This window comes from Myodes glareolus, chromosome X (assembly GCF_982192425.1).
Source record: "Myodes glareolus chromosome X, mMyoGla1.1, whole genome shotgun sequence".
In the NCBI taxonomy this organism is placed as follows: domain Eukaryota; kingdom Metazoa; phylum Chordata; class Mammalia; order Rodentia; family Cricetidae; genus Myodes; species Myodes glareolus.
Genome location: NC_142053.1, coordinates 106180447 through 106252535, shown reverse-complemented (window position 1 = coordinate 106252535; position 72089 = coordinate 106180447). Strand labels below are relative to the sequence as shown.

The window sequence follows — 72089 nt, the reverse complement described above, 5'->3', positions numbered from 1 at the left end:
TTTGCAGTAAATATTCAAATGTTCTGACTCATACAGTTTTTGAGAATTTCATGTCTTAAAAATAAAACACAAATGCTTATAAAATGTTTCGTATTGTTAATGTTTAGGTTTTAGCCCCATTGTCTTTGCTAAAAATGATTAATTTACAGGTTTACTCTAACAAAGATATGGTATATACTTTTGGTTTGTTAAAAATATAAGTTAATAAAAATAATAAAGTTCGCCTAATCAGAGATACCTGGACAGCCCTAAATGCTTCAAAAATCTGTATAAAATGGCATTTAAAATAAAGTTTAAAAAGCATATATTAGACAGAGACTCTGAGACTTTAACAGTGACCTAAGGTCTCCAAAGAAGATTATGGGACACCAAGATGTCTCCACCTGGATAACAACAATGCTGACCACTGGGTAGGATGACCCCCAGTGCAACACCTGCTGTCAGGACCTGGTTCAGACCATGAACAAACAGCAGGGGAAATAGTCATCAGGTAAGCTGGGGATCCTGTGATTAAAGCAGGGGAAAATAGTTCTCAGGTAAATGGGAATCCTACGACTAAAGTAGGGACGATTAATTGCTTTTCCTATAAGTAAAAGGAAAGCGTCTGCTGTTAAAGCAGGATTCATTAATAGCTCTCTTTGTAAATAGAGAGAAGGCAACCTCGGCAAAGCGGGGGTTAATTGCTTTTCCCTGGAAATGAAGGGGGAACAGCCGCTATCAAAGCGGGAGATTTATTGCCCATTCCATAAACAAGGAATGAGTAAAAAACAGTTTCGCAAGTCGACGAAACGAAAGTAAAAGGAATATTAATTAAATATGGGTGCTAATCAATTGCACTCAATTTTTTAAGCTCTTAATGAGCTGCTATGTTTAAAGAATCTAGAAGATAAGACAAAATACTTAAAAGAAATTTTTTGCCATTGCACCCTGGCTCGCCGTTTCAGGAAGTCTCTCGATGTCATTGTGGGAAAAGAGGGGAGAGACCTAGACTTTGCATTTAAGCAAGGGATCCTTAAGGGAAAGGAAAAATCAGTTAAGGAATCAGAGCCAGGAATTTAAAACCTGATGCTCCAGAGTTTATCATACATGAGTTGCCTAGAGCAACACCAGGTAGTGCTGGCCTTGATTTGGCTAGCTCAAAGGATATGTTTCTTTCTAAATGGGATGGCATTTCCTTAGTACCTACATCAATGAAAGGAACATTGTTGCCACAAACTGTGGGACTTATTATAGGAAAAAGTTTCAACTATCAAAAGAATTTTAAGGTTGTGTCAGGTGCCATAGATGCAGACATAGAAAATGACATTAAGGTCATGGTGAAACCATTATCTGAAACTATTCAGATCCACAAGGGACAAAGAATTGCTCAACTATTACTGCTACTTTATGTTAATTTACCTAATAAAATTTTGAGGAACAAATGAGAGCAAGGGCAGTTTGGATCCTTAAGGGAGAGGTCAAGTCAATTTGGAAGCTAATTAGAGGCTGTCTGGAGAATCTATATTACAGTAGAAAATGGACAGGCAGCGCTGGAAATGTTGCAAGAGGAAAGATCAAAAAAATCAGAAAAGACAAGCAGTAAAAGGAATCATCAGGAATGGGGAGAGTTATACCCGGACCTTTCTGAGTTAAAAGAGTCAGATAAGCAACTGCAAGCAATTGTAAGCAAATTTAAAAAGGTAAAACTGAGAAAAAGGATGAGAAAAAAGGAGAAAGGAGGTTTAAAAGCGCTGATGCTTTGCCCCATAACACCCTCCACCCTTCCACCTTATGTGGGAGGAGGTCAGGGCAGCTCCGAAAGCATATTTTATCTAAGCGTTTAGAAAGAGGTGAGAACTGAGCCACGATCAGCATACCCAATCTTTCAAAGTCTGCAAGAAAATAGGTACAAAAAGGATAAAATCATAAATTATCTAGGAGCATGAATTTGTGAGAAGCAAATTATTCTACAAAAGGTAAAATTGAGAAAAAATAATTTAAAGATCTTGAAGGATTTTCAAAAGTTGTTAGATGATATAAATTGACTTAGATGTTATTTTAAGGAGCATCCTGTAATATCTCCTAAAATAACATTATCACAGCCTATTTCCATGGCCCCAAATGTATTTACAGACGAATCAAAGACAACATTTAATCTAATATCAGATTCTATAGATGTTAATACCCTCAGAATTTTAGAAGTAGCTGGACCTATTAAAAGTTCCAGCCCTATGTGCCTTTTATTTCAGCAATTGCAACATTTAATTTGGCAGAGAAGAAATTGTTTTTACATTCAACATATGAAAGTCCATACAGCTCTGCCAGGACCTTTGAATGAAGGAAATAATATAATTGATCAATGGACTAAAATGGAATATATATATATATATATATATATATATATATTCATGAGTTCTTCCTTGGAGAAGGCGGGAGCTTTTCATAAAGCTTTTCATGTCAATGCTAAAGCATTATAACAAAAATTTCATCTCTCTCGAGCAGATTGCTTGACAGATAATCTTGCTCATCAACATCCACCCAGCATTGGAATAAATCCACGGGATCTACTCTCTCTAAAAATTTGACAAATGGATGTAACACATGTACTCTCCTTTGGAAGGTTATGCTATATGCATATGACTGTTGATACTTTTCTATAGTTGCCTCAGCACACACAGGAGAAGCTATTAAGAATGTTATTCAATATCTCACTTTATGTTTTCAAATCATGGAAATGCATTTACAGATAAAGACAAATAATGGGCCTAAAAATTTTAAATGTATTAACTTCTGTTCCTAGTATAAATTTGTCTCTACAGGTTTCTCCTTGGTTGGCAGACACAAACAAGCATTAATTGCTGCCTACAACTTGCTCTAAATGACTGTGGACCATGGACTTGCTAAAAACTGATGTGGACCAGTCTAGCCGATGTGAATGCCCCCTGGCTCTTCGACACAGTTCACGAACCAAATGTTTCTAAAATTTTCTCTTTTTGACTAGCATTTTACCTTTGTTAACCCTTGACAACGTCGCCCCAAAGTCAGCTGGAAGCAGTTAAAAGAATACATCGCCCAATTATCCCTGGTTAAAATGCTAAGTCAAAAGAGATATATTAAAAACCCAAAGTTAACAAAGCTAGCTTATGATTGAGCTGATCCTTAAGACCAGGAGGATTGGGGAAATATAAGACCCTCACCCCTTATTTTCAAAGGGACAGAAGAAATTCCTTAGGATGTTTTTCATAATAATGTTACAATTATTAACCAATTATAATGATAACTTCTTTACAGTCATAATGGTTCTACTTATGTTTCTAAAGCTTTTGAAACTTTTTGTGCACAATGACACATTGTACATATTACAAGCATCCCATATAGCCCTTAGGGCCAGGTAATTTTTAAAAGAGCACATGAATATTTTGCTCCTCATCATTTATTATCACATACCTTATTTGTATTAAATCATTTAAATACTAATGATAAAAGATTAACACCTGCAATAGTGCATTGGACCTGTGAGTCTAACTCTGTTTTGCCAAAAGTCCTATGGAAAGATCTGCTGTCTGGCCAATGGAGAGGACCAGACGTTTTAATAATATTTGGACGAGGGTATGCTTGTGTGTTTCCACAGGATGCCAACTCCTCCATCTGGATACCAGACAGACTCGTCCGGCCGACGCCAGGAGAGGCGGCGAAAAAGGAAGAGGCAATGGAGACAGACGAGATATCTGATGTGTCAAATGAGGAAAATGAAGGCAACTCGGTCACAGGCTTCGGAAATCACCTGGACGAAAATCAGATGCCTTGTCAAAGAAGCTAGAAGACTGCTTATTCAGCAGGGAAAACCCCTGAAACCCAGCCTGTACTTTCTTGCTTTCTTAGCCTTAATATCTGCTCCCCCTACAGTACAGGGAATGGCTTATTGGGCCTATGTTCCTAATCCCCCAGTTTTACAACCTGTTGGTTGGCTAGATCAAGAGCCCATCAGGATTTTAACTAATGATACTAGGAGACTGGGAGGTGCTCAGGACTCTGACGCAAGAAGTAGTTCGTCCTCGTTAATAACCTTTGAGGGACGTTCTGATTCCTTGCCTATTTGCATTACACTTTCTGGAAAGGTACCAAGATTTTGCTTAAGTTCAAGCTATAGAACTTTTCTTACTGACAGCCCAGATAAGGAAAATATTGGTAAGAGATGGATTTGGGAAATTCAGATGCAGACCTTAGGTGAATATAATTATACAGAAAAGTTTGAACAGGTCTCATCTATGCCTATTGAACCATGTATTCAAAAATATCGGGATAAGGATCAATTTTGGGATTCAGCTATTAATAAGTTCCCTACATGGCTAACTTGTGGCTTTCCAAATACAGTCACTAAATATCAGCCTAAAGATTCCTCTTATGAAATTTGGGATTATTCTATATCTTCAAGTCAACAGTATTTTTATGAAAATCATATAAACACTCATCAAGAGAAATTTCATCCCTATAAATACGTAAGGGTAGGAGAGCCCTTACGAAGATGGTTTTCTCCAGGTTTTGTTGAGCCTACATGGTTTGCTAAAGAAGGGAATATTACTAGAAAGCACTCTGGCCTGTTCAGATTGCTTGCTGCAGCTAATATATTTCTGGAAAAAAAAGACCTAATCATACTAAGTCTGAGCCTATAGGACTCAGGGCATGTATTTCTTATCCTAATGCATTGTTATTAGCTCAACCTGCTTTTGTTAATATTACCAAAGTGAACAAGTCCTATCAAGTTGTTTGTCATTCTTGTAAACTTACTAATTGCATTACTTCAGCTGAACCAAAAGATTTGAATGTTTTGCTTGTTGTTAGACGTCCACCTTTTGTTATGTTACCTGTGGAGCTGGGAAATGATCCTTGGTACGATAACCCCGCATTGCAAGTTTTGAATACATTAAGAGATTTGGTACGGCCTAAGAGGTTTGTGGCCACACTTATTTTAGGCATAGCAGCATTAATATCAATACTCCCCACTTTCGCTGTAGCTACAACAGCATTAGTTCAAGAGATTCATACTGCTCATTATGTGAATACATTAAATAAGAACATTACATCTGCATTACTGAGACAGGCAGCAATTGACAATGAATTGGAAGCAAAAATTAATGTATTAGAAGAAGTGGTCCTTGCTCTTGGACAGGACATTGCTAATTTGAAAACTACTCTATCCACATGTTGTCATGGAAGCTTTAAAGCAATCTGTGTCACACCACTGACTTATAATTATTCAGAGCCATGGGACAAAGTGAAGGCACATATACAGGGTGTTTGGCGAGATAATAACATCACATATGATTTAATTGCATTACAAAAAGATATTTCTGCTATTAGCCAAGCTCATTTACAACTAGGAGGTCTACAAGATTTGGCTAATAAAATTGAGTCAGGAATTAAGGCTTTGAATCCATTAAATTGGGTGCAGTATTTTGTCCTCATTGGAATAGTCATTTTATTAGTACCGTTGGTGATTTTTCTATTCCCTTGACTCCTTAAGTGTCTTTTCAAGTCAATGGCCCAAGTGAAACAGGAGGTGTTCGAGTTGCATTTTAAAAATAAAAAACGGGGACCTGCTACATCCACGGCTGTCTCGCCAGTGTAGCAGAAATGCTGACTTGATGGGCCAATATTGCCAGCAGGATTGGGATATGTGCTTCCAGGAGCTGTGTGTTCCAGGCGGGTCCCTGGTAACCAGTTGTGGTGTAAAGCTACCTGAGTTGCCATTTGTATTGACTCAACCTGGCTGTCCTTGGAGCCATATGTGTGTCTTTTCCTTTGTCTATGTGTTCTTTGTGATTCTTACAGATTACCAATAGATCAGACTATTCCAGGCAGTTGCGGATACAAACAAGACTGCTAAGGACATTTTTGAATTCTGCTCTGCTGTTAATCAAAGCCTTAAAAAAGTAGCCAGTTCTGAAATTGCCAGAATCATCATTAGGACAATTCCTTGATGATGTGGAACAAAAGGAGTTAATTTTACTAGGATACATCTTAGAAGCTTTAGGCATTTGCTAAATGCCTATTTATTGCATATTATAGAAATATGTGCAATTGTAAACAGAAGGCCTATGAAACCTTTCTTGTGAGAAGAGAAAGACCTAGCCTAAACTGACAATATCTGAGCCTGAGAATTGAGAAGGGAGGAAAGTTGAAGTTAGTGATATAAAGTAAACTTCAGAAAGACTCAAGACTATGTATTAGAATTTTCCTAGCAGAAAGCTTTCCCAGGGAGATAGTAGCCTTTTTTCTTTCTCACTCAGGCACACAAGGTCACTTAGCTCAAACCAACCAGCCACCTGCAAGCTGATAAAGATGGTCTAGCTCAAGGGCAGTGATCTCTTTGAAGGCAAGAGGAGAGAGTTTGTTTTGTATAGTGTGAGAAAGCAAAAGTCCTTGTGCCCAAGTCAAAGCATCTTCAAAGATTCTTTTTGTAAATTATTTTATGCTGTTCTTTTCTGTCTTAAGATTTGATGATGTATGCCTTTGCCAAGTTCGTTGATTGTAAAAAATATATAATCCTGCACTGAAGTAAGTAAATCGCAGAAGCATGTCTAAACATTGAGAGATTCTGTGTGTCACATTCCTCGCCATATCCTGATCTCTAATGTGCCTTCGCCCTGATTCCCTACGGTCTGAGTGGCTCCCCTGAGCCGGTCCATAGCAATTCTGTAAAGAGAGCATCCTCTTCACCGAACTGTCAAGACACAGCAAGTCTTTGCCTCAAAAAGGGAGCCCTGGTGAGGAGAGCTACTCATTTGAGAGGAGTAAGTTGTCCAGGAGAAGACCCTCCTCAAGTGAAGCTTGCCTTGCAGGGAGAGGTCGCACAATGAAAACTCACTCTGTAGAGTGGAACCAATCATTTGAGAAGTGCATCTGGGCCAAGAGAAGACCCTCTCCTGGGAATATTCAGCCCACAGGGATTGTTCCACCTTGAAGGACAAGACGCCCCGAGGAAGAGAGATTTTCAGTTGGAAGGGGCACCTCAGCAGTTAGAGTACCTTCTCTCTGTTGGTTAAGGACACTCCATCAAAAGCTGCCATGGGAAAAAGGGTCTATTATCTGGAAAGGGTAACTCTGCAAATAGAGGATCCACTCCTGTGAAATGCAATCTTAGAGCGAGGCTTCACTTCAGCAAAGGTACACTGAAAAGAAGGGCTACTCATGTGAGAGGGGTAAAATGAATGGCAGGGAAAATATCCTCTGCAAGTGAAGATCACCTTGCAGGGAGAGATATCCCCATCCATGAATGCCCTGTAAAGGGGGGTCATTCATTTTAAAAGCATAACTCTGAAAAGGGAAAACTGTCCCAGGGAAAAATATTGCCACAAAAGGAGGCATTGCTTCAAAAAAATTATCCTATAGAGGAGGGTTACTCATTGTTTAGGGGAAACTCTGTAAACACAGGACACTTAACTGGGAAACATCAACCCAGGGAGAGGTCAGCATTAGAAGAAAAGCCTCCCAACATTGGAGGGTCAGACAGTTCTGAAAGACAAAACTTGGGTGCATGAGGACACATTAAACGTGTTGTTGTTCTCCAAAAATGTTTCCCACCATTAGTAAAGGGATAAATCCATTTTATGTACTGTTTTGCTATTTTCTTTTTAATTAATTTTCACTAAAATGTCCATTATATTATAATTTTGTTTATTTTAGGCTTATGTATTCCTTTATTCCAGTGTCTTGAGACAAAAGGCCAGGTTACTGACCTGAAATCTTTCTCTAAATATGTGTGTATGTGTGTGTGTGTGTGTTATTCTTTTATGTCTGAGCATGTGTCTATGGGTGTTTCAAGACAGCAAAAGGAATCACATCCCTCGAAGCTAGAGCTTGAGATGGTTGTGACACCTGGATTTGTCCTGTAAGACCCAAACTGGGTGTTTTGCAAGAACAGCAAGGCCCTGAAACAGCTGCACCATCTCTCCAGCCCCTTTTACTTGGTTTTACAGCAGGCACTTATAGTTGAAAACCATCCCTAATCACTAATTTAGTAATGGTATAGATATTCATATATTTTGTCTTCATTTGACTTTTTCATTTCCAACAGCTTCTCTCTGTAGTTTAACTTTCAATTCTCCTGCCTCAGCAGTTCAAGTGACTGTGCTTGTAGGCCTTCATCACTATTTGTGGTGTTTTCAATAAATATTTGAATTTCTCTTTTTAAGTCCTCATTTTACACATTGAAACAGTATTGACTTTCGATAGATTCTAATTTTCTAACTTACTTAAATTTGCTTGTTATTGATTTCTAACTACATTCCAGCGTGGTTAAAGTGTGTAGTTAATTCTACACTTTTCTATTCTTTTTCTTTTTCCTGGGTATGATCTAACATGGAGAACGTTCTACATTGACCTGAGAAGAATGTCTGTGCTGCTAGTCTTGTGTGGAATGTAGTGTAGATGTATTTCTAAGACTATTTTCTTTGTAGTGCTGTTTAAGTCTTTTATCTCACTGTTCTATTGTCTCTGTGGTCCTTACTACTACTGAAAGTAGTTCATGAAATCTCCAAAAAGTAACTTTAAATTGTCAATTTTATCTGTGTGTTTTCTTGGTTCATGTAATATTTTCTGATCTCAAGCGACAGTAATAGTTTCCTATTACAATCATCACTTTGACCAATAGTAAGCTTAGTTTTGCCCATAAGGTTTTAGTTTTAAAGTGTATTTGGTGAGATACCTAAATAGCCTCTCTAGCTTGGTAGGCTTGTAATTTGTTTTCTTTATGGAAATACATTTAATTCAGAGTGATACTGTAGTATTTCACAGCCAAAGATAGTAGTCTCAATTATCTTTCCTTAGAGATGGACCATAAGCTTATTTATAATATTCTAAGCTTTAAACATACTTGTAGAGATGTACATGTATTTTAATATCTTAAAACCTGTATCAAATGCAATTACATTTAAAAATTAGATATATTTTTTCTAGTTATCCAAGACAATGATTATATGTATTTCAATTTTCACCAATAATATGTAGTATGTTTCCCACACTCATGTTAGCATTGCATGGTATCAGTAAGTTTTTCATTTATTTTTATTGTGCACTACATTTTTCTCTGCTCTCCTCCCAGTTATGATAACAATTTATATCTTATATCTTTTCCCAGCTTTCTGAATTCGGACTATGTTTTTATTTTTCTTATACACAGATTAATAGATTAATTTATCATCTTTACGTTCTCTGGGTGAATGGAAATGAACTCATTGCCATGTTCAGAGTTTACCAAATATGGAGGCAATGAAAAAAAAGTGATTGAAAAGAAACCTCTTCTTCCTCAGTGGCGACAGGCTGGCGATGACACCCATTTCTTTTTAACCATCTGAGCTGTAGTGCCCTTCATCTGAGAGCTCCTCCACATACTCGTATTCATGGATTGAAGAGAAGGGTCCAAGTAATTTTGGCAAAGAATGCGTCAGAGGAAGGAGGACATATTAATCAAGAGAGTTGTTCAGGTTGTGCATGCCTTAATGCTAGTCCTGGAGAAGCATTAACTTGGGGATCTGTGTGTGCTTCAGGACAGCCTGGGCTTTAGAAACGCCCCACCCCCACAAACCACCTGCCTCCACTATGACATCAGAGTAGTGGTCCAATCATTTAGCTGTGGAACATCGGATAATTTGCATAGGACTATCTATTGGCCAAAGGGCTTAAGCCCATCCCCAAGATGATGTTTGTGTACAGCTAGTTTCCAGAGAAACCAAACTTAGTGCTGGCAGTTGAACATGCAGTGTGAAGCTCTTCTGAAGTCCTTAAAAAAAGAACTAAATCAGAAGATATGATCCTCGTTTTCGAACTAATTCAGACTATAGAATTCTTTGTTGTGTTCCCAGTCCATTTTGCCATATAAATAGGTAGTAGAAAATGTGTGAATTCATTAGTATAAATTAAATGAGTTATGAAAGAAAGGACCTCATCCTCGTGATGGACATTATAAGGAAGGAGATAACTTCAGGCATTGCCTCAGAAAAAAGTACGCTGCATAGGAGGGTTACTCATAACAGTGCGGTTACTCCTGGAAGAGAGGAATATCTGTTGGTGAATATCGCCTTGCAAGGAGGACTGTTCATCCTATCAAAAGTCATGCTCCGAGAAGGGATATTGAAAGGAGGAGGGTAATTCTGCAAAGAGAGCATCCTCTTCACCGAACTGTCAAGACACAGCAAGTCTTTGCCTCAAGAAGGGAGCCCTGGTGAGGAGAGCTACTCATTTGAGAGGAGTAAGTTGTCCAGGAGAAGACCCTCCTCAAGTGAAGCTTGCCTTGCAGGGAGAGGTCGCGCAATGAAAACTCACTCTGTAGAGTGGAACCAATCATTTGAGAAGTGCATCTGGGCCAAGAGAAGACCCTCTCCTGGGAATATTCAGCCCACAGGGATTGTTCCACCTTGAAGGACAAGACGCCCCGAGGAAGAGAGATTTTCAGTTGGAAGGGGCACCTCAGCAATTAGAGTACCCTCTCTCTGTTGGTTAAGGACACTCCATCAAAAGCTGCCATGGGAAAAAGGGTCTATTATCTGGAAAGGGTAACTCTGCAAATAGAGGATCCACTCCTGTGAAATGCAATCTTAGAGCGAGGCTTCGCTTCAGCAAAGGTACACTGAAAAGAAGGGCTACTCATGTGAGAGGGGTAAAATGAATGGCAGGGAAAATATCCTCTGCAAGTGAAGATCACCTTGCAGGGAGAGATATCCCCATCCATGAATGCCCTGTAAAGGGGGGTCATTCATTTTAAAAGCATAACTCTGAAAAGGGAAAACTGTCCCAGGGAAAAATATTGCCACAAAAGGAGGCATTGCTTCAAAAAAATTATCCTATAGAGGAGGGTTACTCATGGTTTAGGGGAAACTCTGCAAACACAGGACACTTAACTGGGAAACATCAACCCAGGGAGAGGTCAGCATTAGAAGAAAAGCCTCCCAACATTGGAGGGTCAGCCAGTTCTGAAAGACAAAACTTGGGTGCATGAGGACACATTAAACGTGTTGTTGTTCTCCAAAAATGTTTCCCACCATTAGTAAAGGGATAAATCCATTTTATGTACTGTTTTGCTATTTTCTTTTTAATTAATTTTCACTAAAATCTCCATTATATTATAATTTTGTTTATTTTAGGCTCATGTATTCCTTTATTCCAGTGTCTTGAGACAAAAGGCCAGGTTACTGACCTGAAATCTTTCTCTAAATATGTGTGTGTGTGTGTGTGTGTGTGTGTGTGTGTGTGTGTGTTATTCTTTTATGTCTGAGCATGTGTCTATGGGTGTTTCAAGAGAGCAAAAGGAATCACATCCCTCGAAGCTAGAGCTTGAGATGGTTGTGACACCTGTATTTGTCCTGTAAGACCCAAACTGGGTGTTTTGCAAGAACAGCAAGGCCCTGAAACAGCTGCACCATCTCTCCAGCCCCTTTTCCTTGGTTTTAAAGCAGGCACTTATAGTTGAAAATCATCCCTAATCACTAATTTAGTAATGGTATAGATATTCATATATTTTGTCTTCATTTGACTTTTTCATTTCCAACAGTTTCTCTCTGTAGTTTAACTTTCAATTCTCCTGCCTCAGCAGTTCAAGTGACTGTACTTGTAGGCCTTCATCACTATTTGTGGTGTTTTCAATAAATATTTGAATTTCTCTTTTTAAGTCCTCATTTTACACATTGAAACAGTATTGACTTTCGATAGATTCTAATTTCCTAAATTACTTAAATTTGCTTGTTATTGATTTCTAACTACATTCCAGCGTGGTTAAAGTGTGTAGTTAATTCTACCCTTTTCTATTCTTTTTCTTTTTCCTGGGTATGATCTAACATGGAGAACGTTCTACATTGACCTGAGAAGAATGTCTGTGCTGCTAGTCTTGTGTGGAATGTAGTGTAGATGTATTTCTATGACTATTTTCTTTGTAGTGCTGTTCAAGTCTTTTATCTCACTGTTCTATTGTCTCTGTGGTCTTTACTACTACTGAAAGTAGTTCATGAAATCTCCAAAAAGTAACTTTAAATTGTCTATTTTATCTGTGTCTTTTCTTGGTTCATGTAATTTTTTCTGATCTCAAGCGACAGTCATAGTTTCCTATTACAATCCTCACTTTGACCAATAGTAAGCTTAGTTTTGCCCATAAGGTTTTAGCTTTAAAGTGTATTTGGTGAGATACCTAAATAGCCTCTCTAGCTTGGTAGGCTTGTAATTTGTTTTCTTTATGGAAATACATTTAATTCAGAGTGATACTGTAGTATTTCACAGCCAAAGATAGTAGTCTCAATTATCTTTCCTTAGAGATGGACCATAAGCTTATTTATAATATTCTAAGCTTTAAACATACTTGTAGAGATGTACATGTATTTTAATATCTGAAAAACCTGTATCAAATACAATTACATTTAAAAATTAGATATATTTTTTCAAGTTATTCAAGACAATGATTATATGTATTACAATTTTCATCAATAATATGTAGTATGTTTCCCACACTCAAGTTAGCATTGCATGGTATCAGTAAGTTTTTCATTTTTTTTATTGTGCTCTACATTTTTCTCTGCTCTCCTCCCAGTTATGATAACAATTTATATCTTATATCTTTTCCCAGCTTTCTGAATTCGGACTATGTTTTTATTTTTCTTATACACAGATTAATAGATTAATTTATCATCTTTACGTTCTCTGGGTGAATGGAAATGAACTCATTGCCATGTTCAGAGTTTACCAAATATGGAGGCAATGAAAAAAAAGTGATTGAAAAGAAACCTCTTCTTCCTCAGTGGCGACAGGCTGGCGATGACACCCATTTCTTTTTAACCATCTGAGCTGTAGTGCCCTTCATCTGAGAGCTCCTCCACACACTCGTATTCATGGATTGAAGAGAAGGGTCCAAGTAATTTTGGCAAAGAATGCGTCAGAGGAAGGAGGACATATTAATCAAGAGAGTTGTTCAGGTTGTGCATGCCTTAATGCTATTCCTGGAGAAGCATTAACTTGGGGATCTGTGTGTGCTTCAGGACAGCCTGGGCTTTAGAAACGCCCCACCCCCACAAACCACCTGCCTCCACTATGACATCAGAGTAGTGGTCCAATCATTTAGCTGTGGAACATCGGATAATTTGCATAGGACTATCTATTGGCCAAAGGGCTTAAGCCCATCCCCAAGATGATGTTTGTGTACAGCTAGTTTCCAGAGAAACCAAACTTAGTGCTGGCAGTTGAACATGCAGTGTGAAGCTCTTCTGAAGTCCTTAAAAAAAGAACTAAATCAGAAGATATGATCCTCGTTTTCGAACTAATTCAGACTATAGAATTCTTTGTTGTGTTCCCAGTCCATTTTGCCATATAAATAGGTAGTAGAAAATGTGTGAATTCATTAGTATAAATTAAATGAGTTATGAAAGAAAGGACCTCATCCTCGTGATGGACATTATAAGGAAGGAGATAACTTCAGGCATTGCCTCAGAAAAAAGTACGCTGCATAGGAGGGTTACTCATAACAGTGCGGTTACTCCTGGAAGAGAGGAATATCTGTTGGTGAATATCGCCTTGCAAGGAGGACTGTTCATCCTATCAAAAGTCATGCTCCGAGAAGGGATATTGAAAGGAGGAGGGTAATTCTGCAAAGAGAGCATCCTCTTCACCGAACTGTCAAGACACAGCAAGTCTTTGCCTCAAGAAGGGAGCCCTGGTGAGGAGAGCTACTCATTTGAGAGGAGTAAGTTGTCCAGGAGAAGACCCTCCTCAAGTGAAGCTTGCCTTGCAGGGAGAGGTCGCGCAATGAAAACTCACTCTGTAGAGTGGAACCAATCATTTGAGAAGTGCATCTGGGCCAAGAGAAGACCCTCTCCTGGGAATATTCAGCCCACAGCGATTGTTCCACCTTGAAGGACAAGACGCCCCGAGGAAGAGAGATTTTCAGTTGGAAGGGGCACCTCAGCAATTAGAGTACCCTCTCTCTGTTGGTTAAGGACACTCCATCAAAAGCTGCCATGGGAAAAAGGGTCTATTATCTGGAAAGGGTAACTCTGCAAATAGAGGATCCACTCCTGTGAAATGCAATCTTAGAGTGAGGCTTCGCTTCAGCAAAGGTACACTGAAAAGAAGGGCTACTCATGTGAGAGGGGTAAAATGAATGGCAGGGAAAATATCCTCTGCAAGTGAAGATCACCTTGCAGGGAGAGATATCCCCATCCATGAATGCCCTGTAAAGGGGGGTCATTCATTTTAAAAGCATAACTCTGAAAAGGGAAAACTGTCCCAGGGAAAAATATTGCCACAAAAGGAGGCATTGCTTCAAAAAAATTATCCTATAGAGGAGGGTTACTCATTGTTTAGGGGAAACTCTGCAAACACAGGACACTTAACTGGGAAACATCAACCCAGGGAGAGGTCAGCATTAGAAGAAAAGCCTCCCAACATTGGAGGGTCAGCCAGTTCTGAAAGACAAAACTTGGGTGCGTGAGGACACATTAAACGTGTTGTTGTTCTCCAAAAATGTTTCCCACCATTAGTAAAGGGATAAATCCATTTTATGTACTGTTTTGCTATTTTCTTTTTAATTAATTTTCACTAAAATCTCCATTATATTATAATTTTGTTTATTTTAGGCTTATGTATTCCTTTATTCCAGTGTCTTGAGACAAAAGGCCAGGTTACTGACCTGAAATCTTTCTCTAAATATGTGTGTGTGTGTGTGTGTGTGTGTGTTATTCTTTTATGTCTGAGCATGTGTCTATGGGTGTTTCAAGAGAGCAAAAGAAATCACATCCTTCGAAGCTAGAGCTTGAGATGGTTGTGACACCTGTATTTGTCCTGTAAGACCCAAACTGGGTGTTTTGCAAGAACAGCAAGGCCCTGAAACAGCTGCACCATCTCTCCAGCCCCTTTTCCTTGGTTTTAAAGCAGGCACTTATAGTTGAAAATCATCCCTAATCACTAATTTAGTAATGGTATAGATATTCATATATTTTGTCTTCATTTGACTTTTTCATTTCCAACAGCTTCTCTCTGTAGTTTAACTTTCAATTCTCCTGCCTCAGCAGTTCAAGTGACTGTGCTTGTAGGCCTTCATCACTATTTGTGGTGTTTTCAATAAATATTTGAATTTCTCTTTTTAAGTCCTCATTTTACACATTGAAACAGTATTTACTTTCGATAGATTCTAATTTTCTAAATTACTTAAATTTGCTTGTTATTGATTTCTAACTACATTCCAGCGTGGTTAAAGTGTGTAGGTAATTCTACACTTTTCTATTCTTTTTCTTTTTCCTGGGTATGATCTAACATGGAGAACGTTCTACATTGACCTGAGAAGAATGTCTGTGCTGCTAGTCTTGTGTGGAATGTAGTGTAGATGTATTTCTATGACTATTTTCTTTGTAGTGCTGTTCAAGTCTTTTATCTCACTGTATATTGTCTCTGTGGTCCTTACTACTACTGAAAGTAGTTCATGAAATCTCCAAAAAGTAACTTTAAATTGTCAATTTTATCTGTGTGTTTTCTTGGTTCATGTAATATTTTCTGATCTCAAGCGACAGTAATAGTTTCCTATTACAATCATCACTTTGACCAATAGTAAGCTTAGTTTTGCCCATAAGGTTTTGGTTTTAAAGTGTATTTGGTGAGATACCTAAATAGCCTCTCTAGCTTGGTAGGCTTGTAATTTGTTTTCTTTATGGAAATACATTTAATTCAGAGTGATACTGTAGTATTTCACAGCCAAAGATAGTAGTCTCAATTATCTTTCCTTAGAGATGGACCATAAGCTTATTTATAATATTCTAAGCTTTAAACATACTTGTAGAGATGTACATGTATTTTAATATCTTAAAAACCTGTATCAAATACAATTACATTTAAAAATTAGACATATTTTTTCTAGTTATCCAAGACAATGATTATATGTATTACAATTTTCATCAATAATATGTAGTATGTTTCCCACACTCAAGTTAGCATTGCATGGTATCAGTAAGTTTTTCATTTTTTTTATTGTGCTCTACATTTTTCTCTGCTCTCCTCCCAGTTATGATAACAATTTATATCTTATATCTTTTCCCAGCTTTCTGAATTCGGACTATGTTTTTATTTTTCTTATACACAGATTAATAGATTAATTTATCATCTTTACGTTCTCTGGGTGAATGGAAATGAACTCATTGCCATGTTCAGAGTTTACCAAATATGGAGGCAATGAAAAAAAAGTGATTGAAAAGAAACCTCTTCTTCCTCAGTGGCGACAGGCTGGCGATGACACCCATTTCTTTTTAACCATCTGAGCTGTAGTGCCCTTCATCTGAGAGCTCCTCCACACACTCGTATTCATGGATTGAAGAGAAGGGTCCAAGTAATTTTGGCAAAGAATGCGTCAGAGGAAGGAGTACATATTAATCAAGAGAGTTGTTCAGGTTGTGCATGCCTTAATGCTATTCCTGGAAAAGCATTAACTTGGAGATCTGTGTGTGCTTCAGGACAGCCTGGGCTTTAGAAACGCCCCACCCCCACAAACCACCTGCCTCCACTATGACATCAGAGTAGTGGTCCAATCATTTAGCTGTGGAACATCGGATAATTTGCATAGGACTATCTATTGGCCAAAGGGCTTAAGCCCATCCCCAAGATGATGTTTGTGTACAGCTAGTTTCCAGAGAAACCAAACTTAGTGCTGGCAGTTGAACATGCAGTGTGAAGCTCTTCTGAAGTCCTTAAAAAAAGAACTAAATCAGAAGATATGATCCTCGTTTTCGAACTAATTCAGACTATAGAATTCTTTGTTGTGTTCCCACTCCATTTTGCCATATAAATAGGTAGTAGAAAATGTGTGAATTCATTAGTATAAATTAAATGAGTTATGAAAGAAAGGACCTCATCCTCGTGATGGACATTATAAGGAAGGAGATAACTTCAGGCATTGCCTCAGAAAAAAGTACGCTGCATAGGAGGGTTACTCATAACAGTGCGGTTACTCCTGGAAGAGAGGAATATCTGTTGGTGAATATCGCCTTGCAAGGAGGACTGTTCATCCTATCAAAAGTCATGCTCCGAGAAGGGATATTGAAAGGAGGAGGGTAATTCTGCAAAGAGAGCATCCTCTTCACCGAACTGTCAAGACACAGCAAGTCTTTGCCTCAAGAAGGGAGCCCTGGTGAGGAGAGCTACTCATTTGAGAGGAGTAAGTTGTCCAGGAGAAGACCCTCCTCAAGTGAAGCTTGCCTTGCAGGGAGAGGTCGCACAATGAAAACTCACTCTGTAGAGTGGAACCAATCATTTGAGAAGTGCATCTGGGCCAAGAGAAGACCCTCTCCTGGGAATATTCAGCCCACAGGGATTGTTCCACCTTGAAGGACAAGACGCCCCGAGGAAGAGAGATTTTCAGTTGGAAGGGGCACCTCAGCAATTAGAGTACCCTCTCTCTGTTGGTTAAGGACACTCCATCAAAAGCTGCCATGGGATAAAGGGTCTATTATCTGGAAAGTGTAACTCTGCAAATAGAGGATGCACTCCTGTGAAATGCAATCTTAGAGCGAGGCTTCGCTTCAGCAAAGGTACACTGAAAAGAAGGGCTACTCATGTGAGAGGGGTAAAATGAATGGCAGGGAAAATATCCTCTGCAAGTGAAGATCACCTTGCAGGGAGAGATATCCCCATCCATGAATGCCCTGTAAAGGGGGGTCATTCATTTTAAAAGCATAACTCTGAAAAGGGAAAACTGTCCCAGGGAAAAATATTGCCACAAAAGGAGGCATTGCTTCAAAAAAATTATCCTATAGAGGAGGGTTACTCATTGCTTAGGGGAAACTCTGAAAACACAGGACACTTAACTGGGAAACATCAACCCAGGGAGAGGTCAGCATTAGAAGAAAAGCCTCCCAACATTGGAGGGTCAGCCAGTTCTGAAAGACAAAACTTGGGTGCATGAGGACACATTAAACGTGTTGTTGTTCTCCAAAAATGTTTCCCACCATTAGTAAAGGGATAAATCCATTTTATGTACTGTTTTGCTATTTTCTTTTTAATTAATTTTCACTAAAATCTCCATTATATTATAATTTTGTTTATTTTAGGCTTATGTATTCCTTTATTCCAGTGTCTTGAGACAAAAGGCCAGGTTACTGACCTGAAATCTTTCTGTAAAAATATGTGTGTGTGTGTGTGTGTATGTGTGTGTGTGTGTGTGTTATTCTTTTATGTCTGAGCATGTGTCTATGGGTGTTTCAAGACAGCAAAAGGAATCACATCCCTCGAAGCTAGAGCTTGAGATGGTTGTGACACCTGTATTTGTCCTGTAAGACCCAAACTGGGTGTTTTGCAAGAACAGCAAGGCCCTGAAACAGCTGCACCATCTCTCCAGCCCCTTTTACTTGGTTTTACAGCAGGCACTTATAGTTGAAAACCATCCCTAATCACTAATTTAGTAATGGTATAGATATTCATATATTTTGTCTTCATTTGACTTTTTCATTTCCAACAGCTTCTCTCTGTAGTTTAACTTTCAATTCTCCTGCCTCAGCAGTTCAAGTGACTGTGCTTGTAGGCCTTCATCACTATTTGTGGTGTTTTCAATAAATATTTGAATTTCTCTTTTTAAGTCCTCATTTTACACATTGAAACAGTATTGACTTTCGATAGATTCTAATTTTCTAACTTACTTAAATTTGCTTGTTATTGATTTCTAACTACATTCCAGCGTGGTTAAAGTGTGTAGTTAATTCTACACTTTTCTATTCTTTTTCTTTTTCCTGGGTATGATCTAACATGGAGAACGTTCTACATTGACCTGAGAAGAATGTCTGTGCTGCTAGTCTTGTGTGGAATGTAGTGTAGATGTATTTCTAAGACTATTTTCTTTGTAGTGCTGTTCAAGTCTTTTATCTCACTGTATATTGTCTCTGTGGTCCTTACTACTACTGAAAGTAGTTCATGAAATCTCCAAAAAGTAACTTTAAATTGTCAATTTTATCTGTGTGTTTTCTTGGTTCATGTAATATTTTCTGATCTCAAGCGACAGTAATAGTTTCCTATTACAATCATCACTTTGACCAATAGTAAGCTTAGTTTTGCCCATAAGGTTTTAGTTTTAAAGGGTATTTGGTGAGATACCTAAATAGCCTCTCTAGCTTGGTAGGCTTGTAATTTGTTTTCTTTATGGAAATACATTTAATTCAGAGTGATACTGTAGTATTTCACAGCCAAAGATAGTAGTCTCAATTATCTTTCCTTAGAGATGGACCATAAGCTTATTTATAATATTCTAAGCTTTAAACATACTTGTAGAGATGTACATGTATTTTAATATCTTAAAAACCTGTATCAAATACAATTACATTTAAAAATTAGACATATTTTTTCAAGTTATCCAAGACAATGATTATATGTATTTCAATTTTCACCAATAATATGTAGTATGTTTCCCACACTCAAGTTAGCATTGCATGGTATCAGTAAGTTTTTCATTTATTTTTATTGTGCTCTACATTTTTCTCTGCTCTCCTCCCAGTTATGATAACAATTTATATCTTATATCTTTTTCCAGATTTCTGAATTCGGACTATGTTTTTATTTTTCTTATACACTGATTAGTAGATTAATTTATCATCTTTACATTCTCTGGGTGAATGGAAATGAACTCATTGCCATGTTCAGAGTTTACTAAATATGGAGACAATGAAAAAAAAAGTGATTGAAAAGAAACCTATTCTTCCTCAGTGGCGACAGGCTGGCGATGACACCTATTTCTTTTTAACCATCTGAGCTGTAGTGCACTTCATCTGAGAGCTCCTCCACACACTCGTATTCATGGATTGAAGAGAAGGGTCCAAGTAATTTTGGCAAAGAATGCGTCAGAGGAAGGAGGACATATTAATCAAGAGAGTTGTTCAGGTTGTGCATGCCTTAATGCTATTCCTGGAGAAGCATTAACTTGGGGATCTGTGTGTGCTTCAGGACAGCCTGGGCTTTAGAAACGCCCCACCCCCACAAACCACCTGCCTCCACTATGACATCAGAGTAGTGGTCCAATCATTTAGCTGTGGAACATCGGATAATTTGCATAGGACTATCTATTGGCCAAAGGGCTTAAGCCCATCCCCAAGATGATGTTTGTGTACAGCTAGTTTCCAGAGAAACCAAACTTAGTGCTGGCAGTTGAACATGCAGTGTGAAGCTCTTCTGAAGTCCTTAAAAAAAGAACTAAATCAGAAGATATGATCCTCGTCTTCAAACTAATTGAGACTATAGAATTCTTTGTTGTGTTCCCAGTCCATTTCGCCATATAAATAGATAATAGAACATGTCTGAATTCATTAGTATAAATTAAATGAGTTATGAAAGAAAGGACCTCATCCTCGTGATGGACATTATAAGGAAGGAGATAACTTCAGGCATTGCCTCAGAAAAAAGTACGCTGCATAGGAGGGTTACTCATAACAGTGCGGTTACTCCTGGAAGAGAGGAATATCTGTTGGTGAATATCGCCTTGCAAGGAGGACTGTTCATCCTATCAAAAGTCATGCTCCGAGAAGGGATATTGAAAGGAGGAGGGTAATTCTGCAAAGAGAGCATCCTCTTCACCGAACTGTCAAGACACAGCAAGTCTTTGCCTCAAGAAGGGAGCCCTGGTGAGGAGAGCTACTCATTTGAGAGGAGTAAGTTGTCCAGGAGAAGACCCTCCTCAAGTGAAGCTTGCCTTGCAGGGAGAGGTCGCGCAATGAAAACTCACTCTGTAGAGTGGAACCAATCATTTGAGAAGTGCATCTGGGCCAAGAGAAGACCCTCTCCTGGGAATATTCAGCCCACAGGGATTGTTCCACCTTGAAGGACAAGACACACCGAGGAAGAGAGATTTTCAGTTGGAAGGGGCACCTCAGCAATTAGAGTAACCTCTCTCTGTTGGTTAAGGACACTCCATCAAAAGCTGCCATGGGAAAAAGGGTCTATTATCTGGAAAGGGTAACTCTGCAAATAGAGGATCCACTCCTGTGAAATGCAATCTTAGAGCGAGGCTTCGCTTCAGCAAAGGTACACTGAAAATTGGGCTACTCATGTGAGAGGGGTAAAATGAATGGCAGGGAAAATATCCTCTGCAAGTGAAGATCACCTTGCAGGGAGAGATATCCCCATCCAAGAATGCCCTGTAAAGGGGGGTCATTCATTTTAAAAGCATACCTCTGAAAAGGGAAAACTGTCCCAGGGAAAAATATTGCCACAAAAGGAGGCATTGCTTCAAAAAAAAATTATCCTATAGAGGAGGGTTACTCATTGTTTAGGGGAAACTCTGCAAACACAGGACACTTAACTGGGAAACATCAACCCAGGGAGAGGTCAGCATTAGAAGAAAAGCCTCCCAACATTGGAGGGTCACCCAGTTCTGAAAGACAAAACTTGGGTGCATGAGGACACATTAAACGTGTTGTTGTTCTCCAAAAATGTTTCCCACCATTAGTAAAGGGATAAATCCATTTTATGTACTGTTTTGCTATTTTCTTTTTAATTAATTTTCACTAAAATCTCCAATATATTATAATTTTGTTTATTTTAGGCTTATGTATTCCTTTATTCCAGTGTCTTGAGACAAAAGGCCAGGTTACTGACCTGAAATCTTTCTCTAAATATGTGTGTGTGTTTGTGTATCTGTGTGTGTGTGTATGTGTGTGTGTGTGTGTGTTATTCTTTTATGTCTGAGCATGTGTCTATGGGTTTTTCAAGAGAGGAAAAGGAATCACATCCCTCGAAGCTAGAGCTTGAGATGGTTGTGACACCTGTATTTGTCCTGTAAGACCCAAACTGGGTGTTTAGCAAGAACAGCAAGGCCCTGAAACAGCTGCACCATCTCTCCAGCCCCTTTTCCTTAGTTTTAAAGCAGACACTTATAGTTGAAAATCATCCCTAATCACTAATTCAGTAATGGTATAGATATTCATATATTTTGTCTTCATTTGACTTTTTCATTTCCAACAGCTTCTCTCTGTAGTTTAACTTTCAATTATCCTGCCTCAGCAGTTCAAGTGACTGTGCTTGTAGGCCTTCATCACTATTTGTGGTGTTTTCTATAAATATTTGAAATTGTGTTTTAAAGTCCTCATTTTACACATTGAAACAGTATTTACTTTTGATAGATTCTAATTTTCTAAATTACTTAAATTTGCTTGTTATTGATTTCTAACTACATTCCAGCGTGGTTAAAGTGTGTAGTTAATTCTACACTTTTCTATTCTTTTTCTTTTTCCTGGTTGTGATTTAACATGGAGAACGTTCTACATTGACCTGAGAAGAATGTCTGTGCTGCTAGTCTTGTGTGGAATGTAGTGTAGATGTATTTCTAAGACTATTTTCTTTGTAGTGCTGTTTAAGTCTTTTATCTCACTGTTCTATTGTCTCTGTGGTCCTTACTACTACTGAAAGTAGTTCATGAAATCTCCAAAAAGTAACTTTAAATTGTCTATTTTATCTGTGTGTTTTCTTGGTTCATGTAATTTTTTCTGATCTCAAGCGACAGTAATAGTTTCCTATTACAATCATCACTTTGACCAATAGTAAGCTTAGTTTTGCCCATAAGGTTTTAGTTTTAAAGTGTATTTGGTGAGATACCTAAATAGCCTCTCTAGCTTGGTAGGCTTGTAATTTGTTTTCTTTATGGAAATACATTTAATTCAGAGTGATACTGTAGTATTTCACAGCCAAAGATAGTAGTCTCAATTATCTTTCTTTAAAGATGGACCATAAGCTTATTTATAATATTCTAAGCTTTAAACATACTTGTAGAGATGTACATGTATTTTAATATCTTAAAAACCTGTATCAAATACAATTACATTTAAAAATTAGATATATTTTTTCAAGTTATCCAAGACAATCCTTATATGTATTTCAATTTTCACCAATAATGTGTAGTATGTTTCCCACACTCAAATTAGCATTGCATGGTATCAGTAAGTTTTTCATTTATTTTTATTGTGCTCTACATTTTTCTCTGCTCTCCTCCCAGTTATGATAACAATTTATATCTTATATCTTTTCCCAGCTTTCTGAATTCGGACTATGTTTTTATTTTTCTTATACACAGATTAATAGATTAATTAATCATCTTTACATTCTCTGGGTGAATGGAAATGAACTCATTGCCATGTTCAGAGTTTACCAAATATGGAGGCAATGAAAAAAAAAGTGATTGAAAAGAAACCTATTCTTCCTCAGTGGCGACAGGCTGGCGATGACACCCATTTCTTTTTAACCATCTGAGCTGTAGTGCCCTTCATCTCAGAGCTCCTCCACACACTCGTATTCATGGATTGAAGAGAAGGGTCCAAGTAATTTTGGCAAAGATTGCGTCAGAGGAAGGAGGACATATTAATCAAGAGAGTTGTTCAGGTTGTGCATGCCTTAATGCTAGTCCTGGAGAAGCATTAACTTGGGGATCTGTGTGTGCTTCAGGACAGCCTGGCCTTTAGAAACGTCCCACCCCCACAAACCACCTGCCTCCACTATGACATCAGAGTAGTGGTCCAATCATTTAGCTGTGGAACATCGGATAATTTGCATAGGACTCTCTATAGGCCAAAGGGCTTAAGCCCATCCCCAAGATGATATTTGTGTACAGCTAGTTTCCAGAGAAACCAAACTTAGTGCTGGCAGTTGAACATGCAGTGTGAAGCTCTTCTGAAGTCCTTAAAAAAAGAACTAAATCAGAAGATATGATCCTCGTTTTCGAACTAATTCAGACTATAGAATTCTTTGTTGTGTTCCCAGTCCATTTTGCCATATAAATAGGTAGTAGAAAATGTGTGAATTCATTAGTATAAATTAAATGAGTTATGAAAGAAAGGACCTCATCCTCGTGATGGACATTATAAGGAAGGAGATAACTTCAGGCATTGCCTCAGAAAAAAGTACGCTGCATAGGAGGGTTACTCATAACAGTGCGGTTACCCCTGGAAGAGAGGAATATCTGTTGGTGAATATCGCCTTGCAAGGAGGACTGTTCATCCTATCAAAAGTCATGCTCCGAGAAGGGATATTGAAAGGAGGAGGGTAATTCCGTGCTACATCCACGGCTGTCTCGCCAGTGTAGCAGAAATGTTGACTGGATGGGCCAATATTGCCAGCAGGATTGGGATTTGTGCTTCCAGGAGCTGTGTGTTCCAGGTGGGTCGCTGGTAACCAGTTGTGGTGTAAAGCTACCTGAGTTGCCATTTGTATTGACTCAACCTGGCTGTCCTTGGAGCCATATGTTTGTCTTTTCCTTTGTCTATGTGTTCTTTGTGATTCTTACAGATTACCAATAGATCAGGCTATTCCAGGCAGTTGCGGATACAAACAAGACTGCTAAGGACATTTTTGAATTCTGCTCTGCTGTTAATCAAAGCCTTAAAAAAGTAGCCAGTTCTGAAATTGCCAGAATCATCATTAGGACAATTCCTTGATGATGTGGAACAAAAGGAGTTAATTTTACTAGGATACATCTTAGAAGCTTTAGGCATTTGCCTGAGAAATATGTGCAATTGTAAACAGAAGGCCTATGAAACCTTTCTTGTGAGAAGAGAAAGACCTAGCCTAAACTGACAATATCTGAGCCTGAGAATTGAGAAGGGAGGAAAGTTGAAGTTAGTGATATAAAGTAAACTTCAGAAAGACTCAAGACTATGTATTAGAATTTTCCTAGCAGAAAGCTTTCCCAGGGAGATAGTAGCCTTTTTTCTTTCTCACTCAGGCACACAAGGTCACTTAGCTCAAACCAACCAGCCACCTGCAAGCTGATAAAGATGGTCTAGCTCAAGGGCAGTGATCTCTTTGAAGGCAAGAGGAGAGAGTTTGTTTTGTATAGTGTGAGAAAGCAAAAGTCCTTGTGCCCAAGTCAAAGCATCTTCAAAGATTCTTTTTGTAAATTATTTTATGCTGTTCTTTTCTGTCTTAAGATTTGATGATGTATGCCTTTGCCAAGTTCTTTGATTGTAAAAAATATATAATCCTGCACTGATGTAAGTAAATCGCAGCAGCATGTCTCAACATTGAGAGTGTCTGTGTGTCGCTTTCCTCGCCATATCCTGATCTCTAATGTGCCTGCGCCCTGATTCCCAATGGTCTGAGTGGCTCCCCTGAGCCGGTCCGTAGCAGGTGGCGCCCGAACAGGGACTTGAAGGACAGGTAATCTTTCTCTTTTCTTTCTTTTCCTTTTATTAGTTTTCAGGAACGGCTCTTACCAGGGAGCTGCAGTCCTGCCAGAAGATTTGCCGGTCACAGTGTAAGTAATCTGAGGAGCTATGGGGCAATCTATGAGAGATGCCTCACCAGACATAGTCCTAAGGATGGTCTATGCTGCAGCAATGAAGGGTTGGAAATTCAGCGCCAATGGAGGAGGTGTAAGAGACTCCTCATCTCTCACTTGTTATAATTGTGGGAAACCTGGGCACATGCAGAAAGACTGCAGGAGGTCCAGGGGAGCAGGGCAAAGGGGAACTCCCGGACTTTGTCCCCGATGCAAAAAGGGAAAGCACTGGAAGAATGAATGTAAATCTAAGTTCCATAAGGATGGAACGCTCTTAGATAAGAATAAAAATAAACATAAAAATAGAAATAAAAACCAGGCAAATATAAAATAAAAAGTCTAAAATTATGATCAGAGAAAAGTTAATATGGAATTTTAAAAAGGTATTAGCAGCTAAAGGACATTTTCTATGCTTCTTCTTTTTTCTGAGTTAAGTTTTTCACTGTGATAACACTCAAGGTTTCTTCCGCTGGCCAGCAGTTTCTTCTCTTAACTCTTTCCTGTCCTAATACTGCTTATAAAAAGTTTTAAATTATATCAACTTGTAACTTTAAAAAACATTAATTTAAAAACAAATGTTAAAGATACATTAGGTTTCTATATTATCTAAAAACCCACAAGGGCAAAAAGGCTAAAATAATGATAATAAATAAAAATAATAAAAGGGGTTTGTCTAAAAGTGTCTGGCTTAATCAATGAAACAAAGATTGAGAAAGGAGTCAAAACCTAAAAATTACAAAAGGTATATAAAATGTTATAATTTCTTATATCTGAATGTTTAATGGTCAATTCTGGTTTTAAAAGGATTTATCTTGTGAGAAGGTCATGGTTATTTCTTTTATGCATGCTTGTGTAGCTTTATGATATTAAAAAATATATGAGGTGAGTATACTCAACAGAGTAAGGGTCTCAAAAATTCTGTCCTATGAACATCATATAATTTTGCCATATTTTGCCAAATAACTTTCTGAGCAAATATTGATTTGGGTACATTTTTCTTTAATAATATAATCATTGATTAATTGTTTATGCTAACATAATGCTTTCTCCACATTCAGCAAAGAAATGATATTTAAGATTCGTCGTTTTTCTATGTAAAGACTTTCTAATATCTTGACAGTTATTCTTTGCAGTAAATATTCAAATGTTCTGACTCATACAGTTTTTGAGAATTTCATGTCTTAAAAATAAAACACAAATGCTTATAAAATGTTTCGTATTGTTAATGTTTAGGTTTTAGCCCCATTGTCTTTGCTAAAAATGATTAATTTACAGGTTTACTCTAACAAAGATATGGTATATACTTTTGGTTTGTTAAAAATATAAGTTAATAAAAATAATAAAGTTTGCCTAATCAGAGATACCTGGACAGCCCTAAATGCTTCAAAAATCTGTATAAAATGGCATTTAAAATAAAGTTTAAAAAGCATATATTAGACAGAGACTCTGAGACTTTAACAGTGACCTAAGGTCTCCAAAGAAGATTATGGGACACCAAGATGTCTCCACCTGGATAACAACAATGCTGACCACTGGGTAGGATGACCCCCCAGTGCAACACCTGCTGTCAGGACCTGGTTCAGACCATGAACAAACAGCAGGGGAAATAGTCCTCAGGTAAGCTGGGGATCCTGTGATTAAAGCAGGGGAAAATAGTTCTCAGGTAAATGGGAATCCTACGACTAAAGTAGGGACGATTAATTGCTTTTCCTATAAGTAAAAGGAAAGCGTCTGCTGTTAAAGCAGGATTCATTAATAGCTCTCTTTGTAAATAGAGAGAAGGCAACCTCGGCAAAGCGGGGGTTAATTGCTTTTCCCTGGAAATGAAGGGGGAACAGCCGCTATCAAAGCGGGAGATTTATTGCCCATTCCATAAACAAGGAATGAGTAAAAAACAGTTTCGCAAGTCGACAAAACGAAAGTAAAAGGAATATTAATTAAATATGGGTGCTAATCAATTGCACTCAATTTTTAAGCTCTTAATGAGCTGCTATGTTTAAAGAATCTAGAAGATAAGACAAAATACTTAAAAGAAATTTTTTGCCATTGCACCCTGGCTCGCCGTTTCAGGAAGTCTCTCGATGTCATTGTGGGAAAAGAGGGGAGAGACCTAGACTTTGCATTTAAGCAAGGGATCCTTAAGGGAAAGGAAAAATCAGTTAAGGAATCAGAGCCAGGAATTTAAAACCTGATGCTCCAGAGTTTATCATACATGAGTTGCCTAGAGCAACACCAGGTAGTGCTGGCCTTGATTTGGCTAGCTCAAAGGATATGTTTCTTTCTAAATGGGATGGCATTTCCTTAGTACCTACATCAATGAAAGGAACATTGTTGCCACAAACTGTGGGACTTATTATAGGAAAAAGTTTCAACTATCAAAAGAATTTTAAGGTTGTGTCAGGTGCCATAGATGCAGACATAGAAAATGACATTAAGGTCATGGTGAAACCATTATCTGAAACTATTCAGATCCACAAGGGACAAAGAATTGCTCAACTATTACTGCTACTTTATGTTAATTTACCTAATAAAGTTTTGAGGAATAAATGAGAGCAAGGGCAGTTTGGATCCTTAAGGGAGAGGTCAAGTCAATTTGGAAGCTAATTAGAGGCTGTCTGGAGAATCTATATTACAGTAAAGCAGGAGAAAATGGACAGGCAGCGCTGGAAATGTTGCAAGAGGAAAGATCAAAAAAATCAGAAAAGACAAGCAGTAAAAGGAATCATCAGGAATGGGGAGAGTTGTACCCGGACCTTTCTGAGTTAAAAGAGTCAGATAAGCAACTGCAAGCAATTGTAAGCAAATTTAAAAAGGTAAAACTGAGAAAAAGGATGAGAAAAAAGGAGAAAGGAGGTTTAAAAGCGCTGATGCTTTGCCCCATAACACCCTCCACCCTTCCACCTTATGTGGGAGGAGGTCAGGGCAGCTCTGAAAGCATATTTTATCTAAGCGTTTAGAAAGAGGTGAGAACTGAGCCACGATCAGCATACCCAATCTTTCAAAGTCTGCAAGAAAATAGGTACAAAAAGGATAAAATCATAAATTATCTAGGAGCATGAATTTGTGAGAAGCAAATTATTCTACAAAAGGTAAAATTGAGAAAAAATAATTTAAAGATCTTGAAGGATTTTCAAAAGTTGTTAGATGATATAAATTGACTTAGATGTTATTTTAAGGAGCATCCTGTAATATCTCCTAAAATAACATTATCACAGCCTATTTCCATGGCCCCAAATGTATTTACAGACGAATCAAAGACAACATTTAATCTAATATCAGATTCTATAGATGTTAATACCCTCAGAATTTTAGAAGTAGCTGGACCTATTAAAAGTTCCAGCCCTATGTGCCTTTTATTTCAGCAATTGCAACATTTAATTTGGCAGAGAAGAAATTGTTTTTACATTCAACATATGAAAGTCCATACAGCTCTGTCAGGACCTTTGAATGAAGGAAATAATATAATTGATCAATGGACTAAAATGGAATATATATATATATATATATATTCATGAGTTCTTCCTTGGAGAAGGCGAGAGCTTTTCATAAAGCTTTTCATGTCAATGCTAAAGCATTATAACAAAAATTTCATCTCTCTCGAGCAGATTGCTCGACAGATAATCTTGCTCATCAACATCCACCCAGCATTGGAATAAATCCACGGGATCTACTCTCTCTAAAAATTTGACAAATGGATGTAACACATGTACTCTCCTTTGGAAGGTTATGCTATATGCATATGACTGTTGATACTTTTCTATAGTTGCCTCAGCACACACAGGAGAAGCTATTAAGAATGTTATTCAATATCTCACTTTATGTTTTCAAATCATGGAAATGCATTTACAGATAAAGACAAATAATGGGCCTAAAAATTTTAAATGTATTAAATTCTGTTCCTAGTATAAATTTGTCTCTACAGGTTTCTCCTTGGTTGGCAGACACAAACAAGCATTAATTGCTGCCTACAACTTGCTCTAAATGACTGTGGACCATGGACTTCCTAAAAACTGATGTGGACCAGTCTAGCCGATGTGAATGCCCCCTGGCTCTTCGACACAGTTCACGAACCAAATGTTTCTAAAATTTTCTCTTTTTGACTAGCATTTTACCTTTGTTAACCCTTGACAACGTCGCCCCAAAGTCAGCTGGAAGCAGTTAAAAGAATACATCGCCCAATTATCCCTGGTTAAAATGCTAAGTCAAAAGAGATATATTAAAAACCCAAAGTTAACAAAGCTAGCTTATGATTGAGCTGATCCTTAAGATCAGGAGGTTTGGGGAAATATAAGACCCTCACCCCTTATTTTCAAAGGGACAGAAGAAATTCCTTAGGATGTTTTTCATAATAATGTTACAATTATTAACCAATTATAATGATAACTTCTTTACAGTCATAATGGTTCTACTTATGTTTCTAAAGCTTTTGAAACTTTTTGTGCACAATGACACATTGTACATATTACAAGCATCCCATATAGCCCTTAGGGCCAGGTAATTTTTAAAAGAGCACATGAATATTTTGCTCCTCATCATTTATTATCACATACCTTATTTGTATTAAGTCATTTAAATACTAATGATAAAAGATTAACACCTGCAATGGTGCATTGGACCTGTGAGTCTAACTCTGTTTTGCCAAAAGTCCTATGGAAAGATCTGCTGTCTGGCCAATGGAGAGGACCAGACGTTTTAATAATATTTGGACGAGGGTATGCTTGTGTGTTTCCACAGGATGCCAACTCCTCCATCTGGATACCAGACAGACTCGTCCGGCCGACACCAGGAGAGGAGGCGAAAAAGGAAGAGGCAATGGAGACAGACGAGATATCTGATGTGTCAAATGAGGAAAATGAAGGCAACTCGGTCACAGGCTTCGGAAATCACCTGGACGAAAATCAGATGCCTTGTCAAAGAAGCTAGAAGACTGCTTATTCAGCAGGGAAAACCCCTGAAACCCAGCCTGTACTTTCTTGCTTTCTTAGCCTTAATATCTGCTCCCCCTACAGTACAGGGAATGGCTTATTGGGCCTATGTTCCTAATCCCCCAGTTTTACAACCTGTTGGTTGGCTAGATCAAGAGCCCATCAGGATTTTAACTAATGATACTAGGAGACTGGGAGGTGCTCAGGACTCTGACGCAAGAAGTAGTTCGTCCTCGTTAATAACCTTTGAGGGACATTCTGATTCCTTGCCTATTTGCATTACACTTTCTGGAAAGGTACCAAGATTTTGCTTAAGTTCAAGCTATAGAACTTTTCTTACTGACAGCCCAGATAAGGAAAATATTGGTAAGAGATGGATTTGGGAAATTCAGATGCAGACCTTAGGTGAATATAATTATACAGAAAAGTTTGAACAGGTCTCATCTATGCCTATTGAACCATGTATTCAAAAATATCGGGATAAGGATCAATTTTGGGATTCAGCTATTAATAAGTTCCCTACATGGCTAACTTGTGGCTTTCCAAATACAGTCACTAAATATCAGCCTAAAGATTCCTCTTATGAAATTTGGGATTATTCTATATCTTCAAGTCAACAGTATTTTTATGAAAATCATATAAACACTCATCAAGAGAAATTTCATCCCTATAAATACGTAAGGGTAGGAGAGCCCTTACGAAGATGGTTTTCTCCAGGTTTTGTTGAGCCTACATGGTTTGCTAAAGAAGGGAATATTACTAGAAAGCACTCTGGCCTGTTCAGATTGCTTGCTGCAGCTAATATATTTCAGGAAAAAAGACCTAATCATACTAAGTCTGAGCCTATAGGACTCAGGGCATGTATTTCTTATCCTAATGCATTGTTATTAGCTCAAACTGCTTTTGTTATATTACCAAAGTGAACAAGTCCTATCAAGTTGTTTGTCATTCTTGTAAACTTACTAATTGCATTACTTCAGCTGAACCAAAAGATTTGAATGTTTTGCTTGTTGTTAGACGTCCACCTTTTGTTATGTTACCTGTGGAGCTGGGAAATGATCCTTGGTACGATAACCCCGCATTGCAAGTTTTGAATACATTAAGAGATTTGGTACGGCCTAAGAGGTTTGTGGTCACACTTATTTTAGGCATAGCAGCATTAATATCAATACTCACCACTTTCGCTGTAGCTACAACAGCATTAGTTCAAGAGATTCATACTGCTCATTATGTGAATACATTAAATAAGAACATTACATCTGCATTACTGAGACAGGCAGCAATTGACAATGAATTGGAAGCAAAAATTAATGTATTAGAAGAAGTGGTCCTTGCTCTTGGACAGGACATTGCTAATTTGAAAACTACTCTATCCACACGTTGTCATGGAAGCTTTAAAGCAATTTGTGTCACACCACTGACTTATAATTATTCAGAGCCATGGGACAAAGTGAAGGCACATATACAGGGTGTTTGGCGAGATAATAACATCACATATGATTTAACTGCATTACAACAAGATATTTCTGCTATTAGCCAAGCTCATTTACAACTAGGAGGTCTACAAGATTTGGCTAATAAAATTGAGTCAGGAATTAAGGCTTTGAATCCATTAAATTGGGTGCAGTATTTTGTCCTCATTGGAATAGTCATTTTATTAGTACTGTTGGTGATTTTTCTATTCCCTTGTCTCCTTAAGTGTCTTTTCAAGTCAATGGCCCAAGTGAAACAGGAGGTGTTCGAGTTGCATTTTAAAAATAAAAAACGGGGACCTGCTACATCCACGGCTGTCTCGCCAGTGTAGCAGAAAAGCTGACTTGATGGGCCAATATTGCCAGCAGGATTGGGATTTGTGCTTCCAGGAGCTGTGTGTTCCAGGCGGGTCCCTGGTAACCAGTTGTGGTGTAAAGCTACCTGAGTTGCCATTTGTATTGACTCAACCTGGCTGTCCTTGGAGCCATATGTGTGTCTTTTCCTTTGTCTATGTGTTCTTTGTGATTCTTACAGATTACCAATAGATCAGACTATTCCAGGCAGTTGCGGATACAAACAAGACTGCTAAGGACATTTTTGAATTCTGCTCCGCTGTTAATCAAAGCCTTAAAAAAGTAGCCAGTTCTGAAATTGCCAGAATCATCATTAGGACAATTCCTTGATGATGTGGAACAAAAGGAGTTAATTTTACTAGGATACATCTTAGAAGCTTTAGGCATTTGCCTGAGAAATATGTGCAATTGTAAACAGAAGGCCTATGAAACCTTTCTTGTGAGAAGAGAAAGACCTAGCCTAAACTGACAATATCTGAGCCTGAGAATTGAGAAGGGAGGAAAGTTGAAGTTAGTGATATAAAGTAAACTTCAGAAAGACTCAAGACTATGTATTAGATTTTTCCTAGCAGAAAGCTTTCCCAGGGAGATAGTAGCCTTTTTTCTTTCTCACTCAGGCACACAAGGTCACTTAGCTCAAACCAACCAGCCACCTGCAAGCTGATAAAGATGGTCTAGCTCAAGGGCAGTGATCTCTTTGAAGGCAAGAGGAGAGAGTTTGTTTTGTATAGTGTGAGAAAGCAAAAGTCCTTGTGCCCAAGTCAAAGCATCTTCAAAGATTCTTTTTGTAAATTATTTTATGTTGTTCTTTTCTGTCTTAAGATTTGATGATGTATGCCTTTGCCAAGTTCTTTGATTGTAAAAAATATATAATCCTGCACTGAAGTAAGTAAATCGCAGCAGCATGTCTCAACATTGAGAGTGTCTGTGTGTTGCTTTCCTCGCCATATCCTGATCTCTAATGTGCCTTCGCCCTGATTCCCTATGGTCTGAGTGGCTCCCCTGAGCCGGTCCGTAGCAATTCTCTAAAGAGAGCATCCTCTTCACCGAACTGTCAAGACACAGCAAGTCTTTGCCTCAAAAAGGGAGCCCTGGTGAGGAGAGCTACTCATTTGAGAGGAGTAAGCTGTCCAGGAGAAGACCCTCCTCAAGTGAAGCTTGCCTTGCAGGGAGAGGTCGCGCAATGAAAACTCACTCTGTAGAGTGGAACCAATCATTTGAGAAGTGCATCTGGGCCAAGAGAAGACCCTCTCCTGGGAATATTCAGCCCACAGGGATTGTTCCACCTTGAAGGACAAGACGCCCCGAGGAAGAGAGATTTTCAGTTGTAAGGGGCACCTCAGCAATTAGAGTACCCTCTCTCTGTTGGTTAAGGACACTCCATCAAAAGCTGCCATGTGAAAAAGGGTCTATTATCTGGAAAGGGTAACTCTGCAAATAGAGGATCCACTCCTGTGAAATGCAATCTTACAGCAAGGCTTCGCTTCAGCAAAGGTACAATGAAAAGAAGGGCTACTCATGTGGGAGGGGTAAAATGAATGGCAGGGAAAATATCCTCTGCAAGTGAAGATCAACTTGCAGGGAGAGATATCCCCATCCATGAATGCCCTGTAAAGGGGGGTCATTCATTTTAAAAGCATAACTCTGAAAAGGGAAAACTGTCCCAGGGAAAAATATTGCCACAAAAGGAGGCATTGCTTCAAAAAAATTATCCTATAGAGGAGGGTTACTCATTGTTTAGGGGAAACTCTGCAAACACAGGACACTTAACTGGGAAACATCAACCCAGGGAGAGGTCAGCATTAGAAGAAAAGCCTCCCAACATTGGAGGGTCACCCAGTTCTGAAAGACAAAACTTGAGTGCATGAGGAAACATTAAACGTGTTGTTGTTCTCCAAAAATGATTCCCACCATTAGTAAAGGGATAAATCCATTTTATGTACTGTTTTGCTATTTTCTTTTTAATTAATTTTCACTAAAATCTCCATTATATTATAATTTTGTTTATTTTAGGCTTATGTATTCCTTTATTCCAGTGTCTTGAGACAAAAGGCCAGGTTACTGACCTGAAATCTTTCTCTATATATGTGTGTGTGTGTGTGTGTGTGTGTATGTGTGTGTGTGTGTGTGTGTGTTATTCTTTTATGTCTGAGCATGTGTCTATGGGTGTTTCAAGAGAGCAAAAGGAATCACATCCCTCGAAGCTAGAGCTTGAGATGGTTGTGACACCTGGATTTGTCCTGTAAGACCCAAACTGGGTGTTTTGCAAGAACAGCAAGGCCCTGAAACAGCTGCACCATCTCTCCAGTCCCTTTTCCTTGGTTTTAAAGCAGGCACTTATAGTTGAAAATCATCCCTAATCACTAATTTAGTAATGGTATAGATATTCATATATTTTGTCTTCATTTGACTTTTTCATTTCCAACAGCTTCTCTCTGTAGTTTAACTTTCAATTCTCCTGCCTCAGCAGTTCAAGTGACTGTGCTTGTAGGCCTTCATCACTATTTGTGGTGTTTTCTATAAATATTTGAAATTGTGTTTTTAAGTCCTCATTTTACACATTGAAACAGTATTTACTTTCGATAGATTCTAATTTTCTAAATTACTTAAATTTGCTTTTTTATTGATTTCTAACTACGTTCCAGTGTGGTTAAACTGTGTAGTTAATTCTAACATTTTCTATTCTTTTTCTTTTTCCTGGGTAAGATCTAACATGGAGAACGTTCTACATTGACCTGAGAAGAATGTCTGTGCTGCTAGTCTTGTGTGGAATGTAGTGTAGATGTATTTCTAAGACTATTTTCTTTGGAGTGCTGTTCAAGTCTTTTATCTCACTGTTCTATTGTCTCTGTGGTCCTTACTACTACTGAAAGTAGTTCATGAAATCTCCAAAAAGTAACTTTAAATTGTCTATTTTATCTGTGAGTTTTCTTGGTTCATGTAATTTTTTCTGATCTCAAGTGACAGCAATAGTTTCCTATTACAATCATCACTTTGACCAATAGTAAGCTTAGTTTTGCCCATAAGGTTTTAGTTTTAAAGTGTATTTGGTGAGATACCTAAATAGCATCTCTAGCTTGGTAGGCTTGTAATTTGTTTTCTTTATGGAAATACATTTAATTCAGAGTGATACTGTTGTATTTCACAGCCAAAGATAGTAGTCTCAATTATCTTTCTTTAAAGATGGACCATAAGCTTATTTATAATATTCTAAGCTTTAAACATACTTGTAGAGATGTACATGTATTTTAATATCTTAAAAACCTGTATCAAATACAATTACATTTAAAAATTAGATATATTTTTTCAAGTTATCCAAGACAATGATTATATGTATTTCAATTTTCACCAATAATATGTAGTATGTTTCCCACACTCAAGTTAGCATTGCATGGTATCAGTAAGTTTTTCATTTTTTTTGTGCTCTACATTTGTCTCTGCTCTCCTCCCAGTTATGATAACAATTTATATCTTATATCTTTTCCCAGCTTTCTGAATTCGGACTATGTTTTTATTTTTCTTATACACAGATTAATTGATTAATTTATCATCTTTACATTCTCTGGGTGAATGGAAATGAACTCATTGCCATGTTCAGAGTTTACCAAATATGGAGGTAATGAAAAAAAAAAGTGATTGAAAAGAAACCTCTTCTTCCTCAGTGGCGACAGGCTGGCGATGACACCCATTTCTTTTGAACCATCTGAGCTGTAGTGCCCTTCATCTCAGAGCTCCTCCACAAACTCGTATTCATGGATTTCAGAGAAGGGTCCAAGTAATTTTGGCAAAGAATGCGTCAGAGGAAGGAGGACATATTAATCAAGAGAGTTGTTCAGGTTGTGCATGCCTTAATGCTAGTCCTGGAGAAGCATTAACTTGGGGATCTGTGTGTGCTTCAGGACAGCCTGGCCTTTAGAAACGCCCCACCCCCACAAACCACCTGCCTCCACTATGACATCAGAGTAGTGGTCCAATCATTTAGCTGTGGAACATCGGATAATTTGCATACGACTATCTATTGGCCAAAGGGCTTAAGCCCATCCCCAAGATGATGTTTGTGTACAGCTAGTTTCCAGAGAAACCAAACTTAGTGCTGGCAGTGAACATGCAGTGTGAAGCTCTTCTGAAGTCCTTAAAAAAAGAACTAAATCAGAAGATATGATCCTCGTCTTCAAACTAATTCAGACTATAGAATTCTTTGTTGTGTTCCCAGTCCATTTTGCCATATAAATAGGTAGTAGAAAATGTGTGAATTCATTAGTATAAATTAAATGAGTTATGAAAGAAAGGACCTCATCCTCGTGATGGACATTATAAGGAAGGAGATAACTTCAGGCATTGCCTCAGAAAAAAGTACGCTGCATAGGAGGGTTACTCATAACAGTGCGGTTACTCCTGGAAGAGAGGAATATCTGTTGGTGAATATCGCCTTGCAAGGAGGACTGTTCATGCTCCGAGAAGGGATATTGAAAGGAGGAGGGTAATTCTGCAAAGAGAGCATCCTCTTCACCGAACTGTCAAGACACAGCAAGTCTTTGCCTCAAAAAGGGAGCCCTGGTGAGGAGAGCTACTCATTTGAGAGGAGTAAGTTGTCCAGGAGAAGACCCTCCTCAAGTGAAGCTTGCCTTGCAGGGAGAGGTCGCGCAATGAAAACTCACTCTGTAGAGTGGAACCAATCATTTGAGAAGTGCATCTGGGCCAAGAGAAGACCCTCTCCTGGGAATATTCAGCCCACAGGGATTGTTCCACCTTGAAGGACAAGACGCCCCGAGGAAGAGAGATTTTCAGTTGGAAGGGGCACCTCAGCAATTAGAGTACCCTCTCTCTGTTGGTTAAGGACACTCCATCAAAAGCTGCCATGTGAAAAAGGGTCTATTATCTGGAAAGGGTAACTCTGCAAATAGAGGATCCACTCCTGTGAAATGCATTCTTAGAGCGAGGCTTCTCTTCAGCAAAGGTACACTGAAAAGAAGGGCTACTCATGTGAGAGGGGTAAAATGAATGGCAGGGAAAATATCCTCTGCAAGTGAAGATCACCTTGCAGGGAGAGATATCCCCATCCAAGAATGCCCTGTAAAGGGGGGTCATTCATTTTAAAAGCATAACTCTGAAAAGGTAAAAGTGTCCCAGGGAAAAATATTGCCACAAAAGGAGGCATTGCTTCAAAAAAATTATCCTATAGAGGAGGGTTACTCATTGTTTAGGGGAAACTCTGCAAACACAGGACACTTAACTGGGAAACATCAACCCAGGGAGAGGTCAGCATTAGAAGAAAAGCCTCCCAACATTGGAGGGTCACCCAGTTCTGAAAGACAAAACTTGAGTGCATGAGGAAACATTAAACGTGTTGTTGTTCTCCAAAAATGATTCCCACCATTAGTAAAGGGATAAATCCATTTTATGTACTGTTTTGCTATTTTCTTTTTAATTAATTTTCACTAAAATCTCCATTATATTATAATTTTGTTTATTTTAGGCTTATGTATTCCTTTATTCCAGTGTCTTGAGACAAAAGGCCAGGTTACTGACCTGAAATCTTTCTCTATATATGTGTGTGTGTGTGTGTGTGTGTGTGTATGTGTGTGTGTGTGTGTGTGTGTTATTCTTTTATGTCTGAGCATGTGTCTATGGGTGTTTCAAGAGAGCAAAAGGAATCACATCCCTCGAAGCTAGAGCTTGAGATGGTTGTGACACCTGGATTTGTCCTGTAAGACCCAAACTGGGTGTTTTGCAAGAACAGCAAGGCCCTGAAACAGCTGCACCATCTCTCCAGTCCCTTTTCCTTGGTTTTAAAGCAGGCACTTATAGTTGAAAATCATCCCTAATCACTAATTTAGTAATGGTATAGATATTCATATATTTTGTCTTCATTTGACTTTTTCATTTCCAACAGCTTCTCTCTGTAGTTTAACTTTCAATTCTCCTGCCTCAGCAGTTCAAGTGACTGTGCTTGTAGGCCTTCATCACTATTTGTGGTGTTTTCTATAAATATTTGAAATTGTGTTTTTAAGTCCTCATTTTACACATTGAAACAGTATTTACTTTCGATAGATTCTAATTTTCTAAATTACTTAAATTTGCTTTTTTATTGATTTCTAACTACGTTCCAGTGTGGTTAAACTGTGTAGTTAATTCTAACATTTTCTATTCTTTTTCTTTTTCCTGGGTAAGATCTAACATGGAGAACGTTCTACATTGACCTGAGAAGAATGTCTGTGCTGCTAGTCTTGTGTGGAATGTAGTGTAGATGTATTTCTAAGACTATTTTCTTTGGAGTGCTGTTCAAGTCTTTTATCTCACTGTTCTATTGTCTCTGTGGTCCTTACTACTACTGAAAGTAGTTCATGAAATCTCCAAAAAGTAACTTTAAATTGTCTATTTTATCTGTGAGTTTTCTTGGTTCATGTAATTTTTTCTGATCTCAAGTGACAGCAATAGTTTCCTATTACAATCATCACTTTGACCAATAGTAAGCTTAGTTTTGCCCATAAGGTTTTAGTTTTAAAGTGTATTTGGTGAGATACCTAAATAGCATCTCTAGCTTGGTAGGCTTGTAATTTGTTTTCTTTATGGAAATACATTTAATTCAGAGTGATACTGTTGTATTTCACAGCCAAAGATAGTAGTCTCAATTATCTTTCTTTAAAGATGGACCATAAGCTTATTTATAATATTCTAAGCTTTAAACATACTTGTAGAGATGTACATGTATTTTAATATCTTAAAAACCTGTATCAAATACAATTACATTTAAAAATTAGATATATTTTTTCAAGTTATCCAAGACAATGATTATATGTATTTCAATTTTCACCAATAATATGTAGTATGTTTCCCACACTCAAGTTAGCATTGCATGGTATCAGTAAGTTTTTCATTTTTTTTGTGCTCTACATTTGTCTCTGCTCTCCTCCCAGTTATGATAACAATTTATATCTTATATCTTTTCCCAGCTTTCTGAATTCGGACTATGTTTTTATTTTTCTTATACACAGATTAATTGATTAATTTATCATCTTTACATTCTCTGGGTGAATGGAAATGAACTCATTGCCATGTTCAGAGTTTACCAAATATGGAGGTAATGAAAAAAAAAAGTGATTGAAAAGAAACCTCTTCTTCCTCAGTGGCGACAGGCTGGCGATGACACCCATTTCTTTTGAACCATCTGAGCTGTAGTGCCCTTCATCTCAGAGCTCCTCCACAAACTCGTATTCATGGATTTCAGAGAAGGGTCCAAGTAATTTTGGCAAAGAATGCGTCAGAGGAAGGAGGACATATTAATCAAGAGAGTTGTTCAGGTTGTGCATGCCTTAATGCTAGTCCTGGAGAAGCATTAACTTGGGGATCTGTGTGTGCTTCAGGACAGCCTGGCCTTTAGAAACGCCCCACCCCCACAAACCACCTGCCTCCACTATGACATCAGAGTAGTGGTCCAATCATTTAGCTGTGGAACATCGGATAATTTGCATACGACTATCTATTGGCCAAAGGGCTTAAGCCCATCCCCAAGATGATGTTTGTGTACAGCTAGTTTCCAGAGAAACCAAACTTAGTGCTGGCAGTGAACATGCAGTGTGAAGCTCTTCTGAAGTCCTTAAAAAAAGAACTAAATCAGAAGATATGATCCTCGTCTTCAAACTAATTCAGACTATAGAATTCTTTGTTGTGTTCCCAGTCCATTTTGCCATATAAATAGGTAGTAGAAAATGTGTGAATTCATTAGTATAAATTAAATGAGTTATGAAAGAAAGGACCTCATCCTCGTGATGGACATTATAAGGAAGGAGATAACTTCAGGCATTGCCTCAGAAAAAAGTACGCTGCATAGGAGGGTTACTCATAACAGTGCGGTTACTCCTGGAAGAGAGGAATATCTGTTGGTGAATATCGCCTTGCAAGGAGGACTGTTCATGCTCCGAGAAGGGATATTGAAAGGAGGAGGGTAATTCTGCAAAGAGAGCATCCTCTTCACCGAACTGTCAAGACACAGCAAGTCTTTGCCTCAAAAAGGGAGCCCTGGTGAGGAGAGCTACTCATTTGAGAGGAGTAAGTTGTCCAGGAGAAGACCCTCCTCAAGTGAAGCTTGCCTTGCAGGGAGAGGTCGCGCAATGAAAACTCACTCTGTAGAGTGGAACCAATCATTTGAGAAGTGCATCTGGGCCAAGAGAAGACCCTCTCCTGGGAATATTCAGCCCACAGGGATTGTTCCACCTTGAAGGACAAGACGCCCCGAGGAAGAGAGATTTTCAGTTGGAAGGGGCACCTCAGCAATTAGAGTACCCTCTCTCTGTTGGTTAAGGACACTCCATCAAAAGCTGCCATGTGAAAAAGGGTCTATTATCTGGAAAGGGTAACTCTGCAAATAGAGGATCCACTCCTGTGAAATGCATTCTTAGAGCGAGGCTTCTCTTCAGCAAAGGTACACTGAAAAGAAGGGCTACTCATGTGAGAGGGGTAAAATGAATGGCAGGGAAAATATCCTCTGCAAGTGAAGATCACCTTGCAGGGAGAGATATCCCCATCCAAGAATGCCCTGTAAAGGGGGGTCATTCATTTTAAAAGCATAACTCTGAAAAGGTAAAAGTGTCCCAGGGAAAAATATTGCCACAAAAGGAGGCATTGCTTCAAAAAAATTTATCCTATAGAGGAGGGTTACTCATTGTTTAGGGGAAACTCTGCAAACACAGGACACTTAACTGGGAAACATCAACCCAGGGAGAGGTCAGCATTAGAAGAAAAGCCTCCCAACATTGGAGGGTCACCTAGTTCTGAAAGACAAAACTTGGGTGCATGAGGACACATTAAACGTGTTGTTGTTCTCCAAAAATGTTTCCCACCATTAGTAAAGGGATAAATCCATTTTATGTACTGTTTTGCTATTTTCTTTTTAATTAATTTTCACTAAAATCTCCATTATATTATGATTTTGTTTATTTTAGGCTTATGTATTCCTTTATTCCAGTGTCTTGAGACAAAAGGCCAGGTTACTGACCTGAAATCTTTCTCTAAATATGTGTGTGTGTGTGTGTGTGTGTGTTATTCTTTTATGTCTGAGCATGTGTCTATGGGTGTTTCAAGAGAGCAAAAGAAATCACATCCTTCGAAGCTAGAGCTTGAGATGGTTGTGACACCTGGATTTGTCCTGTAAGACCCAAACTGGGTGTTTTGCAAGAACAGCAAGGCCCTGAAACAGCTGCACCATCTCTCCAGCCCCTTTTCCTTGGTTTTAAAGCAGGCACTTATAGTTGAAAATCATCCCTAATCACTAATTTAGTAATGGTATAGATATTCATATATTTTGTCTTCATTTGACTTTTTCATTTCCAACAGCTTCTCTCTGTAGTTTAACTTTCAATTCTCCGGCCTCAGCAGTTCAGGTGACTGTGCTTGTAGGCCTTCATCACTATTTGTGGTGTTTTCAATAAATATTTGAATTTGTGTTTTAAGTCCTCATTTTACACATTGAAACAGTATTTACTTTCGATAGATTCTAATTTTCTAAATTACTTAAATTTGCTTGTTATTGATTTCTAACTACATTCCAGCGTGGTTAAAGTGTGTAGTTAATTCTACACTTTTCTATTCTATTTCTTTTTCCTGGGTATTATCTAACATGGAGTACGTTGTACATTGACCTGAGAAGAATGTCTGTGCTGCTAGTCTTGTGTGGAATGTAGTGTAGATGTATTTCTAAGACTATTTTCTTTGTAGTGCTGTTCAAGTCTTTTATCTCACTGTTCTATTGTCTCTGTGGTCCTTACTACTACTGAAAGTAGTTCATGAAATCTCCAAAAAGTAACTTTAAATTGTCTATTTTATCTGTGTGTTTTCTTGGTTCATGTAATTTTTTCTGATCTCAAGCGACAGTCATAGTTTCCTATTACAATCATCACTTTGACCAATAGTAAGCTTAGTTTTGCCCATAAGGTTTTAGTTTTAAAGTGTATTTGGTGAGATACCTAAATAGCCTCTCTAGCTTGGTAGGCTTGTAATTTGTTTTCTTTATGGAAATACATTTAATTCAGAGTGATACTGTAGTATTTCACAGCCAAAGATATTAGTTTCAATTATCTTTCTTTAAAGATGGACCATAAGCTTATTTATAATATTCTAAGCTTTAAACATACTTGTAGAGATGTACATGTATTTTAATATCTTAAAAACCTGTATCAAATACAATTACATTTAAAAATTAGATATATTTTTTCAAGTTATCCAAGACAATGATTATATGTATTTCAATTTTCACCAATAATATGTAGTATGTTTCCCACACTCAAGTTAGCATTGCATGGTATCAGTAAGGTTTTCATTTTTTTTTGTGCTCTACATTTTTCCCTGCTCTCCTCCCAGTTATGATAACAATTTATATCTTATATCTTTTCCCAGCTTTCTGAATTCGGACTATGTTTTATTTTCCTTATACACAGATTATTAGATTAATTTATCATCTTTACATTCTCTGGGTGAATGGAATTGAACTCATTGCCATGTTCAGAGTTTACCAAATATGGAGGCAATGAAAAAAAAAGTGATTGAAAAGAAACCCATTCTTCCTCAGTGGCAACAGGCTGGCGATGACACCCATTTCGTTTGAACCATCTGAGCTGTAGTGCCCTTCATCTGAGAGCTCCTCCACACACTCGTATTCATGGATTGAAGAGAAGGGTCCAAGTAATTTTGGCAAAGAATGCGTCAGAGGAAGGAGGACATATTAATCAAGAGAGTTGTTCAGGTTGTGCATGCCTTAATGCTAGTCCTGGAGAAGCATTAACTTGGGGATCTGTGTGTGCTTCAGGACAGCCTGGCCTTTAGAAACGCCCCACCCCACAAACCACCTGCCTCCACTATGACATCAGAGTAGTGGTCCAATCATTTAGCTGTGGAACATCGGATAATTTGCATAGGACTATCTATTGGCCAAAGGGCTTAAGCCCATCCCTAAGATGATGTTTGTGTACAGCTAGTTTCCAGAGAAACCAAACTTAGTGCTGGCAGTTGAACATGCAGTGTGAAGCTCTTCTGAAGTCCTTAAAAAAAGAACTAAATCAGAAGATATGATCCTCGTTTTCGAACTAATTCAGACTATAGAATTCTTTGTTGTGTTCCCAGTCCATTTTGCCATATAAATAGGTAGTAGAAAATGTGTGAATTCATTAGTATAAATTAAATGAGTTATGAAAGAAAGGACCTCATCCTCGTGATGGACATTATAAGGAAGGAGATAACTTCAGGCATTGCCTCAGAAAAAAGTACGCTGCATAGGAGGGTTACTCATAAGAGTGCGGTTACTCCTGGAAGAGAGGAATATCTGTTGGTGAATATCGCCTTGCAAGGAGGACTGTTCATCCTATCAAAAGTCATGCTCCGAGAAGGGATATTGAAAGGAGGAGGGTAATTCTGCAAAGAGAGCATCCTCTTCACCGAACTGTCAAGACACAGCAAGTCTTTGCCTCAAAAAGGGAGCCCTGGTGAGGAGAGCTACTCATTTGAGAGGAGTAAGATGTCCAGGAGAAGACCCTCCTCAAGTGAAGCTTGCCTTGCAGGGAGAGGTCGCGCAATGAAAACTCACTCTGTAGAGTGGAACCAATCATTTGAGAAGTGCATCTGGGCCAAGAGAAGACCCTCTCCTGGGAATATTCAGCCCACAGGGATTGTTCCACCTTGAAGGACAAGACGCCCCGAGGAAGAGAGATTTTCAGTTGGAAGGGGCACCTCAGCAATTAGAGTACCCTCTCTCTGTTGGTTAAGGACACTCCATCAAAAGCTGCCATGTGAAAAAGGGTCTATTATCTGGAAAGGGTAACTCTGCAAATAGAGGATCCACTCCTGTGAAATGCATTCTTAGAGCGATGCTTCTCTTCAGCAAAGGTACAATGAAAAGAAGGGCTACTCATGTGAGAGGGGTAAAATGAATGGCAGGGAAAATATCCTCTGCAAGTGAAGATCACCTTGCAGGGAGAGATATCCCCATCCAAGAATGCCCTGTAAAGGGAGGTCATTCATTTTAAAAGCATAACTCTGAAAAGGGAAAACTGTCCCAGGGAAAAATATTGCCACAAAAGGAGGCATTGCTTCAAAAAAAATTATCCTATAGAGGAGGGTTACTCATTGTTTAGGGGAAACTCTGCAAACACAGGACACTTAACTGGGAAACATCAACCCAGGGAGAGGTCAGCTTTAGAAGAAAAGCCTCCCAACATTGGAGGGTCACCCAGTTCTGAAAGACAAAACTTGGGTGCATGAGGACACATTAAACGTGTTGTTGTTCTCCAAAAATGTTTCCCACCATTAGTAAAGGGATAAATCCATTTTATGTACTGTTTTGCTATTTTCTTTTTAATTAATTTTCACTAAAATCTCCATTATATTATAATTTTGTTTATTTTAGGCTTATGTATTCCTTTATTCCAGTGTCTTGAGACAAAAGGCCAGGTTACTGACCTGAAAACTTTCTCTAAATATGTGTGTGTGTGTGTGTGTGTGTGTGTGTGTGTGTGTGTGTGTGTTATTCTTTTATGTCTGAGCATGTGTCTATGGGTGTTTCAAGAGAGCAAAAGGAATCACATCCCTCGAAGCTAGAGCTTGAGATGGTTGTGACACCTGTATTTGTCCTGTAAGACCCAAACTGGGTGTTTTGCAAGAACAGCATGGCCCTGAAACAGCTGCACCATCTCTCCAGCCCCTTTTCCTTGCTTTTAAAGCAGGCACTTATAGTTGAAAATCATCCCTAATCACTAATTTAGTAATGGTATAGATATTCATATATTTTGTCTTCATTTGACTTTTTCATTTCCAACAGCTTCTCTCTGTAGTTTAACTTTCAATTCTCCGGCCTCAGCAGTTCAGGTGACTGTGCTTGTAGGCCTTCATCACTATTTGTGGTGTTTTCAATAAATATTTTAATTTGTGTTTTTAAGTCCTCATTTTACACATTGAAACAGTATTGACTTTCGATAGATTCTAATTTTCTAAATTACTTAAATTTGCTTGTTATTGATTTCTAACGACATTCCAGCGTGGTTAAAGTGTGTAGTTAATTCTACACTTTTCTATTCTTTTTCTTTTTCCTGGGTATGATCTAACATGGAGAACGTTCTACATTGACCTGAGAAGAATGTCTGTGCTGCTAGTCTTGTGTGGAATGTAGTGTAGATGTATTTCTAAGACTATTTTCTTTGTAGTGCTGTTCAAGTCTTTTATCTAATTGTTGTATTGTCTCTGTGGTCCTTACTACTACTGAAAGTAGTTCATGAAATCTCCAAAAAGTAACTTTAAATTGTCTATTTTATCTGTGTGTTTTCTTGGTTCATGTAATTTTTTCTGATCTCAAGCGACAGTCATAGTTTCCTATTACAATCATCACTTTGACCAATAGTAAGCTTAGTTTTGCCCATAAGGTTTTAGTTTTAAAGTGTATTTGGTGAGATACCTAAATAGCCTCTCTAGCTTGGTAGGCTTGTAATTTGTTTTCTTTATGGAAATACATTTAATTCCGAGTGATACTGTAGTGTTTCACAGCCAAAGATAATAGTCTCAATTATCTTTCTTTAAAGATGGACCATAAGCTTATTTATAATATTCTAAGCTTTAAACATACTTGTAGAGATGTACATGTATTTTAATATCTTAAAAACCTGTATCAAATACAATTAAATTTAAAAATTAGATATACTTTTTCAAGTTATCCAAGACAATGATTATATGTATTTCAATTTTCACCAATAATATGTAGTATGTTTCCCACACTCAAGTTAGCATTGCATGGTATCAGTAAGTTTTTCATTTATTTTTTGTGCTCTACATTTTTCCCTGCTCTCCTCCCAGTTATGATAACAATTTATATCTTATATCTTTTCCCAGCTTTCTGAATTCGGACTATGTTTTTATTTTTCTTATACACAGATTAATTGATTAATTTATCATCTTTACATTCTCTGGGTGAATGGAAATGAACTCATTGCCATGTTCATAGTATACCAAATATGGAGGCAATGAAAAAAAAAGTGAATGAAAAGAAACCTATTCTTCCTCAGTGGCAACAGGCTGGCGATGACACCCATTTCTTTTTAACCATCTGAGCTGTAGTGCCCTTCATCTGAGAGCTCCTCCACACACTCGTATTCATGGATTGAAGAGAAGGGTCCAAGTAATTTTGGCAAAGAATGCGTCAGAGGAAGGAGGACATATTAATCAAGAGAGTTGTTCAGGTTGTGCATGCCTTAATGCTAGTCCTGGAGAAGCATTAACTTGGGGATCTGTGTGTGCTTCAGGACAGCCTGGCCTTTAGAAACGCCCCACCCCCACAAACCACCTGCCTCCACTATGACATCAGAGTAGTGGTCCAATCATTTAGCTGTGGAACATCGGATAATTTGCATAGGACTATCTATTGGCCAAAGGGCTTAAGCCCATCCCCAAGATGATGTTTGTGTACAGCTAGTTTCCAGAGAAACCAAACTTAGTGCTGGCAGTTGAACATGCAGTGTGAAGCTCTTCTGAAGTCCTTCAAAAAAGAACTAAATCAGAAGATATGATCCTCGTTTTCGAACTAATTCAGACTATAGAATTCTTTGTTGTGTTCCCAGTCCATTTTGCCATATAAATAGGTAGTAGAAAATGTGTGAATTCATTAGTATAAATTAAATGAGTTATGAAAGAAAGGACCTCATCCTCGTGATGGACATTATAAGGAAGGAGATAACTTCAGGCATTGCCTCAGAAAAAAGTACGCTGCATAGGAGGGTTACTCATAAGAGTGCAGTTACTCCTGGAAGAGAGGAATATCTGTTGGTGAATATCGCCTTGCAAGGAGGACTGTTCATCCTATCAAAAGTCATGCTCCGAGAAGGGATATTGAAAGGAGGAGGGTAATTCCGTGCTACATCCACGGCTGTCTCGCCAGTGTAGCAGAAATGCTGACTGGATGGGCCAATATTGCCAGCAGGATTGGGATTTGTGCTTCCAGGAGCTGTGTGTTCCAGGCGGGTCCCTGGTAACCAGTTGTGGTGTAAAGCTACCTGAGTTGCCATTTGTATTGACTCAACCTGGCTGTCCTTGGAGCCATATGTGTGTCTTTTCCTTTGTCTATGTGTTCTTTGTGATTCTTACAGATTACCAATAGATCAGACTATTCCAGGCAGTTACGGATACAAACAAGACTGCTAAGGACATTTTTGAATTCTGCTCCGCTGTTAATCAAAGCCTTAAAAAATGAGCCAGTTCTGAAATTGCCAGAATCATCATTAGGGCAATTCCTTGATGATGTGGAACAAAAGGAGTTAATTTTACTAGGATACATCTTAGAAGCTTTAGGCATTTGCCTGAGAAATATGTGCAATTGTAAACAGAAGGCCTATGAAACCTTTCTTGTGAGAAGAGAAAGACCTAGCCTAAACTGACAATATCTGAGCCTGAGAATTGAGAAGGGAGGAAAGTTGAAGTTAGTGATATAAAGTAAACTTCAGAAAGACTCAAGACTATGTATTAGAATTTTCCTAGCAGAAAGCTTTCCCAGGGAGATAGTAGCCTTTTTTCTTTCTCACTCAGGCACACAAGGTCACTTAGCTCAAACCAACCAGCCACCTGCAAGCTGATAAAGATGGTCTAGCTCAAGGGCAGTGATCTCTTTGAAGGCAAGAGGAGAGAGTTTGTTTTGTATAGTGTGAGAAAGCAAAAGTCCTTGTGCCCAAGTCAAAGCATCTTCAAAGATTCTTTTTGTAAATTATTTTATGCTGTTCTTTTCTGTCTTATGATTTGATGATGTATGCCTTTGTCAAGTTCTTTGATTGTAATAAAATATATAATCCTGCACTGAAGTAAGTAAATCGCAGCAGCATGTCTCAACATTGAGAGTGTCTGTGTGTCGCTTTCCTCGCCATATCCTGATCTCTAATGTGCCTTCGCCCTGATTCCCTACGGTCTGAGTGGCTCCCCTGAGCCGGTCCGTAGCAATTCTGTAAAGAGAGCATCCTCTTCACCGAACTGTCAAGACACAGCAAGTCTTTGCCTCAAAAAGGGAGCCCTGGTGAGGAGAGCTACTCATTTGAGAGGAGTAAGTTGTCCAGGAGAAGACCCTCCTCAAGTGAAGCTTGCCTTGCAGGGAGAGGTCGCGCAATGAAAACTCACTCTGTAGAGTGGAATCAATCATTTGAGAAGTGCATCTGGGCCAAGAGAAGACCCTCTCCTGGGAATATTCAGCCCACAGGGATTGTTCCACCTTGAAGGACAAGACGCCCCGAGGAAGAGAGATTTTCAGTTGGCAGGGGCACCTCAGAAATTAGAGTACCCTCTCTCTGTTGGTTAAGGACACTCCATCAAAAGCTGCCATGTGAAAAAGGGTCTATTATCTGGAAAGGGTAACTCTGCAAAAAGAGGATCCACTCCTGTGAAATGCAATCTTACAGCGAGGCTTCGCTTCAGCAAAGGTACACTGAAAAGAAGGGCTACTCATGTGAGAGGGGTAAAATGAATGGCAGGGAAAATATCCTCTGCAAGTGAAGATCACCTTGCAGGGAGAGATATCCCCATCCATGAATGCCCTTTAGGGGGGTCATTCATTTTAAAAGCATAACTCTGAAAAGGGAAAACTGTCCCAGGGAAAAATATTGCCACAAAAGGAGGCATTACTTCAAAAAAATTATCCTATAGAGGAGGGTTACTTATTGTTTAGGGGAAACTCTGCAAACACAGGACATTTAACTGAGAAACACCAAACCAGGGAGGGGTCAGCATTAGAAGAAAAGCCTCCCAACATTGGAGGGTCACCCAGTTCTGAAAGACAAAACTTGGGTGCATGAGGACACATTAAACGTGTTGTTGTTCTCCAAAAATGTTTCCCACCACTAGTAAAGGGATAAATCCATTTTATGTACTATTTTGCTATTTTCTTTTTAATTAATTTTCACTAAAATCTCCATTATATTATAATTTTGTTTATTTTAGGCTTATGTATTCCTTTATTCCAGTGTCTTGAGACAAAAGGCCAGGTTACTGACCTGAAATCTTTCTCTAAATATGTGTGTGTGTGTGTGTGTGTGTGTGTGTGTGTGTGTGTGTGTGTGTGTTATTCTTTTATGTCTGAGCATGTGTCTATGGGTGTTTCAAGAGAGCAAAAGGAATCACATCCCTCGAAGCTAGAGCTTGAGATGGTTGTGACACCTGTATTTGTCCTGTAAGACCCAAACTGGGTGTTTTGCAAGAACAGCAAGGCCCTGAAACAGCTGCACCATCTCTCCAGCCCCTTTTCCTTGGTTTTAAAGCAGGCACTTATAGTTGAAAATCATCCCTAATCACTAATTTAGTAATGGTATAGATATTCATATATTTTGTCTTCATTTGACTTTTTCATTTCCAACAGCTTCTCTCTGTAGTTTAACTTTCAATTCTCCGGCCTCAGCAGTTCAAGTGACTGTGCTTGTAGGCCTTCATCACTATTTGTGGTGTTTTCAATAAATATTTGAATTTCTCTTTTTAAGTCCTCATTTTACACATTGAAACAGTATTTACTTTCGATAGATTCTAATTTTCTAAATTATTTAAATTTGCTTGTTAATGATTTCTAACTACATTCCAGCGTGGTTAAAGTGTGTAGTTAATTCTACACTTTTCTATTCTTTTTCTTTTTCCTGGGTATGATCTTACATGGAGAACGTTGTACATTGACCTGAGAAGAATGTCTGTGCTGCTAGTCTTGTGTGGAATGTAGTGTAGATGTATTTCTAAGACTATTTTCTTTGTAGTGCTGTTCAAGTCTTTTATCTCACTGTTCTATTGTCTCTGTGGACCTTACTACTACTGAAAGTAGTTCATGAAATCTCCAAAAAGTAACTTTAAATTGTCTATTTTATCTGTGTGTTTTTTTGGATCATGTAATTTTTTCTGATCTCAAGCGACAGTAGTAGTTTCCTATTACAATCATCACTTTCACCAATAGTAAGCTTAGTTTTGCCCATAACGTTTTAGTTTTAAAGTGTATTTGGTGAGATACCTAAATAGCCTCTCTAGCTTGGTAGGCTTGTAATTTGTTTTCTTTATGGGAATACATTTAATTCAGAGTGATACTGTAGTGTTTCACAGCCAAAGATAGTAGTCTCAATTATCTTTCTTTAAAGATGGACCATAAGCTTATTTATAATATTCTAAGCTTTAAACATACTTGTAGAGATGTACATGTATTTTAATATCTTAAAAACCTGTATCAAATACAATTACATTTAAAAATTAGATATATTTTTTCAAGTTATCCAAGACAATGATTATATGTATTTCAATTTTCACCAATAATATGTAGTATGTTTCCCACACTCAAGTTAGCATTGCATGGTATCAGTAAATTTTTCATTTATTTTTATTGTGCTCTACATTTTTCCCTGCTCTCCTCCCAGTTATGATAGCAATTTATATCTTATATCTTTTCCCAGCTTTCTGAATTCGGACTATGTTTTTATTTTTCTTATACACAGATTAATTCATTAATTTATCATCTTTACATTCTCTGGGTGAATGGAAATGAACTCATTGCCATGTTCAGAGTTTACCAAATATGGAGACAATGAAAAAAAAGTGATTGAAAAGAAACCTATTCTTCCTCAGTGGCGACAGGCTGGCGATGACACCCATTTCTTTTTAACCATCTGAGCTGTAGTGCCCTTCATCTGAGAGCTCCTCCACACACTCGTATTCATGGATTGAAGAGAAGGGTCCAAGTAATTTTGGCAAAGAATGCGTCAGAGGAAGGAGGACATATTAATCAAGAGAGTTGTTCAGGTTGTGTATGCCTTAATGCTAGTCCTGGAGAAGCATTAACTTGGGGATCTGTGTGTGCTTCAGGACAGCCTGGGCTTTAGAAACAATAGGGTGTGGTGGTACACACCTTTAATCCCAATGCCTGGGTGGCAGAGGGATATTAACCTCTGTGACTTCAAGGGACAGAGGTAGAGATTGACCTCTGTGACCTCAAGGTGTGGTAGTACACACCTTTAATCCCAATGCCTGGGAGGCAGAGACAGATCTCTGTGAGTTCAAAGTGTGGTAGCATACACCTTTAATCCCAGCACTGGGGAGGCAGTGACAGGAGGATCTCTGTGAGTTCAAAGACAGCCTGGTCTATAGTGTTATTCCAGGACAAAGATTTACAAAGATCCTGTCTCAAAAAGTAAAAGTAAAAATAAAAGAAATAGAGGTTAAAATAAAGCCACACAAAGATGGAAAATGCACAGAGAATCTTCATACTCTATGCTATTATGCTCTCTTTAAATTGTTTGATTGCTGAGGATGGAGCAACAACTGCCAAATGACTTTTGTTTATAAATGCTGCTGAACTAACCCAAGATAGGAATTTTGAAAATACCTTGGCTTCAAAACTGAAGTCAAAAGGTATGTTACTTTGGAGAAGAGATTTTGCTTTTGTTTCCACAGAAAACGAGAGACTCTGGATTTATTCAGAGTTAAGAATAATCACCTTTGACCAAGGGAGGCCACCTGAAAAATCTCCGATAGGAACAGATGGCCCATATGACAGAGTTCTACATCCAGAACAGATTCAAGACTGCTGCCTGAGATGATCAAGACTCACAGGATACTCCAGTCATGACTTGATTATAACTCTAAATTTTCTTTAGGTCCCCTTAAGACTATCAGCGCCCCCAACCAGCAAGAAGTAGCCTGAAATACTACGCCCACATTCCCAACAAATGGATTATGGGTATTTTCCTTTGTTTAAAAAAAAAAAGAGAGGGAAATGGTGCGGGAGAATTATCTGTATTCTGTCAATCATATTTTAATAAAACGCTGATTGGCCAGGCAGGCAGTATAGGCAGGAAAGCCAGACAGGAAGTAGGGGTGGAGCAAAGAGACTGGGAGTATTCTGGAAGCAGAAGCTCTCTCTCAGCCACTCCTGTACAGACCACCGAAGAGACAACATGTAACCTGCCCAGCTGAAAAAGGTATGGAGACATTATGGCTAACATAGATTAGAATAATGGGTTAATATAAGTTATAAGAGTTAACAAGAAGCCTGACCTAATGAGCCAATCAGTTTATAATCTTATGGAGTCTTGTGCGTGATTTTCTTTGGGGTTTGCCGGCTGCGGAGTACCGGGCAGGACAGAAACCCCAACAAGCCAGCCTTCGTGTTACAAGAAACGCCCCAACCCCACAAACCACCTGCCTCCACTATGACATCAGAGTAGTGGTCCAATCATTTAGCTGTGGAACATCGGATAATTTGCATAGGACTATCTATTGGCCAAAGGGCTTAAGCCCATCCCCAAGATGATGTGTGTGTATAGCTAGTTTCCAGAGAAACCAAACTTAGTGCTGGCAGTTGAACATGCAGTGTGAAGCTCTTCTGAAGTCCTTAAAAAAAGAACTAAATCAGAAGATATGATCCTCGTTTTCGAACTAATTCAGATTATAGAATTCTTTGTTGTATTCCCAGTCCATTTTGCGATATAAATAGGTAGTAGAAAATGTGTGAATTCATTAGTATAAATTAAATGAGTTATGAAAGAAAGGACCTCATCCTCGTGATGGACATTATAAGGAAGGAGATAACTTCAGGCATTGCCTCAGAAAAAAGTACGCTGCATAGGAGGGTTACTCATAAGAGTGCGGTTACTCCTGGAAGAGAGGAATATCTGTTGGTGAATATCGACTTGCAAGGAGGACTGTTCATCCTATCAAAAGTCATGCTCCGAGAAGGGATATTGAAAGGAGGATGGTAATTCTGCAAAGAGAGCATCCTCTTCACCGAACTGTCAAGACACAGCAAGTCTTTGCCTCAAAAAGGGAGCCCTGGTGAGGAGAGCTACTCATTTGAGAGGAGTAAGTTGTCCAGGAGAAGACCCTCCTCAAGTGAAGCTTGCCTTGCAGGGAGAGGTCGCGCAATGAAAACTCACTCTGTAGAGTGGAACCAATCATTTGAGAAGTGCATCTGGGCCAAGAGAAGACCCTCTCCTGGGAATATTCAGCCCACAGGGATTGTTCCACCTTGAAGGACAAGACGCCCCGAGGAAGAGAGATTTTCAGTTGGCAGGGGCACCTCAGCAATTAGAGTACCCTCTCTCTGTTGGTTAAGGACACTCCATCAAAAGCTGCCATGTGAAAAAGGGTCTATTATCTGGAAAGGGTAACTCTGCAAATAGAGGATCCACTCCTGTGAAATGCAATCTTAGAGCGAGGCTTCGCTTCAGCAAAGGTACACTGAAAAGAAGGGCTAATCATGTGAGAGGGGTAAAATGAATGGCAGGGAAAATATCCTCTGCAAGTGAAGATCACCTTGCAGGGAGAGATATCCCCATCCATGAATGCCCTGTAAAGGGGGGTCATTCATTTTAAAAGCATAACTCTGAAAAGGGAAAACTGTCCCAGGGAAAAATATTGCCACAAAAGGAGGCATTGCTTCAAAAAAATTATCCTATAGAGGAGGGTTACTCATTGCTTAGGGGAAACTCTGAAAACACAGGACACTTAACTGGGAAACATCCACCCAGGGAGAGGTCAGCATTAGAAGAAAAGCCTCCCAACATTGGAGGGTCACCCAGTTCTGAAAGACAAAACTTGGATGCATGAGGACACATTAAACGTGTTGTTGTTCTCCAAAAATGTTTCCCACCATTAGTAAAGGGATAAATCCATTTTATGTACTGTTTTGCTATTTTCTTTTTAATTAATTTTCACTAAAATCTCCATTATATTATAATTTTGTTTATTTTAGGCTTATGTATTCCTTTATTCCAGTGTCTTGAGACAAAAGGCCAGGTTACTGACCTGTTATCTTTCTCAAAATATGTGTGTGTGTGTGTGTGTGTGTGTGTGTGTGTGTGTGTGTGCGTGTGTGTTATTCTTTTATGTCTGAGCATGTGTCTATGGGTGTTTCAAGAGAGCAAAAGGAATCACATCCCTCGAAGCTAGAGCTTGAGATGTTTGTGACACCTGTATTTGTCCTGTAAGACCCAAACTGGGTGTTTTGCAAGAAGAGCAAGGCCCTAAAACTGCTGCACCATCTCTCCAGCCCCTTTTCCTTGGTTTTAAAGCAGGCACTTATAGTTGAAAATCATCCCTAATCACTAATTTAGTAATGGTATAGATATTCATATATTTTGTCTTCATTTGACTTTTTCATTTCCAACAGCTTCTCTCTGTAGTTTAACTTTCAATTCTCCTGCCTCAGCAGTTCAAGTGACTGTGCTTGTAGGCCTTCATCACTATTTGTGGTGTTTTCTATAAATATTTGAATTTCTGTTTTTAAGTCCTCATTTTACACATTGAAACAGTATTGACTTTCGATAGATTCTAATTTTCTAAATTACTTTATTTTGCTTGTTATTGATTTCTAACTACATTCCAGCGTGGTTAAAGTGTGTAGTTAATTCTACACTTTTCTATTCTTTTTCTTTTTCCTGCATATGATCTAACATGGAGAACGTTCTACATTGACCTGAGAAGAATGTCTGTGCTGCTAGTCTTGTGTGGAATGTAGTGTAGATGTATTTCTAAGACTATTTTCTTTGTAGTGCTGTTCAAGTCTTTTATCTCACTGTTCTATTGTCTCTGTGGTCCTTTCTACTACTGAAAGTAGTTCATGAAATCTCCAAAAAGTAACTTTAAATTGTCTATTTTATCTGTGTGTTTTCTTGGTTCATGTAATTTATTCTGATCTCAAGTGACAGTAATAGTTTCCTATTACAATCATCACTTTGACCAATAGTAAGCTTAGTTTTGCCCATAAGGTTTTAGTTTTAAAGTGTATTTGGTGAGATACCTAAATAGCCTCTCTAGCTTGGTAGGCTTGTAATTTGTTTTCTTTATGGAAATACATTTAATTCAGAGTGATACTGTAGTATTTCACAGCCAAAGATAGTAGTCTCAATTATCTTTCTTTAAAGATGGACCATAAGCTTATTTATAATATTCTAAGCTTTAAACATACTTGTAGATATGTACATGTATTTTAATATCTTAAAAACCTGTATCAAATACAATTACATTTAAAAATTAGATATATTTTTTCAAGTTATCCAAGACAATGATTATATGTATTTCAATTTTCACCAATAATATGTAGTATGTTTCCCACACTCAAGTTAGCATTGCATGGTATCAGTAAGTTTTTCATTTATTTTTATTGTGCTCTACATTTTTCTCTGCTCTCCTCCCAGTTATGATAACAATTTATATCTTATATCTTTTCCCAGCTTTCTGAATTCGGACTATGTTTTTATTTTTCTTATACACAGATTAATTGATTAATTTATCATCTTTACATTCTCTGGGTGAATGGAAATTAACTCATTGCCATGTTCAGAGTATACCAAATATGGAGGCAATGAAAAAAAAAAGTGATTGAAAAGAAACCTATTCTTCCTCAGTGGCGACAGGCTGGCGATGACACCCATTTCTTTTGAACCATCTGAGCTGTAGTGCCCTTCATCTGAGAGCTCCTCCACACACTCGTATTCATGGATTGAAGAGAAGGGTCCAAGTAATTTTGGCAAAGAATGCGTCAGAGGAAGGAGGACATATTAATCAAGAGAGTTGTTCAGGTTGTGCATGCCTTAATGCTAGTCCTGGAGAAGCATTAACTTGGGGATCTGTGTGTGCTTCAGGACAGCCTGGCCTTTAGAAACGCCCCACCCCCACAAACCACCTGCCTCCACTATGACATCAGAGTAGTGGTCCAATCATTTAGCTGTGGAACATCGGATAATTTGCATAGGACTATCTATTGGCCAAAGGGCTTAAGCCCATCCCCAAGATGATGTTTGTGTACAGCTAGTTTCCAGAGAAACCAAACTTGTGCTGGCAGTTGAACATGCAGTGTGAAGCTCTTCTGAAGTCCTTAAACAAAGAACTAAATCAGAAGATATGATCCTCGTCTTCGAACTAATTCAGACTGTAGAATTCTTTGTTGTGTTCCCAGTCCATTTTGCGATATAAATAGGTAGTAGAAAATGTGTGAATTCATTAGTATAAATTAAATGAGTTATGAAAGAAAGGACCTCATCCTCGTGATGGACATTATAAGGAAGGAGATAACTTCAGGCATTGCCTCAGAAAAACGTATGCTGCATAGGAGGGTTACTCATAAGAGTGCGGTTACTCCTGGAAGAGAGGAATATCTGTTGGTGAATATCGCCTTGCAAGGAGGACTGTTCATCCTATCAAAAGTCATGCTCCGAGAAGGGATATTGAAAGGAGGAGGGTAATTCTGCAAAGAGAGCACCCTCTTCACCGAACTGTCATGACACAGCAAGTCTTTGCCTCAAAAAGGGAGCCCTGGTGAGTAGAGCTACTTATTTGAGAGGAGTAAGATGTCCAGGAGAAGACCCTCCTCAAGTGAAGCTTGCCTTGCAGGGAGAGGTCGCGCAATGAAAACTCACTCTGTAGAGTGGAACCAATCATTTGAGAAGTGCATCTGGGCCAAGAGAAGACCCTCTCCTGGGAATATTCAGCCCACAGGGACTGTTCCACCTTGAAGGACAAGACGCCCCGAGGAAGCAAGATTTTCTGTTGGAAGTGGCACCTCAGCAATTAGAGTACTCTCTCTCTGTTGGTTAAGGACACTCCATCAAAAGCTGCCATGTGAAAAAGGGTCTATTATCTGGAAAGGGTAACTCTGCAAATAGAGGATCCACTCCTGTGAAATGCAATCTTAGAGCGAGGCTTCGCTTCAGCAAAGGTACACTGAAAAGAAGGGCTACTCATGTGAGAGGGGTAAAATGAATGGCAGGGAATATATCCTCTGCAAGTGAAGATCACCTTGCAGGGAGAGATATCCCCATCCAAGAATGCCCTGTAAAGGGGGGTCATTCATTTTAAAAGCATAACTCTGAAAAGGGAAAACTGTCCCAGGGAAAAATATTGCCACAAAAGGAGGCATTGCTTCAAAAAAAATTATCCTATAGAGGAGGTTTACTCATTGTTTAGGGGAAACTCTGCAAACACAGGACACTTAACTGGGAAACATCAACCCAGGGAGAGGTCAGCATTAGAAGAAAAGCCTCCCAACATTGGAGGGTCACCTAGTTCTGAAAGACAAAACTTGGGTGCATGAGGACACATTAAACGAGTTGTTGTTCTCCAAAAATGTTTCCCACCATTAGTAAAGGGATAAATCCATTTTATGTACTGTTTTGCTATTTTCTTTTTAATTAATTTTCACTAAAAACTCCATTATATTATAATTTTGTTTATTTTAGGCTTATGTATTCCTTTATTCCAGTGTCTTGAGACAAAAGGCCAGGTTACTGACCTGAAATCTTTCTCTAAATATGTGTGTGTGTGTGTGTGTGTGTGTGTGTGTGTGTGTGTGTGTTATTCTTTTATGTCTGAGCATGTGTCTATGGGTGTTTCAAGAGAGCAAAAGGAATCACATTCCTCGAAGCTAGAGCTTGAGATGGTTGTGACACCTGTATTTGTCCTGTAAGACCCAAACTGGGTGTTTTGCAAGAACAGCAAGGCCCTGAAACATCTGCACCATCTCTCCAGCCCCTTTTCCTTGGTTTTAAAGCAGGCACTTATAGTTGAAAATCATCCCTAATCACTAATTTAGTAATGGTATAGATATTCATATATTTTGTCTTCATTTGACTTTTTCATTTCCAACAGCTTCTCTCTGTAGTTTAACTTTCAATTCTCCTGCCTCAGCAGTTCAAGTGACTGTGCTTGTAGGCCTTCATCACTATTTGTGGTGTTTTCTATAAATATTTGAATTTCTGATTTTAAGTCCTCATTTTACACATTGAAACAGTATTTACTTTCGATAGATTCTAATTATCTAAATTACTTAAATTTGCTTGTTATTGATTTCTAACTACATTCCAGCGTGGTTGAAGTGTGTAGTTAATTCTAACCTTTTCCATTCTTTTTCTTTTTCCTGGGTATGATCTAACATGGAAAACGCTCTACATTGACCTGGGAAGAATGTCTGTGCTGCTAGTCTTGTGTGGAATGTAGTGTAGATGTATTTCTAAGACTATTTTCTTTGTAGTGCTGTTCAAGTCTTTTATCTCACTGTTCTATTGTCTCTGTGGTCCTTACTACTACTGAAAGTAGTTCATGAAATCTCCAAAAAGTAACTTTAAATTGTCTATTTTATCTGTGTGTTTTCTTGGTTCATGTAATTTTTTCTGATCTCAAGCGACAGTCATAGTTTCCTATTACAATCATCACTTTGACCAATAGTAAGCTTAGTTTTGCCCATAAGGTTTTAGTTTTAAAGTGTATTTGGTGAGATACCTAAATAGCCTCTCTAGCTTGGTAGGCTTGTAATTTGTTTTCTTTATGGAAATACATTTAATTCAGAGTGATACTGTAGTATTACACAGCCAAAGATAGTAGTCTCAATTATCTTTCTTTAAAGATGGACCATAAGCTTATTTATAATATTCTAAGCTTTAAACATACTTGTAGAGATGTACATGAATTTTAATTTCTTAAAACCTGTATCAAATACAATTACATTTAAAAATTAGATATATTTTTTCAAGTTATCCAAGACAATGATTATATGTATTTCAATTTTCACCAATAATATGTAGTATGTTTCCCACACTCAAGTTAGCATTGCATGGTATCAGTAAGTTTTTCATTTTTTTTTTGTGCTCTACATTTTTCTCTGCTCTCCTCCCACTTATGATAACAATTTATATCTTATATCTTTTCCCAGCTTTCTGAATTCGGACTATGTTTTTATTTTTCTTATACACAGATTAATTGATTAATTTATCATCTTTACATTCTCTGGGTGAATGGAAATGAACTCATTGCCATGTTCAGAGTTTACCAAATATGGAGGCAATGAAAAAAAAAGTGATTGAAAAGAAACCTATTCTTCCTCAGTGGCGACAGGCTGGCGATGACACCCATTTCTTTTTAACCATCTGAGCTGTAGTGCCCTTCATCTGAGAGCTCCTCCACACACTCGTATTCATGGATTGAAGAGAAGGGTCCAAGTAATTTTGGCAAAGAATGCGTCAGAGGAAGGAGGACATATTAATCAAGAGAGTTGTTCAGGTTGTGCATGCCTTAATGCTAGTCCTGGAGAAGCATTAACTTGGGGATCTGTGTGTGCTTCAGGACAGCCTGGCCTTTAGAAACGCCCCACCCCCACAAACCACCTGCCTCCACTATGACATCAGAGTAGTGGTCCAATCATTTAGCTGTGGAACATCGGATAATTTGCATAGGACTATCTATTGGCCAAAGGGCTTAAGCCCATCCCCAAGATGATGTTTGTGTACAGCTAGTTTCCAGAGAAACCAAACTTAGTGCTGGCAGTTGAACATGCAGTGTGAAGCTCTTCTGAAGTCCTTAAAAAAAGAACTAAATCAGAAGATATGATCCTCGTTTTCGAACTATTTCTGACTATAGAATTCTTTGTTGTGTTCCCAGTCCATTTTGCCATATAAATAGGTAGTATAAAATGTGTGAATTCATTAGTATAAATTAAATGAGTTATGAAAGAAAGGACCTCATCCTCGTGATGGACATTATAAGGAAGGAGATAACTTCAGGCATTGCCTCAGAAAAAAGTACGCTGCATAGGAGGGTTACTCATAACGGTGCGGTTACTCCTGGAAGAGAGGAATATCTGTTGGTGAATATCGCCTTGCAAGGAGGACTGTTCATCCTATCAAAAGTCATGCTCCGAGAAGGGATATTGAAAGGAGGAGGGTAATTCTGCAAAGAGAGCACCCTCTTCACCGAACTGTCATGACACAGCAAGTCTTTGCCTCAAAAAGGGAGCCCTGGTGAGTAGAGCTACTCATTTGAGAGGAGTAAGATGTCCAGGAGAAGACCCTCCTCAAGTGAAGCTTGCCTTGCAGGGAGAGGTCGCGCAATGAAAACTCACTCTGTAGAGTGGAACCAATCATTTGAGAAGTGCATCTGGGCCAAGAGAAGACCCTCTCCTGGGAATATTCAGCCCACAGGGACTGTTCCACCTTGAAGGACAAGACGCCCTGAGGAAGCAAGATTTTCAGTTGGAAGTGGCACCTCAGCAATTAGAGTACTCTCTCTCTGTTGGTTAAGGACACTCCATCAAAAGCTGCCATGTGAAAAAGGGTCTATTATCTGGAAAGGGTAACTCTGCAAATAGAGGATCCACTCCTGTGAAATGCAATCTTAGAGCGAGGCTTCGCTTCAGCAAAGGTACACTGAAAAGAAGGGCTACTCATGTGAGAGGGGTAAAATGAATGGCAGGGAATATATCCTCTGCAAGTGAAGATCACCTTGCACGGAGAGATATCCCCATCCAAGAATGCCCTGTAAAGGGGGGTCATTCATTTTAAAAGCATAACTCTGAAAAGGGAAAACTGTCCCAGGGAAAAATATTGCCACAAAAGGAGGCATTGCTTCAAAAAAAATTATCCTATAGAGGAGGTTTACTCATTGTTTAGGGGAAACTCTGCAAACACAGGACACTTAACTGGGAAACATCCACCCAGGGAGAGGTCAGCATTAGAAGAAAAGCCTCCCAACATTGGGGGGTCACCTAGTTCTGAAAGACAAAACTTGGGTGCATGAGGACACATTAAACGTGTTGTTGTTCTCCAAAAATGTTTCCCACCATTAGTAAAGGGATAAATCCATTTTATGTACTGTTTTGCTATTTTCTTTTTAATTAATTTTCACTAAAATCTCCATTATATTATAATTTTGTTTATTTTAGGCTTATGTATTCCTTTATTCCAGTGTCTTGAGACAAAAGGCCAGGTTACTGACCTGAAATCTTTCTCTAAATATGTGTGTGTGTGTGTGTGTGTGTGTGTGTGTTATTCTTTTATGTCTGAGCATGTGTCTATGGGTGTTTCAAGAGAGCAAAAGGAATCACATTCCTCGAAGCTAGAGCTTGAGATGGTTGTGACACCTGTATTTGTCCTGTAAGACCCAAACTGGGTGTTTTGCAAGAACAGCAAGGCCCTGAAACATCTGCACCATCTCTCCAGCCCCTTTTCCTTGGTTTTAAAGCAGGCACTTATAGTTGAAAATCATCCCTAATCACTAATTTAGTAATGGTATAGATATTCATATATTTTGTCTTCATTTGACTTTTTCATTTCCAACAGCTTCTCTCTGTAGTTTAACTTTCAATTCTCCTGCCTCAGCAGTTCAAGTGACTGTGCTTGTAGGCCTTCATCACTATTTGTGGTGTTTTCTATAAATATTTGAATTTCTGATTTTAAGTCCTCATTTTACACATTGAAACAGTATTTACTTTCGATAGATTCTAATTATCTAAATTACTTAAATTTGCTTGTTATTGATTTCTAACTACATTCCAGCGTGGTTGAAGTGTGTAGTTAATTCTAACCTTTTCCATTCTTTTTCTTTTTCCTGGGTATGATCTAACATGGAAAACGCTCTACATTGACCTGGGAAGAATGTCTGTGCTGCTAGTCTTGTGTGGAATGTAGTGTAGATGTATTTCTAAGACTATTTTCTTTGTAGTGCTGTTCAAGTCTTTTATCTCACTGTTCTATTGTCTCTGTGGTCCTTACTACTACTGAAAGTAGTTCATGAAATCTCCAAAAAGTAACTTTAAATTGTCTATTTTATCTGTGTGTTTTCTTGGTTCATGTAATTTTTTCTGATCTCAAGCGACAGTCATAGTTTCCTATTACAATCATCACTTTGACCAATAGTAAGCTTAGTTTTGCCCATAAGGTTTTAGTTTTAAAGTGTATTTGGTGAGATACCTAAATAGCCTCTCTAGCTTGGTAGGCTTGTAATTTGTTTTCTTTATGGAAATACATTTAATTCAGAGTGATACTGTAGTATTACACAGCCAAAGATAGTAGTCTCAATTATCTTTCTTTAAAGATGGACCATAAGCTTATTTATAATATTCTAAGCTTTAAACATACTTGTAGAGATGTACATGAATTTTAATTTCTTAAAACCTGTATCAAATACAATTACATTTAAAAATTAGATATATTTTTTCAAGTTATCCAAGACAATGATTATATGTATTTCAATTTTCACCAATAATATGTAGTATGTTTCCCACACTCAAGTTAGCATTGCATGGTATCAGTAAGTTTTTCATTTTTTTTTGTGCTCTACATTTTTCTCTGCTCTCCTCCCACTTATGATAACAATTTATATCTTATATCTTTTCCCAGCTTTCTGAATTCGGACTATGTTTTTATTTTTCTTATACACAGATTAATTGATTAATTTATCATCTTTACATTCTCTGGGTGAATGGAAATGAACTCATTGCCATGTTCAGAGTTTACCAAATATGGAGGCAATGAAAAAAAAAGTGATTGAAAAGAAACCTATTCTTCCTCAGTGGCGACAGGCTGGCGATGACACCCATTTCTTTTTAACCATCTGAGCTGTAGTGCCCTTCATCTGAGAGCTCCTCCACACACTCGTATTCATGGATTGAAGAGAAGGGTCCAAGTAATTTTGGCAAAGAATGCGTCAGAGGAAGGAGGACATATTAATCAAGAGAGTTGTTCAGGTTGTGCATGCCTTAATGCTAGTCCTGGAGAAGCATTAACTTGGGGATCTGTGTGTGCTTCAGGACAGCCTGGCCTTTAGAAACGCCCCACCCCCACAAACCACCTGCCTCCACTATGACATCAGAGTAGTGGTCCAATCATTTAGCTGTGGAACATCGGATAATTTGCATAGGACTATCTATTGGCCAAAGGGCTTAAGCCCATCCCCAAGATGATGTTTGTGTACAGCTAGTTTCCAGAGAAACCAAACTTAGTGCTGGCAGTTGAACATGCAGTGTGAAGCTCTTCTGAAGTCCTTAAAAAAAGAACTAAATCAGAAGATATGATCCTCGTTTTCGAACTATTTCTGACTATAGAATTCTTTGTTGTGTTCCCAGTCCATTTTGCCATATAAATAGGTAGTATAAAATGTGTGAATTCATTAGTATAAATTAAATGAGTTATGAAAGAAAGGACCTCATCCTCGTGATGGACATTATAAGGAAGGAGATAACTTCAGGCATTGCCTCAGAAAAAAGTACGCTGCATAGGAGGGTTACTCATAACGGTGCGGTTACTCCTGGAAGAGAGGAATATCTGTTGGTGAATATCGCCTTGCAAGGAGGACTGTTCATCCTATCAAAAGTCATGCTCCGAGAAGGGATATTGAAAGGAGGAGGGTAATTCTGCAAAGAGAGCACCCTCTTCACCGAACTGTCATGACACAGCAAGTCTTTGCCTCAAAAAGGGAGCCCTGGTGAGTAGAGCTACTCATTTGAGAGGAGTAAGATGTCCAGGAGAAGACCCTCCTCAAGTGAAGCTTGCCTTGCAGGGAGAGGTCGCGCAATGAAAACTCACTCTGTAGAGTGGAACCAATCATTTGAGAAGTGCATCTGGGCCAAGAGAAGACCCTCTCCTGGGAATATTCAGCCCACAGGGACTGTTCCACCTTGAAGGACAAGACGCCCTGAGGAAGCAAGATTTTCAGTTGGAAGTGGCACCTCAGCAATTAGAGTACTCTCTCTCTGTTGGTTAAGGACACTCCATCAAAAGCTGCCATGTGAAAAAGGGTCTATTATCTGGAAAGGGTAACTCTGCAAATAGAGGATCCACTCCTGTGAAATGCAATCTTAGAGCGAGGCTTCGCTTCAGCAAAGGTACACTGAAAAGAAGGGCTACTCATGTGAGAGGGGTAAAATGAATGGCAGGGAATATATCCTCTGCAAGTGAAGATCACCTTGCACGGAGAGATATCCCCATCCAAGAATGCCCTGTAAAGGGGGGTCATTCATTTTAAAAGCATAACTCTGAAAAGGGAAAACTGTCCCAGGGAAAAATATTGCCACAAAAGGAGGCATTGCTTCAAAAAAAATTATCCTATAGAGGAGGTTTACTCATTGTTTAGGGGAAACTCTGCAAACACAGGACACTTAACTGGGAAACATCCACCCAGGGAGAGGTCAGCATTAGAAGAAAAGCCTCCCAACATTGGGGGGTCACCTAGTTCTGAAAGACAAAACTTGGGTGCATGAGGACACATTAAACGTGTTGTTGTTCTCCAAAAATGTTTCCCACCATTAGTAAAGGGATAAATCCATTTTATGTACTGTTTTGCTATTTTCTTTTTAATTAATTTTCACTAAAATCTCCATTATATTATAATTTTGTTTATTTTAGGCTTATGTATTCCTTTATTCCAGTGTCTTGAGACAAAAGGCCAGGTTACTGACCTGAAATCTTTCTCTAAATATGTGTGTGTGTGTGTGTGTGTGTGTGTGTGTTATTCTTTTATGTCTGAGCATGTGTCTATGGGTGTTTCAAGAGAGCAAAAGGAATCACATTCCTCGAAGCTAGAGCTTGAGATGGTTGTGACACCTGTATTTGTCCTGTAAGACCCAAACTGGGTGTTTTGCAAGAACAGCAAGGCCCTGAAACATCTGCACCATCTCTCCAGCCCCTTTTCCTTGGTTTTAAAGCAGGCACTTATAGTTGAAAATCATCCCTAATCACTAATTTAGTAATGGTATAGATATTCATATATTTTGTCTTCATTTGACTTTTTCATTTCCAACAGCTTCTCTCTGTAGTTTAACTTTCAATTCTCCTGCCTCAGCAGTTCAAGTGACTGTGCTTGTAGGCCTTCATCACTATTTGTGGTGTTTTCTATAAATATTTGAATTTCTGATTTTAAGTCCTCATTTTACACATTGAAACAGTATTTACTTTCGATAGATTCTAATTATCTAAATTACTTAAATTTGCTTGTTATTGATTTCTAACTACATTCCAGCGTGGTTGAAGTGTGTAGTTAATTCTAACCTTTTCCATTCTTTTTCTTTTTCCTGGGTATGATCTAACATGGAAAACGCTCTACATTGACCTGGGAAGAATGTCTGTGCTGCTAGTCTTGTGTGGAATGTAGTGTAGATGTATTTCTAAGACTATTTTCTTTGTAGTGCTGTTCAAGTCTTTTATCTCACTGTTCTATTGTCTCTGTGGTCCTTACTACTACTGAAAGTAGTTCATGAAATCTCCAAAAAGTAACTTTAAATTGTCTATTTTATCTGTGTGTTTTCTTGGTTCATGTAATTTTTTCTGATCTCAAGCGACAGTCATAGTTTCCTATTACAATCATCACTTTGACCAATAGTAAGCTTAGTTTTGCCCATAAGGTTTTAGTTTTAAAGTGTATTTGGTGAGATACCTAAATAGCCTCTCTAGCTTGGTAGGCTTGTAATTTGTTTTCTTTATGGAAATACATTTAATTCAGAGTGATACTGTAGTATTACACAGCCAAAGATAGTAGTCTCAATTATCTTTCTTTAAAGATGGACCATAAGCTTATTTATAATATTCTAAGCTTTAAACATACTTGTAGAGATGTACATGAATTTTAATTTCTTAAAACCTGTATCAAATACAATTACATTTAAAAATTAGATATATTTTTTCAAGTTATCCAAGACAATGATTATATGTATTTCAATTTTCACCAATAATATGTAGTATGTTTCCCACACTCAAGTTAGCATTGCATGGTAACAGTAAGTTTTTCATTTATTTTTATTGTGCTCTACATTTTTCTCTGCTCTCCTCCCAGTTATGATAACAATTTATATCTTATATCATTTTCCAGTTTTCTGAATTTGGACTATGTTTTTATTTGTCTTATGCACAGATTAATAGATTAATTTATCATCTTTACATTCTCTGGGTGAATGGGAATGAACTCATTGCCATGTTCAGAGTTTACCAAATATGGAGGCAATGAAAAAAAAAAGTGATTGAAAAGAAACCTATTCTTCCTCAGTGGCGACAGGCTGGCAATGACACCCATTTCTTTTGAACCATCTGAGCTGTAGTGCCCTTCATCTGAGAGCTCCTCCACACACTCGTATTCATGGATTGAAGAGAAGGGTCCAAGTAATTTTGGCAAAGAATGCGTCAGAGGAAGGAGGACATATTAATCAAGAGAGTTGTTCAGGTTGTGCATGCCTTAATGCTAGTCCTGGAGAAGCATTAACTTGGGGATCTGTGTGTGCTTCAGGACAGCCTGGCCTTTAGAAACGCCCCACCCCCACAAACCACCTGCCTCCACTATGACATCAGAGTAGTGGTCCAATCATTTAGCTGTGGAACATCGGATAATTTGCATAGGACTATCTATTGGCCAAAGGGCTTAAGCCCATCCCCAAGATGATGTTTGTGTACAGCTAGTTTCCAGAGAAACCAAACTTAGTGCTGGCAGTTGAACATGCATTGTGAAGCTCTTCTGAAGTCCTTAAAAAAAGAACTAAATCAGAAGATATGATCCTCGTTTTCGAACTAATTCAGACTATAGAATTCTTTGTTGTGTTCCCAGTCCATTTTGCCATATAAATAGGTAGTAGAAAATGTGTGAATTCATTAGTATAAATTAAATGAGTTATGAAAGAAAGGACCTCATCCTCGTGATGGACATTATAAGGAAGGAGATAACTTCAGGCATTGCCTCAGAAAAAAGTACGCTGCATAGGAGGGTTACTCATAATGGTGCGGTTACTCCAGGAAGAGAGGAATATCTGTTGGTGAATATCGCCTTGCAAGGAGGACTGTTCATCCTATCAAAAGTCATGCTCCGAGAAGGGATATTGAAAGGAGGAGGGTAATTCTGCAAAGAGAGCACCCTCTTCACCGAACTGTCAAGACACAGCCAGTCTTTGCCTCAAAAAGGTAGCCCTGGTGAGTAGAGCTACTCATTTGAGAGGAGTAAGATGTCCAGGAGAAGACCCTCCTCAAGTGAAGCTTGCCTTGCAGGGAGAGGTCGCGCAATGAAAACTCACTCTGTAGAGTGGAACCAATCATTTGAGAAGTGCATCTGGGCCAAGAGAAGACCCTCTCCTGGGAATATTCAGCCCACAGGGACTGTTCCACCTTGAAGGACAAGACGCCCCGAGGAAGCAAGATTTTCAGTTGGAAGTGGCACCTCAGCAATTAGAGTACTCTCTCTCTGTTGGTTAAGGACACTCCATCAAAAGCTGCCATGTGAAAAAGGGTCTATTATCTGGAAAGGGTAACTCTGCAAATAGAGGATCCACTCCTGTGAAATGCAATCTTAGAGCGAGGCTTCGCTTCAGCAAAGGTACACTGAAAAGAAGGGCTACTCATGTGAGAGGGGTAAAATGAATGGCAGGGAAAATATCCTCTGCAAGTGAAGATCACCTTGCAGGGAGAGATATCCCCATCCAAGAATGCCCTGTAAAGGGGGGTCATTCATTTTAAAAGCATAACTCTGAAAAGGGAAAACTGTCCCAGGGAAAAATATTGCCACAAAAGGAGGCATTGCTTCAAAAAAATTATCCTATAGAGGAGGGTTACTCATTGTTTAGGGGAAACTCTGCAAACACAGGACACTTAACTGGGAAACATCAACCCAGGGAGAGGTCAGCATTAGAAGAAAAGCCTCCCAACATTGGAGGATCACCTAGTTCTGAAAGACAAAACTTGGGTGCATGAGGACACATTAAACGTGTTGTTGTTCTCCAAAAATGATTCCCACCATTAGTAAAGGGATAAATCCATTTTATGTACTGTTTTGCTATTTTCTTTTTAATTAATTTTCACTAAAATCTCCATTATATTATAATTTTGTTTATTTTAGGCTTATGTATTCCTTTATTCCAGTGTCTTGAGACAAAAGGCCAGGTTACTGACCTGAAATCTTTCTCTAAATATGTGTGTGTGTGTGTGTGTGTGTGTGTGTGTGTGTGTGTGTGTGTGTTATTCTTTTATGTCTGAGCATGTGTCTATGGGTGTTTCAAGAGAGCAAAAGAAATCACATCCTTTGAAGCTTGAGCTTGAGATGGTTTTGACCCCTGTATTTGTCCTGTAAGACCAAAACTGGGTGTTTTGCAAGAACAGCAAGGCCCTGAAACAGCTGCACCATCTCTCCAGCCCCTTTTCCTTGGTTTTAAAGCAGGCACTTATAGTTGAAAATCATCCCTAATCACTAATTTAGTAATGGTATAGATATTCATATATTTTGTCTTCATTTGACTTTTTCATTTCCAACAGCTTCTCTCTGTAGTTTAACTTTCAATTCTCCTGCCTCAGCAGTTCAAGTGACTGTGCTTGTAGGCCTTCATCACTATTTGTGGTGTTTTCTATAAATATTTGAATTTCTGATTTTAAGTCCTCATTTTACACATTGAAACAGTATTTACTTTCGATAGATTCTAATTATCTAAATTACTTAAATTTGCTTGTTATTGATTTCTAACTACATTCCAGCGTGGTTGAAGTGTGTAGTTAATTCTAACCTTTTCCATTCTTTTTCTTTTTCCTGGGTGTGATCTAACATGGAGAACGCTCTACATTGACCTGGGAAGAATGTCTGTGCTGCTAGTCTTGTGTGGAATGTAGTGTAGATGTATTTCTAAGACTATTTTCTTTGTAGTGCTCTTCAAGTCTTTTATCTCACTGTTCTATTGTCTCTGTGGTCCTTACTACTACTGAAAGTAGTTCATGAAATCTCCAAAAAGTAACTTTAAATTGTCTATTTTATCTGTGTGTTTTCTTGGTTCATGTAATTTTTTCTGATCTCAAGCGACAGTCATAGTTTCCTATTACAATCATCACTTTGACCAATAGTAAGCTTAGTTTTGCCCATAAGGTTTTAGTTTTAAAGTGTATTTGGTGAGATACCTAAATAGCCTCTCTAGCTTGGTAGGCTTGTAATTTGTTTTCTTTATGGAAATACATTTAATTCAGAGTGATACTATAGTATTTCACAGCCAAAGATAGTAGTCTCAATTATCTTTCTTTAAAGATGGACCATAAGCTTATTTATAATATTCTAAGCTTTAAACATACTTGTAGAGATGTACATGTATTTTAATATCTTAAAAACCTGTATCAAATACAATTACATTTAAAAATTAGATATATTTTTTCAAGTTATCCAAGACAATGATTATATGTATTTCAATTTTCACCAATAATATGTAGTATGTTTCCCACACTCAAGTTAGCATTGCATGGTATCAGTAAGTTTTTCATTTTTTTTTGTGCTCTACATTTTTCTCTGCTCTCCTCCCACTTATGATAACAATTTATATCTTATATCTTTTCCCAGCTTTCTGAATTCGGACTATGTTTTTATTTTTCTTATACACAGATTAATTGATTAATTTATCATCTTTACATTCTCTGGGTGAATGGAAATGAACTCATTGCCATGTTCAGAGTTTACCAAATATGGAGGCAATGAAAAAAAAAGTGATTGAAAAGAAACCTATTCTTCCTCAGTGGCGACAGGCTGGCGATGACACCCATTTCTTTTTAACCATCTGAGCTGTAGTGCCCTTCATCTGAGAGCTCCTCCACACACTCGTATTCATGGATTGAAGAGAAGGGTCCAAGTAATTTTGGCAAAGAATGCGTCAGAGGAAGGAGGACATATTAATCAAGAGAGTTGTTCAGGTTGTGCATGCCTTAATGCTAGTCCTGGAGAAGCATTAACTTGGGGATCTGTGTGTGCTTCAGGACAGCCTGGCCTTTAGAAACGCCCCACCCCCACAAACCACCTGCCTCCACTATGACATCAGAGTACTGGTCCAATCATTTAGCTGTGGAACATCGGATAATTTGCATAGGACTATCTATTGGCCAAAGGGCTTAAGCCCATCCCCAAGATGATGTTTGTGTACAGCTAGTTTCCAGAGAAACCAAACTTAGTGCTGGCAGTTGAACATGCAGTGTGAAGCTCTTCTGAAGTCCTTAAAAAAAGAACTAAATCAGAAGATATGATCCTCGTTTTCGAACTATTTCTGACTATAGAATTCTTTGTTGTGTTCCCAGTCCATTTTGCCATATAAATAGGTAGTAGAAAATGTGTGAATTCATTAGTATAAATTAAATGAGTTATGAAAGAAAGGACCTCATCCTCGTGATGGACATTATAAGGAAGGAGATAACTTCAGGCATTGCCTCAGAAAAAAGTACGCTGCATAGGAGGGTTACTCATAATGGTGCGGTTACTCCTGGAAGAGAGGAATATCTGTTGGTGAATATCGCCTTGCAAGGAGGACTGTTCATCCTATCAAAAGTCATGCTCCGAGAAGGGATATTGAAAGGAGGAGGGTAATTCTGCAAAGAGAGCACCCTCTTCACCGAACTGTCATGACACAGCAAGTCTTTGCCTCAAAAAGGGAGCCCTGGTGAGTAGAGCTACTCATTTGAGAGGAGTAAGATGTCCAGGAGAAGACCCTCCTCAAGTGAAGCTTGCCTTGCAGGGAGAGGTCGCGCAATGAAAACTCACTCTGTAGAGTGGAACCAATCATTTGAGAAGTGCATCTGGGCCAAGAGAAGACCCTCTCCTGGGAATATTCAGCCCACAGGGACTGTTCCACCTTGAAGGACAAGACGCCCCGAGGAAGCAAGATTTTCAGTTGGAAGTGGCACCTCAGCAATTAGAGTACTCTCTCTCTGTTGGTTAAGGACACTCCATCAAAAGCTGCCATGTGAAAAAGGGTCTATTATCTGGAAAGGGTAACTCTGCAAATAGAGGATCCACTCCTGTGAAATGCAATCTTAGAGCGAGGCTTCGCTTCAGCAAAGGTACACTGAAAAGAAGGGCTACTCATGTGAGAGGGGTAAAATGAATGGCAGGGAATATATCCTCTGCAAGTGAAGATCACCTTGCACGGAGAGATATCCCCATCCAAGAATGCCCTGTAAAGGGGGGTCATTCATTTTAAAAGCATAACTCTGAAAAGGGAAAACTGTCCCAGGGAAAAATATTGCCACAAAAGGAGGCATTGCTTCAAAAAAAATTATCCTATAGAGGAGGTTTACTCATTGTTTAGGGGAAACTCTGCAAACACAGGACACTTAACTGGGAAACATCAACCCAGGGAGAGGTCAGCATTAGAAGAAAAGCCTCCCAACATTGGAGGGTCACCTAGTTCTGAAAGACAAAACTTGGGTGCATGAGGACACATTAAACGTGTTGTTGTTCTCCAAAAATGTTTCCCACCATTAGTAAAGGGATAAATCCATTTTATGTACTGTTTTGCTATTTTCTTTTTAATTAATTTTCACTAAAATCTCCATTATATTATAATTTTGTTTATTTTAGGCTTATGTATTCCTTTATTCCAGTGTCTTGAGACAAAAGGCCAGGTTACTGACCTGAAATCTTTCTCTAAATATGTGTGTGTGTGTGTGTGTGTGTGTGTGTGTGTGTTATTCTTTTATGTCTGAGCATGTGTCTATGGGTGTTTCAAGAGAGCAAAAGGAATCACATTCCTCGAAGCTAGAGCTTGAGATGGTTGTGACACCTGTATTTGTCCTGTAAGACCCAAACTGGGTGTTTTGCAAGAACAGCAAGGCCCTGAAACATCTGCACCATCTCTCCAGCCCCTTTTCCTTGGTTTTAAAGCAGGCACTTATAGTTGAAAATCATCCCTAATCACTAATTTAGTAATGGTATAGATATTCACATATTTTGTCTTCATTTGACTTTTTCATTTCCAACAGCTTCTCTCTGTAGTTTAACTTTCAATTCTCCTGCCTCAGCAGTTCAAGTGACTGTGCTTGTAGGCCTTCATCACTATTTGTGGTGTTTTCAATAAATATTTGAATTTCTGATTTTAAGTCCTCATTTTACACATTGAAACAGTATTTACTTTCGATAGATTCTAATTATCTAAATTACTTAAATTTGCTTGTTATTGATTTCTAACTACATTCCAGCGTGGTTGAAGTGTGTAGTTAATTCTAACCTTTTCCATTCTTTTTCTTTTTCCTGGGTATGATCTAACATGGAAAACGCTCTACATTGACCTGGGAAGAATGTCTGTGCTGCTAGTCTTGTGTGGAATGTAGTGTAGATGTATTTCTAAGACTATTTTCTTTGTAGTGCTGTTCAAGTCTTTTATCTCACTGTTCTATTGTCTCTGTGGTCCTTACTACTACTGAAAGTAGTTCATGAAATCTCCAAAAAGTAACTTTAAATTGTCTATTTTATCTGTGTGTTTTCTTGGTTCATGTAATTTTTTCTGATCTCAAGCGACAGTCATAGTTTCCTATTACAATCATCACTTTGACCAATAGTAAGCTTAGTTTTGCCCATAAGGTTTTAGTTTTAAAGTGT

The 72089-nt window shown here is 38.4% G+C and overlaps 2 protein-coding genes across 2 annotated transcripts in view; both read left to right on the top strand.

Moving 5' to 3' along the window:
• Positions 1 to 4735, top strand: part of LOC148117440 (endogenous retrovirus group K member 25 Env polyprotein-like) — a 6263-nt gene extending 1528 nt beyond the window's left edge. Inside the window, exon 2 of the mRNA XM_087902890.1 lies at positions 3611 to 4735. Coding sequence (XP_087759016.1) covers positions 3612 to 4652 — 1041 coding nt within the window. The 5' untranslated portion in view covers position 3611 and the 3' untranslated portion in view covers positions 4653 to 4735. The remainder of the gene's footprint in view (positions 1 to 3610) is intronic.
• Positions 4736 to 24956: 20221 nt separating this feature from the next.
• Positions 24957 to 32913, top strand: LOC148117439 (endogenous retrovirus group K member 25 Env polyprotein-like). Its single transcript, XM_087902844.1, has 2 exons — positions 24957 to 25122; positions 29978 to 32913. The coding sequence occupies exon 2, from the start codon at positions 29979 to 29981 to the stop codon at positions 31089 to 31091; it is 1113 nt and encodes a 370-aa protein (XP_087758970.1). The 5' UTR covers positions 24957 to 25122; position 29978; the 3' UTR covers positions 31092 to 32913.
• Positions 32914 to 72089: the final 39176 nt, after the last annotated feature.

What these genes read in the sequence shown, in the direction of transcription:
- LOC148117439 (XM_087902844.1), top strand. Translation starts at nt 29,979, where the DNA reads ATGCCAACTCCTCCATCTGGATACCAGACAGACTCGTCCGGCCGACAC.